General features: G+C 40.7%; 5 protein-coding genes and 2 pseudogenes across 7 annotated transcripts; 3 read left to right on the top strand and 4 right to left on the bottom strand.

Moving 5' to 3' along the window:
- Window positions 1–8443: 8443 nt before the first annotated feature.
- On the bottom strand, window positions 8444–10785 carry LOC115679367 (LRR receptor kinase SERK2-like). Its single transcript, XM_056310407.1, has 2 exons — window positions 9896–10785; window positions 8444–8583 (listed from the first exon to the last, which is right to left on the bottom strand). Exons 1-2 carry the CDS (start codon window positions 10374–10376, stop codon window positions 8444–8446), a joined length of 621 nt encoding a protein of 206 aa, XP_056166382.1. The 5' UTR covers window positions 10377–10785.
- A 13825-nt stretch (window positions 10786–24610) lies between these two features.
- Window positions 24611–40080, bottom strand: LOC115679365 (nuclear pore complex protein NUP214-like). Its single transcript, XM_056310818.1, is given in 15 exon segments — window positions 24611–25038; window positions 25146–25936; window positions 26312–26436; window positions 26515–26648; window positions 27037–27094; window positions 27768–27920; window positions 28276–29323; window positions 29450–29615; window positions 30129–30268; window positions 30772–30884; window positions 31673–31797; window positions 32102–32245; window positions 38319–38487; window positions 39431–39639; window positions 39723–40080. Coding segments are annotated over 15 exon segments (3732 nt in total). The 5' UTR covers window positions 39937–40080; the 3' UTR covers window positions 24611–24895.
- Window positions 40081–43143: 3063 nt separating this feature from the next.
- On the bottom strand, window positions 43144–50898 carry LOC130138000 (uncharacterized). 3 transcript variants are annotated; one of them, XR_008816429.1, is made up of 5 exons: window positions 50678–50898; window positions 49252–49329; window positions 47285–47348; window positions 43907–44107; window positions 43144–43490 (listed from the first exon to the last, which is right to left on the bottom strand). XR_008816429.1 is itself a non-coding variant. In XM_056310816.1 (4 exons), the coding sequence occupies exons 1-4, from the start codon at window positions 50711–50713 to the stop codon at window positions 46553–46555; spliced, it is 405 nt and encodes a 134-aa protein (XP_056166791.1). In that variant the 5' UTR covers window positions 50714–50898; the 3' UTR covers window positions 46160–46552. The 3 variants fall into 3 exon arrangements, 2 of the variants coding, with proteins under 2 accessions (XP_056166791.1, XP_056166792.1); XM_056310816.1 differs by lacking the exons at window positions 43144–43490; window positions 43907–44107 and adding an exon at window positions 46160–46779; XM_056310817.1 differs by lacking the exons at window positions 43144–43490; window positions 43907–44107; window positions 50678–50898 and adding exons at window positions 46160–46779; window positions 49696–49853.
- LOC115686378 (G-box-binding factor 4-like) lies at window positions 44603–45859 on the top strand. Its single transcript, XM_056310815.1, has one exon. The coding sequence runs from the start codon at window positions 44784–44786 to the stop codon at window positions 45489–45491; it is 708 nt and encodes a 235-aa protein (XP_056166790.1). The 5' UTR covers window positions 44603–44783; the 3' UTR covers window positions 45492–45859.
- A 1220-nt stretch (window positions 50899–52118) lies between the features above and the next one.
- LOC115663636 (cell division cycle 20.1, cofactor of APC complex-like) lies at window positions 52119–53782 on the top strand (annotated as a pseudogene).
- Window positions 53783–62537: 8755 nt separating this feature from the next.
- Window positions 62538–64295, bottom strand: LOC115663635 (AAA-ATPase At5g57480-like; annotated as a pseudogene).
- A 2178-nt stretch (window positions 64296–66473) lies between these two features.
- Window positions 66474–67327, top strand: LOC115664261 (cell division cycle 20.2, cofactor of APC complex-like). Its single transcript, XM_056310406.1, has 3 exons — window positions 66474–66731; window positions 66840–66944; window positions 67031–67327. The coding sequence occupies exons 1-3, from the start codon at window positions 66474–66476 to the stop codon at window positions 67325–67327; spliced, it is 660 nt and encodes a 219-aa protein (XP_056166381.1).
- The last annotated feature ends 4261 nt before the right edge of the window (window positions 67328–71588 follow it).

Here is a 71588-nt window from a genome sequence, read left to right as displayed (position 1 = left end):
AGCATGTAAGCATCAAAATCAACTTCAATTAATGCCTAGGTTCGGCCGAATGGGGGTATAAATCCCAAAGTTGTCTAACGTGCGATCAATTCACAATTTCATTGAACAACTCTAAATTCTAACCTAGTTTTCGTTCATATTTCTAATTTCTTCACATCCTAGTTTAGAAGAGAACATAGATTGAAGAATTTTCTTCAATTTTAAACTATGTTCATTGTCGCCTCATCGGATGATCATGAGAAATTGATCACCAAAGAGTGAGAGCTCCTACCTTGGCTTATCGAAATTGGCGAGTAACTAGAGAAATCAACCGGAATAGATGACGTCCGGCAGGAATCAAACCGACGACCACCACGACTAGGCGAAGGAAGTGTCGGCCTAGCTAGTTGCAAAGGAATGCCAACAATCGGACATCGGGAAATGGTCGATAGACGGCTGAATCTGGCCAGAGAGGAGGACAACATGGAACTTGGGTAGAGAGAGAGAGAGAGAGAGAGAGAGAGAGAGAGAGAGAGAGAGAGAGAGAGAATTTTATAGAGAGAGAGTAGAGAGAGTCCTCTGGCCGAATAATCAGGGAGAGAGAGGTTTGTGAGGAGTTTTGGAGGGACACTTCAAAGTGAGGGCTGAGATAATTTACTTTATTAATCAAGAGCTCACATTTATCCCTTAATGGCTAAGATAAGCCTTTATTGGCTGAAATTTGATGCCTAGGATAGGTGGCATGAAATTTTAAATGGCTAGGATTAAGAGATTAATGAATGGCTAGGATTGGTTCTATCTTGGATTGACGACAGGCATGGCTTAATTGTAACTTGTTGATATCTAAATTTTGATGACTAATTTAGGCATTTATTGCAAAAAAAAATTTAGGAATCGACCATGATCCCTAACACATAAAAAAAATTAGTGATTGCATTTGCGTATTATATGCATTTTTCTCATGCATTAATTAAATCCATAATTTGCACATGGGACCAGCGGCGGATGGAATTAAAAAAATGACTCTGAGCTTAATTAAATTTTGTGGACTAAGCACGTGAGATTGAGGAATTCGACCGAGCCCGTTGAATCTGTTTGTGTAGCTGAAATGCCCCATGTGCTATGCGCATGGAGGTGCTCTAAGCTAGGGATGTTAATTGTTTGGTCAATCTGGGAATTAATAGGCTAAGGAATGGAAAGAGTTGTCGGCAAATATTGAAAGAAGGAAAAATTGAATTCTAGGTCAAGAAACAATTGGAAAGTAGAGCGTTATTGGAGCAAGAATTGAAGAAAAGTAATAAAAGATTGAAGGGTTGATACCACGAAAAACCCCAAATTGGTACACTTGTGACAAATTTACTCTAAACTAATTTTTTGACCACTAAAAGCCCCAAACTGATACACTTGTGATAATTTTACCTGAGTTGGATGATATATGGCAGTTGACTATTGTACTAGTTTGGGGTTTTACCCTCCGTTTGTCACAGGTGTATCAGTTTGTGATTTTTCGTGGTGCTAATCCAATTTAACGAAGGATAAATTAAATACAAATGTCCCGGTTTGGGGTTTTTAATGGTAAAAAAATTAGCTTTTGGTAAAATTATTACGGGTGTATCAATTTATGGTTTTTTGTTGTCAAATTCTTTATAAATAAGCCTCGCGATTCCGTGACGGTCACGTGGCCTTTCCCCATTCACTGCTTGCCTCACAACATCCCGCCGTTGTCAGCCCCACGGTCCATTCTGCGTGTGCGTGTGGGAGATGGCCGAGTGAGGCCAGGCCGAAAAGAAAAGAAGGGAAATGGGCCAGACTGGCTTTGCGGGCTGGACCTTTGCATGGGCTGGGTCCAGGCGGGTCGGGTCAAACCGGCCCGATCTAATTTTTCTTTTTCTTTTTCTTTCTTGTTTCTTCTTCTTCTTCTTTTTTTGAAAAACAGATATATATATATATATATATATATATATATATATATATTCTAATAACTCTATTACTACCTGCTAATCTTTTCTTTGTCGAATACTACCTGCTAATCTACCCACTTGTCTATTTTTGTTGTTTCTACCATTATGACCCTTTTTTTTTATATATTTTTAGACGGCTTATCCGACCGACAAAATTAGGCGTCAACAATACGGTAGAGTAAACAGAAGACTCAATGAACTTTCAACTGATGATGAAACTCTTTATCGACTTAATTAAGCCATGGCTACAACTGATGATGACACGTCGTCAGAAGACTTTCTTGAAGAAGGTCTTCAAATCAATGAAATTGGAACCTCCTCATATTCAGAAACAAAAGATCACTCTTCCAACAAATCAACGAAACAAACAGGTTAACAAAAGTAGAAGAATTTCTTTTGAACACTGCAGATCAAATACTGGACCCCCAAGCTTAAAAAGATTACCTAAATAGACTGCAAACCTCTATGAAAGTCTCTTCTAAAGCTAACGCGTCTTATAATTTATAGGATATTCTTGATAGAAATAAGAAAGGGTATGAAGGAAAATTACCGAAAAGGTCTTGATGGATGGCCTGTTCATAGTTATGACCTGTCTTTCCAAGTCTAAATCATCCTCTTCAGAAACATATGCCATCTCACACAGAGAAAGACTAAAGAATAGGAGCAGCAACGGCACAAAGTTCCACATTTAGTTTCATGGTGACAAAAAGAAGCGTAAAGTGAGGCCCTCTAACGGATAGCTACGCTTATGCTTGTTTATATATTGCGAAAATTTCACCCTTTTTTGTCGATAATATACCACCGAGCGTGTTATCGTAAGTTTGAGCAATGCAATTAATTTTGAAAGATGGTAAAAGATAATTGATTTTGATTCGAAACATGGTAAAAGATAAATGTAGGAGAGACTGAAAATTGTCTTTGAATAATGCATACTTGCCACTGTCCTAAAAAAATGCATGTTTGCCACTTGTCTCATACTTTCATTGTCATATCATGCATAATTATTGCCATAGCCAATGTTATTCTGGACATCCGAATGTACATGCAGACTTCAAAAGGAAAAATTTATTCATTAAAGAGAAAGACAGTTCAAGTATGACCGGAAATTAGAGCCTCGGGATGCTAAAGCTTTTCCGTAAAATAATGCATGGTTGCCATTATAAAATGAGTACATGTTAGCCATTTGTTTGCAAACACCTTCCACGTGCAGAACTAGTTTTGAGGCTCATTTATTGTCTAATTCTAAAGTGTTATGTAATAGATGATACAAATTCAAAATGCATATTAAAATTAAAAGGAAAAAATATAGAGAAAGTAATATTGAAAGAAAAAAGCAAAGAAAAGTTATATATGACATAGGGCACTTCCAGGTAGGGATAAATCCAAAAGAAATTTCTTGGGGCGGCTGGGTTGGCCGACGATATATAATGAAAAACTTCTTTATAAACCAAATGATTGCAAATTTCAAGTATTTAGAGAAAAGGTTCTTAAAGATTGGATCTATTTTGAAAAGTGAATTAAATTCCTTTGAAATAACAAATTATTTAACTAAAAAATAAAAATAAAAATATTAGATGAAGTTTGGAAATTGTTGAAAATTTAAGGAATCATAAATGTTAGAGATTCAGTTTTCGTTTGAATTCCGATTTTGTCCATCTATTAATGTTATGCCGTTATAATGTCACCATAGGCTTTTGATGGAACATATTGAGAAAGTTCTTTGACTTTGTTTTATTATATATTAGCAGATGGGCACACGTAGAAACTTACATTTGAAAGATGGTAAAAGATATATGTTTTCACTCCAAACAGGGCAAAAGATCTGAGTGACTAAAAAAGTTGTCTTTGAATAATGTTGATATCACGTATAATTATTGCTCGAGTCAACATTTTTCGCGACGAATGAATATATAAATAAACTTCAAATCGACAAATTTATACATTAAAGAGAAAGGAAGTTGAGGTATTATTGGAAATTAGAGCATCGAGATGCCAAAGCTTTTCCATAAAATAATGCATTGTCGCCATTTTGAAAGGAATACATGTTAGCCATTTGTTTGCAAACTCCTTCCACTTTCACCACATGCATAGCTAGTTTTGACGCCTATTTATTTTCCAAGACTAAAGTGCTACGAAATAAATGTTACAAATTCAAAATACAAAGGACATTAGAGACCAAAAAAATAGAGAAACTGAAATTGAAAGAAGAAAGTTAAAGAAAAGTCATAAATGATTGTTGACACCTAATTTTAGCTTATAAGTCATTTAAGGTAAAAACACTCAATATTAGGGTTTTTGACTGTGACAGGGCTGGCTTCTTAATCAAAAAGAGTTGTTTTAGTGTTTTTTGAGTTTATTTCAATTCCACTGTTTTTTAGGTAAACCAAGACATTTATTTCACCAATAATACAAAGAAGTCTTTAGAGTTGACTTTTGGTCAACCACCGAAGTAAACCACTCGTCAACATTTTTCAAAAATTCGACACAATAAAAAAATCATCAAATCACTTCCTTTGATGCTTAACTAAACTTCTAGTTCGTCGATTTTGCAAAAATCGTTCAAGAATCGACTTTATGGCCAAATTGAGAATTTTGATTTTTGATCAACAAAATTCAAAATACATTGATTTCTAGTCATTTTTTAAGATTTGTTCCTTCACAACAGTTGATCCTGAGGTTATAACGCAGTCAATTTTCAAGCCAAAATTTTCAAAATCACACTTAAGACAGGCAAGCCGATTTCCGAGTGCTAATTAGGGGTCCCGATAAGTTCTTCATGAGTAATGTCAATTAGCCCAATTTGAATCCGATGAAATCCAATTAACTCATTTCCAATGTCAATTTTCACAAAATCACAACAATTTAGCTTAATTTGACCAAAATAGTGGGCAATGATTGATAAATTCAGGATGGTCGACCCAATTGATCCAATTTAGTTTGACCCATGTTGGGTTGGAGCCCAATTTGATCAATTGAACCTCAATTGTGTATGACAGCTTAATTGGAAGCCACATTTCCGTTGATCGCCAATGGATATACCAGCAGGTACTCTACCGGTTCTCTTCTTGCCTTCTTTTCTTCACAGGTTGTTGTGGTTCCATTGAATTGCAAAAGCCGAGTATTTGGATCAAATTCCGGTGTGATGTAGAACAGTTAGCCTGTGATTATCTGAAACAATGTGGTCGCCGTAATCACCGGAAATTTCGGCAATTTTTCTGATTTTGGGGAAAACAACCATTCAGGCAATTTCCTATATTATCATTTAGGCAGTTTCCTAAATTACCAGTCAGGCAGTTTCCTATATTACCATTCTGGCAGTTTCCTATATTAGTTTATTAGATGTTATCTTTAATTATTCGGTTTTCATTAGTATTAGGAGTCCTATATCTACATATAAGATGTCTGTCTTGTAATCAAGATCACAATATTATTGAATAAAAATTTTGAGTTCTTTGGAGTTGTTCCAAATTTACGCTTTCTCTCTGCGTCATTTGGTATCAGAGCAGATTTCTCCTGTGACGATGGTGAATAACGTGAATGTCAATCTCCCCGCTGCTGAGGGCCGTGAGAACGAGCCTATTACGCGAGCTGAGTTCAATCAGTTCGTGGATCAAACCGATCGGAAGTTTCAAGAGATCCTTGATGCCATCCAGCGTTTGTCCACAAACCATGCGCCTGGCAATCTTCCAGCCGAGCGAATTCCTGTCGCTCGTGATCCCGAAGATGCTATGGGGCGTGGAGGAATTCCCCGACAAAGGCATCAAGACTATGTCGAGGATACGGAAGACGAAGACGATGATTTCCAGGAGATGCAAATTCATGGTGGTCGCCGATACAGGGGATTCCAGGAGGAGCATGTCCGTGGGAATCGACGTCAGGGAGGATATCGACGAGATCCTGAGCAGTATCGACTAAAGGTAGATCTCCCTACTTTCAATGGGAATTTGGATATTGAAGATTTTCTTGATTGGCTTTGGGAGGTCGAAAAATTCTTCGACGCTATGGATATTGACAAGGATCGCCAAGTGAAACTTGTGGCGTACAAGTTGAAGGGTGGCGCTTCAGCTTGGTGGGAACAGACTCAATTGACGCGACGTCGACAAGGCAAGGCTCCTATTCGATCATGGGGTCAGATGACACAAAAGTTGAAGAAGAGGTTCCTCCCAACGGACTATGAGCAACTGTTGTTTCAGCAATTCCAGAATTGCCGACAATTGAATAGATCGGTCCAAGCTTATACGGAAGAGTTCCTTCGACTCTCTGCTCGCAATAGCCTGGATGAGTCCGAGGCACAACAAACTGCTAGGTACATTAATGGTTTACGACTTAATATCCAGGATCGGGTTTCTTTGCATCGACTATTCTCTGTCAAAGACGCCCAGGATATGGCGCGAAAAATTGAGGTGCAATTGGAGAGGACTAGCCCTAGTACTCGTGGTAGCAATTATTTGGGTCGTGGGTCATTCGGGAAAGGAAGACAGCCTGATGTTGCAAGTTCTTCTAGTCAACAAACACCTGATTCGAGCCGAGTTCCAAGGGGTACTACTGGGACGCCTAAGGAAGCAGTCGCAGCAAACAATCGCACTCCCAATCAGAATACCCAGAATCCATATGCCAAGCCCCAACCGATCAGGTGCTACAAGTGTAACGAGTTGGGCCATCGTTCCAGCGATTGTCCTCGTCGTAGAATGGCCAATATCGTTGAACATGACGAAGATGTGTATGAGGAAGATTGGGAAAATGAAGAAGAAGTGGGAGTGGAAGATGAAGTGGGCGAGCAAGTTAATTGTGTAGTGCGTCATCTATTGCTTACTCCGCGGACAGAAGATACCCAACGGAATCAGCTTTTCCGCGCTCGCTGTACTGTCAACGACAAAGTATGCGATATCATTATTAACAGTGGAAGTTGCGAGAACATTGTGTCAAAGGCCTTGGTGGATCACTTGCAACTAAAGACGGAGCCGCATCCCGCGCCCTACACGATCGGGTGGATACGCAAGAGAGCAGAACTTAAGGTAAACCAATTATGCCATTTGCCTATTTCAATCGGAAAATCATATCAAGATACTATTGTCTGTGATGTTGTGGAGATGGATGCGTGTCATGTTTTACTAGGTCGACCATGGCAATATGATGTTGATGCTACACACCGAGCTAGGGAGAATACGTATTCTTTTGTGTGGAAAAGGACTAAAATTACTTTGAGACCGAAGAGTAATTCCCCTCAGATTGTGAAGAAGCAGAATGCAAGGGTTATGATGAACATCCGAAAGCGTGAAGGGATGTATATAATTGTGGACAAGGGCGACCAGCAAGTTGTGATTCGTGTTCCCGATATTCTTAAGCCCTTATTAAAGGATAATCAGATTCTACAAGAGCAGGTGGGAGAGCTCCTTCGAAAGGGCTTCTTGCGTGAAAGCAAAAGTCCATGTGCAGTTCCTGCGCTTCTCACGCCAAAGAAAGACGGCACCATGCGTATGTGTGTAGACAGTCGTGCCATTAACCGGATTACTGTCAAGTATAGGTTTTCGATTCCACGACTTGATGATATGCTAGACAGACTTGCTGGATCACGGATTTTTACGAAGATCGACCTTCGAAGCGGATACCACCAAGTTCGCATCCGTCCTGGCGATGAATGGAAAACGGCCTTCAAGACAAGTGCAGAACACCTCTTGTTTTTGGGTTTTGTTGTTGGCGCGGATGGACTTCGCGTTGATGCAGATAAGGTGGCCGTGATTCGGAATTGGCCAGTTCCAAAGAATGTTGGCGAGGCTCGAAGTTTCCATGGTCTTGCAACATTCTATAGGCGTTCAATTCGAGATTTCAGTACTATTATGGCCCCGATCACTTACTGTTTAAAAAAGGGCAAATTCCATTAGGGAGATGAAGCTTCGACCAGTTTTGCTCTTATAAAAGAAAAGCTCTCCACGGCGCCGGTATTGATGCTCCCTGATTTTGAGAAAGTGTTCGAGCTGGATTGTGATGCTTCCGGCATCGGGATTGGCGCTGTCCTTTCCCAAGAAGGTAAGCCTATAGACTTCTTTAGTGAAAAACTTAATGAAGTTTGCCAACGTTGGTCAACGTATGAGCAGGAATATTATGCTGTCGTGCGAACTATAAAGCATTGGCAGTCCTATCTTTATCAGCAGGAATTTGTTCTTAACACCGATCATCAGGCTCTTAAATATATCAAGAGTCAGAAGCACTTAAATCGAATGCATGCACGATAGGTTTCTTTTCTGGAGCAATTTAATTTTGTGCTTCGTCACAAAGCAGGCCATTTAAATAAAGTGGCAGATGCGCTGAGTCGACGTGCTGCGACACTCGTGACCATGTATACTGATGTTGTCGGTTTTGATCACCTATTTTCTCTTTATCCTGAGGATGATGATTTTGGTGAGATATGGGAGAAGTGTTCTGAAACAAGTTGTCATGGCGATATGATAATTCAAGAAAATTTCTTGTTCCTTGGCAATAGATTATGCATTCCACGTGGTTCCTTACGTGAACAACTCATTCGAGAGCTTTATGGTAGTACTCTCGGCGGACATTTGGGGCGAGATAAAACTATAACCTTGGTGGAGGAGCGGTACTATTGGCCTCAACTGAAGCGAGACGTGGGGCGATTTGTCAGTAAATGCTACATTTACCAGACTGCTAAGGGCCACTCTCAGAACACTGGTCTTTATACCCCATTGCCCATTCCTTCGGGTCCTTGGGTAGACATATCGATGGACTTCGTGTTGGGACTTCCTCGCACTCAACGGGGTTTAGATTCTGTTTTCGTGGTGGTTGACCGATTTTCAAAGATGGCGCACTTCATCCCTTGTAAGAAAACTTCGGATGCTTCGCATGTGGCAAGTTTATTCTTTCGTGAAGTAGTCCGTCTCCATGGTGTACCGAAGACAATCACTTCCGATCGTGACACGAAATTTCTGAGCCATTTTTGGCGTACTTTATGGCGTTTGTTTGGGACTGATTTACAGTATGGTAGTTCTTTTCATCCCCAAACGGATGGTCAGATAGAAGTTGTGAATCGTACTATGGCGGATATCATTCGCTGCCTCTGCAGTCATATGCCTAAGCAATGGGACCGGTATCTTGCTCCTGCTGAGTTCGCCTTCAACAACTCGGTTAACCGCTCTACCGGTACATCTCCCTTTTAGGTCGTTTATGGGCGTACACCACAGCATACTCTGGATTTGGTTCCCTTGGCCAGGATTCCAGGCTATAGTGTCGCGGCAGAGAATTTGGCAACCAGAATTAATGAAGTCCAAGCTGCTATGGCTAGTCAATTGGCTGCTTCTAATTCAAAGTATAAGGAGGATGCTGACAAACGGCGGCGTTCGAAAATTTTTGCGGTAGGCGATGAGGTAATGGTTTTCCTGCGAAAGGAGCGTTTTCCTGTAGGTACCTATAATAAACTGAAGCACAAGAAGATTGCTCCTTGTCGCATCTTGAAGAAGATCAACGACAATGCCTATGTAGTTGAACTTCCTGGTGATCTCAACATTTCCCCTACATTTAATGTGGCAGACTTATTTGAGTATCATTCTCCCGATACACCCCTCTATCCTAATCATAACTCGAGGGCGAGTTTTTCCGAAGAGGGAGGGAATTGATGTAGAACAGTTAGCCTGTGATTTTCTGAAACAATGTGATCGCCGTAATCACTGGAAATCTCGGCAGTTTTTCTGATTTTAGGGAAAACAACCATTCAAGCAATTTCCTATATTATCAGTCAGGCAGTTTCCTATATTACCAGTCAGGCAGTTTCCTATATTACCATTTAGGCAGTTTCCTATATTAGTTTATTAGATGTTATCTTTAATTATTCGGTTTCCATTAGTATTAGGAGTCCTATCTCTATATATAAGATGCCCGTCTTCTAATCAAGATCACGGTATTATTGAATAAAAATTTTGAGTTCTTTGGAGTTGTTCCAAATTTACACTTTCTCTCTGCGTCACGGTGCCTGGCCATACTCCCAACCTTCACTTCAGCATGAACCTGCACTGCAGCATCGCCAGATAGATGGGTACATCTTTTTAATGCCACCAGAGAACCAAGAAGCAAAATTCCTCTGTAGACCTTACCAAACCCACCTTGGCCCAAAACATTCTCTTCGCTGAAATTGTCAGTCGCGACTTGCAGTTCCTGGTAAGTAAATTTTCGAAGCTGTACCTGAGGCCGAAGCAATTGGAGATTCGAGTCGTCGGAGGATTGCTTCGGCCTCCAACAAGAAACCTCGACGGCAGGGGCAATGAACCCAAGAGAAGCGCCTTCAGCAACTCTGCCCGCAACCGCGAAAGCTCTGGTGAAGCTCTTGCCAACTGGAAGGCAAACGGTGGATGACGGAGAAGTAGGCGTCGAAAACAGATTAGAAACATCGACATCCTCAGTGAGATCAATGGTGTAAAATTTGAAAACCATCTTTCTGATGCAACAATATTGCTAGTATGTGTTTCTATGGTTCACGCTCTGAAAGTGTGGAAGATTTGATTTAAATGGAGCCTATGCCCCCGGTTTCACGTAAACTGGGTTGTTTCTAGGTAACATCTTGGTAGGTACCTGATGAACTTATTAGCACCGGAAGTATCACTGAAATTTTCTTTCTTCGTGTTGGGACAAGTCAAACCAAATCCTGTTGCAACCTAACGCGCAACTGTGAGGGGTACTGAGACTACGAGTTATGCTTCGTATGGGTCTATTAGTAGGGACTAGGGAAACTCGGCGTGAGGACAAAATCTGTTCCTAAAACCATTGATCTGAAAAATACGCCTACCGACTCAAGATCGATTATTAATGTTGATAATCTTGAAAAAATCAGCAACAATTTTTGGGCGCTTTGACAGATTTTGCACTAGAGTGGACATTGGGAATTTCTTTTAGACGAAAAAAGTTCGGGACAGAATCGAAATTAGACTTAAAGTTTGAGGTTGCTTAGGAAGTCGAGATTATTTCTCTAATTGAACACTTTTCATGAATTCAATGTTTGCTAGGTCGAATTGTTCAATCAAGCACACTGACTTAGAGTACTTCGAATTTTCGGAACATATCAACATGTAACATTCATTCACCAATTAATCACCTATCAATTTCTAGACATGAAGTGTTGAACATGCATCCTTCTAGGTCTACATTCAACAACACAGCAACATTAATGGCTGTAGGGGAAACATATTCCTAGATAAACATATTCGAAACATATTCTAACAATGCGGAAAACGTGCCCGATAATCGTCAACTTCTTTCACCGATCGTACAGGTATATCACATAAAGAACATACCTTGATTCCATGGATTAAATGCCTCCAATCGCACGTTCGAGAGTTCCTCAGATCGCACTTCGGGGTTTAGGAGCAAAGAGGAAAACATCGTCTTCTACAGAACGTCAGAACGTCATCCTCATTCTGTGATTGTGATTACATTCATTTTTTCCTTTCTCATTATTGCTCTATTTATCTCATGAGATTTATTTCCCCATTAAGACCGCTGATAGCAGTTACGTGATTCTTGAGTGATTGCCACAACAATTACTTAAGATGGGCCCTTATGATGAGTCATGGGCTGGGCTAGCCCGACATGGGCGGTCCGCAGATTTGGGTGGCTCACCCATATAAATATCCATCATCTTCCACTCACCCATGATGGGCTAAGCTTATCTCTCTCTTTTCTACAAAGTTCATATCGACAAATAATCTGTGCAACCAGCATACATCGAGGCATCATTGCCATACATCTATTAGGAGATATAGCAGCTCAAATTGGACATTATCAGTCAGAGTAGATGTAGTATTCAGTACCTTAGATCGATATGTCACATTTATATCTGCTTGATCTCTTTTAATATCTCGTATATTGTATTCACAATTATAATTTACTCAAAATCATAATTGGTCGATCCGTGAATATAAAATAGAATGTGACATCATAAACAAATTGATCTTCCTCTTTCCTTAAACCTCTCCATTTCAGTCCAGCTCGCTTTTCTAGAAGTGCCCCATTAGACCGAATTATCATGATCATCGGTAACACCTTAAGATAGCAAACACTTAATAGAAATTTTGAGAATAAGTAAGAGTCGTAAGGGGACTTAATTGAGGAATCATTTTTCCTCAAGGGTCTCACATGGCTTAAAAGTTGAAATCATAACTTTTGCCAACTCTTATTGGTCGTTTCATGCATACGTGATATGAATTAAGTATTACGGCATTTTCTCTTTTCCCATGGAGCGTATGTCTTTACTCTCAATACTGTATAGATGATAGTTCAGACATACCCAATGTCTAATTTGAGTTCACAAATCTACTCTGTTTATAAGCATCTATCAAAACTCACATCTGGCATAAGAGACAGGTAAAGTGAAATTAGTGGGTCATTTCACTTTTGGACATAATAAACTATATGTCCTCATAGGCGACATCCATGCTTCAAGCTTGAACTCTTAATTATCACATAGATAATAAGCTTAAAACTGTCTCATCTCTATTCATCATACAGTTAGTAGAGGCGATTGTCCGTGTGAGTGGGCTAATCTCTCATCTATCCGACATACCTTTTCAATATAATGTACTTAGCACCGACATTCATTAATGTCATATAAACTCATAGGCATTGATAATAACAAACTTCATGAACAGTAAACATTTAGGGAAAATTACAATATTCAGTACATCATATTCTACACAGTCCTAGAAATCTCACATGGCCATGGAAAACTTATTTAGGAATTGGCTTTGTCATAGGATCTGCTTTCATCTTTTGTGTAGATATGTAATGCACGTTCACTTCCTTTCGTGCAACCATGTCCTTAACATAATTATACTTGATATTTATATGTTTGTTCTTTTCATGGTACTTGGGATCCTTAGTGTATGCTATTGCTGCTTGGCTATCGCAATAGACCAATACTGGCTTTGCAGCATTCTCAGCAACATCTAAGTGATCCAAAAATTTTCCAAGCCAAATAGCTTCTTGTGCCGCTGCTGATAGAGCCACGAACTCAGCTTCCATTGTCGATAAGGCTACACACTACTACTTCTGACTGCTCCAAGATATGACGCCATTATTCAGTAAGAACACATATCCAGAGGTAGATTTCCATTCGTTTAAATCTCCTCCCCAGTCAGCATTAGTGTAGCCTTCAAGGTGCAATCACTTCCTTGATAAGTCAGCACATAGTCGGCACTTCCCTTTAGATACCTCAAGATTCTCTTGACGACTGTCCAATGTGCTTGACCTGGATTAGATTGGTATCTACTTACCATTCCAATTGCATAACAAATATCAGGTCTTGTACACATCATAGTGTACATCAAACTTCCAACAGCACTAGCATATAGAACATGTTCCATTTGCTCCTTATCTTGTAGAGTCTTAGGATATATTCTATCGCTCAATGCTTCGCCCTTTGCAATAGAAGTATCTATTGGTTTACAGTCTTGCATAAGAAATCGTTCAAGGATTTTATTCACATACGTTTCTTGTGAAAGGGATAAAGATTTCTTTGATCAATCTCTTGAAATCTTAACTCCAAGAATGTATGCAGCCTCACCCATATCTTTCATCTCAAAATTGGAAGATAACCAATTCTTGACTATATTAACAAACTCCATACTACTTCTGGCAATTAGTATATCATCAACATATAATGATAAGATTACAAATTGATTTTTGGATCTTTTGATATATACACAATTGTCTTCACTTATCGTTACAAAATCATTTGTCATTACAGCATTGTAAAAACGTATATACCATTGTCTCGAAGATTGCTTAAGGCTATATATCGACCTCAATAGTCAATACACCTTTTGCTCTTGACCTTTTGTAATAAAACCAATAAGTTGTTCCATATAAATTTCTTCCTCTAATTCTCCATTGAAAAATACAGTCTTTACATTCATTTAATGTAATTCAAGATACATACAAGTTACTATTGCTAGAATAAGGCGAATAGAGGTAAATCTTACCACAGGAGAAAAAGTTTCTTCAAAGTTAATTCCTTTCTGTTGATTATACTCTTTTCCTACAAGGCGAGGCTTATATCTTTCAATCGAGCCATTAGCTTGATGCTTTATTTTGAGAACCTACTTGTTCCCCATGGCTTTGTGTCCTTTTAGAAGATCAATCAATTTCCAAACTTGGTTTGATACCGTTGACTCCATTTCCTCTTTCATTGTAAGTATCCACTTTTCCTTGTCAGGGCATGTTAGAGCCTCATTTACATTCCTTGGCTCATTCTTATCTTGTGGAGCTACTATGAAAGCTTCCCCTTCAATGTCAAAACGTTGACGGGGAATATATTTGCCACTTGTTTGTCGTATAGGAGATTATACTTTTGGTATATTATGTTCCATTGTGCTGCCACTCGGATTAGATAATGATGATACGTTTGATCAAGTGGTTGCATTTAAGACTGGCTCAGAAAAGATCCTTCACTTCTCACATTGCTCCCATTTGGGTCATTATCACAATTCAAGATTTTAAATAGAGAGTAGTCAACACCTATTTCGCCTATCTTAGGAAATTCATCTCTAAGAATGTGACATCTCGTGATTCGAATTCAGTTACACTTCCACTTTCTTGTTCACCTATGAACACATACCCCTTCGAGTGCTCTGAGTATATTATAAAAATGCTCTTTTGCCTCTTGGACCCAATTTTTCATACTTGTAAGAGGCCTTGTGGGTATAGGCAACACAACCCCAAGGTTTAAGAAAACTCAAATCGGGTTTTCTACCTGTCCATAACTCATATGGAGTAGAATTAACTGATTTAGAAGGCACACGGTTAAGTATATAGATAGCAGTCAATAAAGCATCACCCCAAAAGGTAATAAGTAGGTTAGCTTGTGCTATCATAGACCTAACTATTTCCATTAGGGTTCTGTTTCTCCTCTCCGCTACACTATTTTGTTGAGGAGTATATGGAACAGACAATTATCTTTCTACTCCTTTTTCATCACATATATTTATGAACTCATCAGATAAATATTCTCGACCTCGATCGGATCTTGTCTAACTAATTTTCCACTAAAGTTATAAATTTCTTAAAGCAACTCAATGCTTCAGACTTATGAGAAATCAGATCAACATGTCAAAATCGAGTGTAATCATCTATGAAAGTGATGCAGTAGATAGCCCCATGCCTTGCTCTTACATTCATTGAACCACAAATGTCTGCGTGGATTAATTGCAAAGGAAACTCAGCTCTTGTTCCTTTTCCAAATGGTTTCCTTATTTTTCCCGCTAGGCAATGCTCACAAACAGGCAAATCGACTTTTTCAATATTGTCCGATAAGCCCTCTTTGGCTAATCTATTCATTCGCTGTTGGCCAATATGACCAAGTCTAGTATGCCATATATTCACATCATTGTCATAAGATTTAAAAGATGCAAATAGGGAATAACAAACATTCACATTACTATATTCAACATCCAATATAATAAAACCATATAGGAAATGTCCTGAACCATAATAACTCATACTTAAAAACAAGTCAACACCACTGTTATGGACATTCAAGCTAAAACCAAGTTTAACTAACACTAATATATGAACAAGATTTCGACAAATTTCTAAAGCATACAGGAACAAGGTGCGACCACCACACATCTTCAATTGGCAGGTGCCAATCCCTTTGACTTTTGCTCTAGAGTTGTTCCCCACATAAATCCATCTCGCTCCATGTGGAATTCGTCAAAACTCTACGAAGGAATCTCTGTTCTTTGCTATATGGTATGTGACTCCCGAGTCTACAGTCCACAAAGGATTAGATTCAGTCAGAAAAACTGAACTTGACACCTAAGTAGTACTCATATGAATAATAAGGGTGTCTACCTTCTTCGGCTCACCACAGTTGTGAGTGAAGTGACCCTTCTTGCCACAGTTAAAACATTTTACCCTTGAAATGTTCATCTTTTTGAAAGGACACTTTCTGTTCTCCTGTTGGTTGACTCTTGATTTCTTTCCTGAAGCACTTGCTCTCTTGCCCTTCCACCTCTTGAACCCTCCTAAGCGCTTGCGCTTGGAGCCAGAAGCCCCATGTGAGTTAGAACTAGCAAAATAGATGTCAGATTCTGGTTTAGCTGCCAGGAGGTGGTCCTCTTCCAGTTTAAGGTGGCGTATTGCATCCTCAAAGTTTTTATATCCTCATTGTGGGTCAGGTGGACTTTCATATGCTCCCAGCTTTAGGGCAGGGAATGGATAACTGCTGGCACTTGCTGCTCATCGATTAGAACATGGCCAGCATCCTTCAGCTCACTAATCATGTTTGACATATGCCTCCTAAGTTGTTTCATGGTTTGACCATGATGCTTATTATATGAGTCAAACCTAATTGTGAGTCACCTCAGTTTAGTCACAAAAGTCTGACTAAACCTAGCTGCCAGTGCTATCCACATATCTTTGGCATTGTCAAAACGCCTGAACTCTCGCATGATGTCATTTTCTATGCTACTCAGCAACATAATGCTAGTAATAGAGTTCTTCTTTTTCCAAGTAGCAAATACTTCTTTGTCTCTTATATGTTGTGCAGTATTCCCATCTTCAGGCTTTTCCATAACAAGGTTAAGAGCTTCCAATGCCTCTTGCTCATCCAGTATATGTTGGATTTTCATATTCCAGATTTCATAGTTATTTCTATTTAACTTTTCTCATTTGTTCAGTTCAGCAACTATGTTCTTTGATGCTGAAGCCATGGTATCTAAACATTTTAGACATATACGCACAAATTGTTAATGCCTTTTATTTATGCATCAGTTTTACACAAACTGATTACATTAATGAGTAATTTCACATAGGTTTAAGATTTGAAAGTTCACTTTGTTACCAATCATCATCTAAAATCCTAATTTGAAATTATCATTAATGTAATCATTAAGATAAGATTATGTTCTTTAAAATTACTAAAACTTTTAGAACTCCCACTCAACCACATGATATAAATAAGACAGTTATTAAAATAGAATAGTAACATAAACTATTCACAACAAAAATATCCCATTAACATCTTGCAAATATAACTCAAAGATTCATAACCAAATATGTCACAAAGTTTGAACACAACACACATGAATGGGAAATAACAACTTGAAATAACAAGTATTTACAAGCAACGGAAAACAAACTTAGAGTGAACATATCCATAAACGATAACGAAGGTTAAAATAGTAAAATAATATCAAGTTATGATCTTATTCCTATGAACCGGGATGGAATCATAAAATTTCTTAGGAAATTCTTTTAGACTGTTCCCCAACCAATAAAAGACCCTCGCAGTACCCTTGGGTTTGCGCCACGGCGTATTCATTTTGCACCCACTCATCCTACGCGTTGATGTCCTCGTTGTCATGACCCAAATATATCTCCTTAGGAAGGCTTCTACAATCTTATCATATTTTAGTGTTTCAGAGTTCTCGTAAGCATTAAATACCACATTTAGCTCTTGCACAGGAAGAGTGATATAAATGACTAAACTTATTATCTTTTGTCATCAAGCGTCCGTACCAAATGACTTCTTGTATCATTTCGTTGACTGTAATAACATGGATCATCATATCAGTATTGCCATCCTAAAAATAGCCAGCTAGCTCTCTTCTCAGCCTCACTAGTTTTGACCTTTGTTCATCCGTTCTAGCAATAATAGGGGTTCGATATCTTTGTACCATCGTTTCTGCAAAAAATGTAGAAAAGTAAAAGGAGTACTTTTAATCCATGGTACAACAACGCAAGAAGCATATTCTGGCCCCCCCTTTTTATTAAGGTCAACAAGTTGGGTCAAAGTCAACAGTCCGAGTCAACCAGGTCAACGGTTCGATCGAACTGACCGGTCTGGGGTTCGAGTCAGCGGATTGGTCAATGGGTCAAACAATCGAGTCGGGTCGGCCCGACTGGCCACTCACGTGGCTGACGTCAACGTGACGTCAACCATTTGCCTTGGCAGGCGCGTGACGCTCACGGGCTGGATAGGGTTTGGCTGCTCTATCGGAACCAACCCCATCTTTCAGCCACAAGTTCTTTGTACATTTCCGTTGACTGGCTGGTGTCATCTCTCTCTCTCTCTCTCTCTCTCTCTCTCTCTCTCTCTCTACTGCTTCACAACATTTTGTATCTGATCCTCTTCTCCCTCGCCTTTTGTTCTCTAGCAGAACCAACCTTCATGGCAATACATTCTCAGCCAAAACCACATCACTCTACAGCCTGTGGATTTACGGGTACACCCAAAAGCAAGAGAGGACACTTCACAGAACAGCAAAGGAATGATCAAGAGTAAGAAGAGGCTGAGAGCATTCAGAGAGACTCAGAAAGTTCAACATCTTCTTGCTCATATCATCTATAGGCCCTCCAATGATCGAGGAGGAATCCACCAGAAGACAAAAAGAAAAATAATTCATCACATTCGAGTAGTGAAATCAAGAAAAAGATAAGAACCCACAATTTTAGATTTAATCCCTGTGAGAACAGTAATTAGGTAATAGTTTTCCAATAAATATTTGTTGATTCCTAAGTGTTCGTATGTGCAAAAACAAAGTTGTTCAACAAACCTTAAAGCGCAAATGAGTAATCCGAATGTTGACGAATGATCCGAGCCCAACGAATTCACGTTGTGTCCTTAAGACAATTTGTTCTCTCTACCGGTACCCAAGGTTCTTGAACAATTGCCTCCCTCCCAGGATAGAATGGATCGCATTTCCTATGAAGCGGTACTTCTTCAAAGAAAACCTTTGAACGTAACTTTGCAGATTAATTGCACAAAAATGACAATGATGAAGAATAAGAGAGCAGTAGAAAAATGCCGCGCGAAAACACAATGTTTTTTGTTTTATTTAAAAACAATGAAGAGTCACGAAGAACCGAAAAGTTAATTTGTTCATTATCATCCTTGAACTTTTGGTATATGTTCAATTTAGTCTCCGAACTATATGCGAATGTTCAATGTAGTCATTGCATTAATTCAAGTTCATGGACTATATTAAACATTTTCATATAGTTCAGACCAAATGTTGAGAGATTACCTTAAACAAATAAAAAGTTCAAGGATCACATTTCATATAAACTAAAGTTCATGAACTGTTTATGTCATTATCCCTTTATTATAATAGAGCATGTCAGTAAATAAAATGCATTAATGCTATCAACAGTGGCTACAAATAATCTCACGTATACAAACATACACAATTGGGTTGAATCATAACATCAAGCCACGGTTGGCACACATACTGGCACATTGGCAGCCGTAACAATTGTACCAATTGGAATAATCTTCTCGATGTAATTATTGCTATTTTGCCAAAATCATTCTTAATTCATGTCAAGTCCAACCAAATTAGCAGCCGAAAAAGGGAAATTCATCCTTTATTTAACTAGAAAAATTTAAATTTGTCACAAAAATGACAACCTCTTATTTCCCTCGTTGAAAATAAATCTATCCTTGGCTTCAAAAACTCACATTTAAATCAATTCAAATCAATTAAAAAAAATCCCCTTTACTTTTGTTTATCTTGATTTCTGGAAAAATAAATCCGATAATGTCAAGACTCGCTTCATCTGACTAACTAGAAAACATCCACCTTCTGACATTCATAAATATTTAGCAATTAGAATAGTCTTTCTAATGTAATTATGGTATTTCTTTTTTGCCAAATCAGCAATCCAAAAGGGTAACATTCATCCTTTCTTTGGTAAGAAAAATCTATATTTTGTCACTAAAAGATAGCCTTTTTATTTCCCCTGTTGAAAAAATTGAGCATTGGCTTCAAAATCGGCATATAAATCGATTTAAAAAAGGGTTAGTACCACAAAAAACTCTCAAATTGATATATCTGTGATAAATTTATCTTAAACTAATTTTTTGATCATAAAAAATCCCAACTAGTACATTTGTAACATATTTACCCTCTACTAATTTTCATTTAATTAGATTAATACAAAAAAAAATCACAAACTGGTATACCTGTAACAACCAGAGAGGTAAAACCCCAAACTGGTACACCCATCAACTATCACGTGTCATCCAACTCAGAAAATTTGACAGTAAAATTTAACGTAAATTAACGAAGGGTTTGTCACAAGTGTACCAATTTACGGTTTTTCATTGTGTTAACCCTTTTCAAAAAGAAAAAAATACCATTTTTTGCCGGTTCAGCTTGATCTCTATAAATGATAACCCTTTGCTTAATAGGACACTCATGAAGAAAATCCGATATAAATCCCAAATTAGTACACTCGTCAACTGTTACGTGTCGTCCAACTTCACAATTTAACGATAAAATTTAACGTAAATTAATAGAGGGTTTGTCACAAATGTACCAATTTAAAGTTTTTCATAGTATTAAACCCTTTTAAAAAGAAAAAAATGCCCATTTCGCCGGTTTAGCTTGATCTTTGGAAAACAATAACCCCTTGCTTAATAGGACACTCACGAAGAAAATCCGATAATGTTCAAACTCTCTCAACCCGACTAACTTAATAATATCAAACAGCAACTCTTCTAGCTAAGTATATTTTAGGAAATATTTCAAATGGACTCCTATTCACCTTAGGAAAGTGCAAATTCTATCTGGCCTGGCTAGTAACATGTTATATATAATGCTTCAGAAGCTGTGAACAGAGAAACAGTCGGACATGGAGAGCAGTCGAAGCCAAAGTGATGAAGCCAAAGAAGTCCTTCAAGCATCGCTGTTTCTTTCCGTATTGAAGCACACCGGCGATCGTGTCTCCGACGGCGACGAACCTGCGAGATCCGAGGACGTTCCAGAGAGCAGTTCAGGCGCGCCGCTTCGCGAGCTGCGCAGATCCAACCCTCCCATTGTCTGGCGCGTAAACGCGCTGATCAACTCTATCGGGCGATGCCGGGGTCCGTTCGAGAAGCGGTTGAAGTCGAGTGACCTCAGAGAACAACAGAACCGGCTCCTCCTGTGGAAGGACCACGTCCGGGAGTTCATACTCCCATTGCTCGGGGAGGATGACGATCCCGCGCGAGGCGTGGAGGTGACGGCGTTTAATCCGGAGGGAAAGACGTTTCCTCTGCGGTTCAAAATTTGGTGCGACAAGGTATACGTCCTCATGGGCAATTGGAAGGCGTTCGTCGAAGAAAATCAATTGGAAGACGCGGATGTACTCAAGATATGGGCGTTTCGCAACGTTCGGACTGAACGTTTGTGCTTCCTGATCTCTAGGACGCCGAACGCGCCCGGACAAAACCAGACGGAAAGGGGGCTCGAAGAGAGGGACGGAAGCGCATCGAGTCGAACCCCCGAAAGGCGCTTTTATCCGGCTAGGTAGGACGATTGGTTCTCACCGGCTTCGTCGCATTCGTCTTCAGCAGCTTCCGTTCCAACTTCGTCGAGTTTTGGCGCCTATTTTGGTGATTACAGTATTTTTTGCGGATATCTAACTGTAAATTCATTGTCTCCATTGTGAATATTTCTTAGGACCATCATCACCTGTCCTTACACTTTTATCTGTTAAACAAAAGATTTAAATTTAGGATCTCGTGATACCGCTATCAACTGATTTTTACTCCGGGATAATTGCTGATTATTCGATTTGTGTTAACATGTTCCTCACCTCACGATCGGTCTATCACAGACATAGTTGATCCAAGATTGGGCTTGACAGAGCTGGCAATGCTCGACACGATCCGCTTACATGACTTGAACGAGAGATGTAAAACACGAACTACTGAGAGAAAATCCGAACACAACACGTCACATCTTACTTCATACGTTGTCACGAACTGACACGAATTAACGCGTCTTTGTCGTAATTCAGTTATTTCACACAGAATGAAAATTAAGAAAGGCAAAATTATGAATCCATTGATGACATTATAGATGAGTTTCCATGGATATGAGGACAGGCCAGTGGACATCGTTGTCCATACAATCCACACTTTGTCCAGGTTATATCTGCACGAGGAAGGGTGACCATCGGATACGTCTCGAACCTAAATTCGTGAAGAAACCCCGATCCAAATGGATTCCCTAATTTGAGTAAGTTTCCTCTTTTGAATGATTTTCTAGTTCGAGTAGCTTTTCTACAACAGTTGTATGGTTTTGTTTCGCTCATAATTTAGGCTGGAAAATACTCGAGCAATTTAGCGATTGCGACCCCAGGCTCTCCAAATTCATAGTGGATTTCTCAACGGGAATCTCTTCTTTTGGTGATTTCTTTTCTTGCGTTAGACTTGAATTGCAAGATGGTCACACGTAATTTGGACTTTGGTTATTTTGGCCAGGCGAAGTTTTGAGCTCTAGACCCATATAATGAAAGATTTTGCATGACCACTATCAATTGTTCAAAAGGCTAAAATTATTAAAAGAACGCATGATTTTATATTTAAATATCCTATCTGGTCTTTACCGTTATTGAGCGTATCATGTCAATTGACAAAAACATGTATTATGTTTGTGATTTTTTTTAGTCTAATTAGTTGATGCTTGATGGGGCCACACCTCATTTATCAATCAGAACAATCTTTTCAATGTATTATTGTTTTTTTTATATTGCCAAATCGGCAGTCCAAAGGTAACATTCATCCTCTCTTTGATTAGATAAGTCTAAATTATGTCACTAAATTCCAGCCATTGATTTCCCTTGTTGAAAAATCGAGCGTTCGCTTCAAAATCGATATATAAATCGATTCGAGTAATCTAAAAAGAAAAAGGAAAAATCCCCTTTCCAGTCGGTTTAGCTTGATTTCTGGAAACCGATAACCCTTTGCTTAATAGGACACTCGCGAAGAAAATCCGATAATGTCGAGACTCACTCGATCTGACTAACTGGAGTATATCTTAAATACGCAAAGGATAACATCAAGCAGCATGAAGTAAAAATATTTCAATCCGAATATTATTTTAGGAAATATTTCCTATTCAATTTAGAAAAAGGGCAAGATCAATTGGGCAAAATCTAAGTATAAATATGTTACATACATCGCTTCGGAAGCTGCGAATAGAGAAATGGTTGACTTGACATGGAGAGAAGTCAAAACCAAAGCAAAGAAGTGCTTCAAGCATCACTGTTTCTTTCCATATTGAAGCACACCGGCGATCATGTACCTAGGGGCGATGAAGATGTGCGGTCGGAGCACGTTCGGGCAAGCAGCTCACGCGCGCCGCCCCCGACCTGCGAGCCGTGTGATCCGGACCCTCAGCTTGTCCCCCTCGTGAACGCGCTGATTGACTCTATTGGGCAATGCCGGGGGTCGTTCAAGAAGCGGGTGACGGCGAGCGACATCGCGGGCCAGCAGAACCGGCTCATGCTGGTGAAGGAGCACGTCTGGGAGCTTGTGCTCCCGTTGCTCAGGACCGGCGACGATCCCGGCACAGGCATAGAGGTGAAGACGTTCAATACGAAGGGGAAGACGTATCCTATGCTGTTCAAGCATTGGTGCAGCAAGGTATATGTTCTCACGAGCGATTGGAAGGTGTTCGTTAGATAAAATCAACTGGGGGTCTCGGATGTACTGACGATATGGGCGTTCAGCGACGTCCGAACCCGACAATTGTGCTTCGTGATCGCTTGGAGGACGGCAAAAGATCTCGAGCATGGCCGGACGGAGAGGGACTCAAGGCGAAGGACGGAAGCACGGTGAGTTGAAGCCCCAGGAGTCGGCTTTTTATTCGGCTGGGTAGGATGATTGGTTTTTGCCGGCTTCGTCGCATTACATCTTCGGTTGCTTCCGTTCCGATTTGGTCAGGTTTCGATGGCTATCTAGTGCGTACATTATGCTCAACTGTTATCTAACAAAAATTTTATAAAAACACTGTCAATTATTTTGTAAATTTAAGTTGTTAAATGAATGCGTGATTTTAGTATTTAGATGTTCTAACGCTTTCTCTCGATGCATAAATTGGACTTTTGCCTTAAGACTAAGGGTGGAAATAATAATAAATGAAGCATGTCCAATACCATGTAAAATTTCGTATAACCATTACCAACTATTTTAAAACTTAAACTTTTAGATAATGGCGTAATTTAAAATTTGAGATATTCTAACATTCGTGTCGTGACATTGATTACCTGATTTATATCATAAAGCAAAGAAGATCTATTCCCAGATCATTGTTGAATGTTGGATGCGTGTTCACAAAATACTTAATTTATGCACTGAATTCTAAAAAGGGCATGCCTTTTTCGTTAAGTACTTAATTTTATCGTGGAAAATAAGAATGGTCCGATTCAGTTACGAGTCAATTCGATTCATTGCTTAGCGAATAAGCTGATTTGTCAAAAAGTTTGATTGAGGGTAAAATGGATTCATCAGCAATCTACCATATCCCAAAGCCTTGAAACCTAATTTGGGTTTCAAACCTAATTTGGATCCAAACCCAAGTAGGATTTGATCAGTTACCAGGTTGAACAACCAGATCATAGCACGACACATGTTGGATGCTTGAAATCTTCTAACATAGTATCAACAGTTTGCTGGTCGTCCTTGTATGAAATCAGTCATGAACTCCCTCCTGTAATTAGCCATCCATATAAATTTGCCTGTCTTTGCAGCAATATACAATCTCATCTACTGTAGAGCAACTATTAGCAAGTCGTTACTCAATCTCCTTGATTATTCGATGAAATTCTCGTCGCAATTTTTGAAAAAGAAAAAGGAAAAACAGGGCATCATATATATAGTTGAGAACCCATGACATGGAGGGTTGTAAAAGAAGAGAAACTTCGTTGCCTTGGGTAACATTAAGTTTGCAGTCTTTAACCGATAAATATACCTGCCAGAACAATCCCTATAAAACTATGTTTCCGCTATACAGGAAAAATCGCAAGTGAAAGCGCACTCACAACAAGTGCAAGCCACGGCCAAAAGATATGCAGACCATCATGCTGTCATATTGTGGTACATGAGAACTAGTCTGGTGGCGCCAGGATTAAAAGAGAAGGTACTGCCACTAGATAATTAGTTGACTTTGCTAACCTATGTAATTATATCATTCTGAAGTTCCCGTGATCTCTGCTGAAACTATATTTCTCATCTGTGTGAAAAGCTCAGGTGGTTTTGCATTTCCACCACCACCAAAAGCAGAGAAGGCACCTGCACCTTGTTGGCTGCCGAACGCCCCAAAACCAGCTCCTGCACAATACAACGTATTATGTTGAGGAGACAGTATACCCAACCCAATGCAAGGAGAGAGAGAGAGAGAGAGAGAGAGAGAGAGAGAGAGAGAGAGAGTCCCTCACCAGTCGAAAATCCTCCCCCAGGAGCAGCTACTGCAAATCCAGTACCGGATGAAGCAGCCACAGCAAATCCTCCAAATCCACCACCAGCTGAGGCTGCACCACCTAATCCACCACCGCCTGAACCCATACCACCAAAAACACCGCCAGAAGATGCTAAAGCAGCAAACCCACCTCCAGTAGAACCAACCCCTGCAAATCCACCAGCAGTGGCGGAGGAAGAAAAACCACCAGTTGAACTAGCAGTGGCAAAACCCCCACCAACACTGCTAGAAGATGCAAAGCCAGCACCTCCAAAACCAGAGCCAATCTGTCTCGACTGTCCAAAAGTCCCAAGAACTGATCCAAGAGCGGGTTGACCAGGTCCAATCTGTTATGGCTGACCAAATCCACTCTGAGTGGGAACTTGAGCATTTGTTGGAGTACCAAAGGCTCCAGAGAAAGCACTTGCATTTGGTGGTTGTGATGGCTGTGAAGATTGTAGAGACTGGAAATTGAAAGAAGCAGAGCGAAACAGCTCTCCACTAGGTGCTGCCATAGCAAATGGATAGCTTGTTGGGGTTGTTGCGGCACTACCAAAAGAAACACCAAACGGGCTTCCCTTAGGTGCGGTCGAATTGGGAGTAGATCCAAGGCCAATTTCATCAAACAATTCCTTTTTAACGTTCTGCTTAACTGAAGGTGACTCAATACTCAACACTGACATTTGTCTTGAGAGACAGTCAGAAAGTTGCTCGGCAGCCATTATTTGAGATGTCATCGTGTTATATAAACTTTTTAAGGATTGAATTGATCTGCAAAATGGTTGAATTAGTGTTGCATATTACAGTATAAGCCATGTATCGTGCATCAAGTTTCTTCAAATGTGTGTAAAGCATGCCATAGAGCAAATATGATAAGCAGAGTGCACTGGTAAAATTGTTCCATCACAACCAAAGCTGAGACAAAGATTAAACATAATGGAAACAGACAAACTCTGCCTAATGTGGCAAGGCTGCCTATATTCAATTATGCAAAATCTAGCAGTGGAAGAGTCTCAGGCAGTTTGAGCAATTTTTTGGGATTGCAAAGAAACTATAAGATGAGATTGCAATTCTAATAGGATGGCAGTAATGGCATCAAAAGGAGAAAGGCCATATGCTAAACTCAAACTCAAGATATAATCAAACCTGGCAGGCTCGTATCTATTTTGGAGAGCTCTTCGACCTCCATGAGCTTCACTTATGTCACCAAATTTGTTAAGTTCCAGAGTATCGAAGTGCCTTTCTAATTTAATCAGCTCATTAGTCAGATCCTGGAATATAACACGTAATCAGTATAATTCATCCAAACAGAAGTATATACATTAACAACATACATAAGAGATCCTAACCTGGTTTAGTTTCAAAATATGTTGCTGCTTCATCTCCAGTTCCGTACTCAACTTCTGCCGATTCCAAAGTTCCCAATATTGATCATCCTTGGCTTGTTTAACAATTCCTTCCACATACATTTTCCTTGCCAAAACTGAAAGCCATGTGAAAAATGGCCGATAAGCTTACCTTCTTTAGACAATCCAGTGAAAAGCAGAAGCAGAACTTCACTAAATGAAGGGCGAAAAGTTGTTCGACCCAAAAAAAAGGGTTAAATGTTGCACATATTCCATCAGTTAAACAAAGTATAAATGGCTAAAAACACAATTAGGCTACAAAGTTCAGTAGGAAGATAGTTAATTAACTCTGCACTTGTGATGAAATTTACTTTATTTACCAGCATATCGTTTCTACACAACAAATTGGTTGAATAAAATTGGCAAAAACAGTGACTCACCTACAGCCTTAATATGATATATAGATGCTTCCAAATGAATTACATACATTCATCCAATTATAGAAAATCTTGAAACTGAAAGTACCTTGTACGGTGTTGTCAAGTAGGCTTTGAACTTCTTCAAGTCGTTCCTCCACTATACTCTACAATGTCCAAATCACTAAAACTAAGTAATATATAAGTGCAAGTTGATGGAACCAAAGATATAACGTACATAAATTACTATATAAGAGGAGCAAAACAACAAAATTATCAGACGTACAAAATTTACTATAAAAGAGGAGCAAAACAACAAGATTATCAGGTTTATTACCTTACCAAAAAAAAAAACAACAAGATTATCAGAAACAGCCACATATACAGTAAAAGGGAGAAATTAGGAAGAACTAAAAAAACATATTAAAGCTCTGTACAAAATAATTGTAGATTACAACCATCTGAAGCTATGACGAGACAGATATGGAGAACAAAAAAAAGCAATTTAAGCGCTAATAGAAAAACGAGAAGTGACCTCCTCAGTATACGTGCATCTACCATATCATGACAGAAAGGAACTCAGAGTCCTTGTTTCTTATATTGATAAAGGACGCAAAAAAATTACCAAGCTTCCAGCAATCAGAAAAACTTCATCTGAAGAGTGACATAGCATAGATGCATAAGAACATAAGCTGAATTATACTAGAGTAGTGAAGGGACGCGACACAGAACTTTGAATAAAAGACAACCCTTACAAAAAATTCCAAGACATGAAGCACTTTGAGCTACAAGAGAAACTGCAAGTGAACACAAAGGAATATATGAGGCCTAGACATATACCTTCCACATCATGTATTGGCTAGAAAGATTCCCGATTCTGTCTTCTATCTCTTCAACTGGACCTTTCAATGAGATAGTACATGCATCCTTAAAGCCACCCTTCCGCACTATAGAGTCCAAAAGTGTGTCCAGTTCATTGACCATCTCCTTGATCTGGAAATTCGATGAAAGTTAGTCCTTAATAAACAAGAAACCATCTAAATCCAGAACAATCCCTTTCCTGCACCACACCAGGAAGACTAAAATCCCAAAGTCATAAGCATATGAAGTAGCAATAAAAACAAAGAATCTTAAGGTATTCAAGTGACAAATCAACTATGAGTAGAATAAAATTATGTCAAATCATGACAGAGATGGCAAGCGAATTTATATTCACCATATTTAACAATCAATCCCATGATAAGCACTGTTGGTTAAGATAAGAAGATGCACAAAATGTACAAACTTTGCATAACCAAGATTAAGTACGTAATGGGTAAGAGGTTATGTCATCACAAAAGAATCTCACATTGCCAGATTGTTTTGATGTGATTGGATCCTTCTTAGACATCCCAGTCTTGAGCAGACTTTTTATGTTATCCATGGAGGGATACAAATGATGGCTAGATGGTAAACCCGAAGCAGAGCTTTCCTGCAGCAACTGCGAGCTATGAATAGAAGGCAATGGCTCGATAATCCCGAACTCCTTCGAAGCTCTCTGTCCTCCACCTTTGATTGGAACACCAGATAGGTTGACTGAAGTAGGCGGGGCAGCACCTTCTTTGGGTATGGGATTTCCAAAAGGAGTACTTGGAACATTGGAAGAAGCTACACCAAAGGCAGCTTGAAACTTATTGCCTTCAAATTGATTTGAAGTGAATGCAGAACTTGATTCAAAGCTCTTTGAAGATGTGCCTTTCCCACTCAGCCATGTCTGAGATGGAGATATCTGAAAACCATGTGAAGCTGTTTCAGCTGCCACTCTCTGACCAGCCTGAACATCATTTTGCATCAATTGAGCAGTGGTACTGGAATTAACTCTAAATTTTTCCACAAATGAAGGACTAGATCCAACCCCTACAATCTGTTTAGAATCTTCGTTGCTCTCTGTGATGTTCTGTATTTCCTCAGGCAGTGGGAGCTTCGATGTTGATTGGTCAAGAAATGTGCTTTGGGGCCTTGGAAAGAGAGACTGAGTGGAAACTGCGCCAACTAAATGCTTTTCATCCAGAGCCTTCTCCATTAGATTAGATCCTTGTGGATGTGCAAATGAATTTAGATTCCATTTTCCGGTTATAGCTTCTTTCCTCTCTGTTTGATTAGTTATTTGTCTGGCTGTTGCAGACTCAAAAGACTTTGTGTCAGCTTTAACAGCAATCTCACGATCTTTTGGTAAGTTGTATCCTATTGTGTTGATGTCCTGAATTTGATGAGCTGTAGAAACCTGCTGTGAAATCACCTCTCCCAAACCTGAGGAAACAGTGGAACTGACTTCTTCTTGGGCTTCAACTCCAGAAATATTCTCTTCCCCGTCAGCCGGCCAGCCAGTGTCAGGAAAATCAGTTTGTTCTGCAACACTACAAAGAAATAACACATCAGGCACAGTAGCAGAAGTGACCTGAAGAGGCCTACCATGCTGACAGCAGATTTAATAAGGTAAAACACAATCAACAAAGCAACTAGGAGAGGGCAAAGGAGAATACCAGGCAACATTGAACATAATGAGCTTTCCTTCAAGAGAAAGACAAAAAAGGATGCAAAATGGCGAAAGGTCCTTTTGTTCCTCAACTCCAAGTTGAATTCTGACTTTCTCATCCATGGATACTTTGTCAATGCAAAGCCCCAGGATTGAATTGTCGTCGCCATTTTCTGACCATAATGGAATTTTTAAATCTCCTCAGTACAGATTGGTACTTACAGCAAATAAGAAAATTAATATGCATGAAGAGAAACCAAAAAGCAACAGGAGACTGTCATCTGCATGATGAATGTACCACTGCCCCATCTTTTTGTTTACGCTTAACTTACAATACACTATGCTGCACCAACAGCTCTACCATAGAGCTACCTAGGAAAACGATAGATCCAATCATCTCATAGGAATCCTCCGCTAACGCCATTCACTCCGAGTCTGATCAACAAGAATATAAACCACATACTTGAAACAGTAGACATTGCAAAAGTGCAAGAATATGTAGTTTTCTTGTCCTCGTGAAAACATTAGTACTTTCAGAACCCTGATAAGGAGGAATGGACAGAATACGTCTCTAATCTTCCCGAAAAATGAATGTAAACATAGATTAACTAACAAACAATGTATTAAATGAAAATGATTAAAAATTTTGCAAGTCTATATATAAGTTCATCTACAACCTCATGTACCTTGAAGCTCAATTCTTGGAAGCCAGTTATCTCGATCAATATCAACAAGTACTGCTTCATTCATCTCCTCACCAAGCGACCAACTGAACAGGATAATGTGCTGGTCCACATTTTGTCGGTTAGCTGCAATTGCAAGCTTGCTGAAATGAGAAGAAGAAAAGAGGTTAGCCTTTATCTGCTATACAATATGGTTTCCGTGGATACTGCAGCAGGAAAAAATGCAGTAGCTAATCTCTGACGGTATTTTCAAAAGTCAAATATCTATATAAGTAGGAAAAAAGAGGAAATCTGTCAGTTTAACTTTCTCATGAGATCAATGTGCTATTAGAACCAAAGCAAGAAGTTCAAATTTGTGAACAGGCATGCAACTCGTGTTAATTTGCCAATTGGGTTATTTCCATGATGGAAGACCAAATTTTAACAAGTATCAACATAAGATAATTAGACCAAAATCAGGGCTTTGCACCTGACGCAAGTGATAAAAAATCACGTATTAAATGGCCACAAGTCAAAAGAAAAACAAATTGAAATATTCTAAAATTATGACTCTCTCAAACGAGATATGATAAGGGGTGCAAGCAATAGTCTCAAGGACAAATAAAAGAAATAAAATATGGAGAGAAAGTAAAAATTAGGACATTACCGTTGTTCCAAATAGTTAAAGAACAGATGCGGCCCACATCCTGCGGGAATAATATCATCCACAATTCCAGGGAAAACATCACAAAAGGACTGCAGTATCACCTCAGAAGAAGCCTACAGAAATGAATATTACCAAAATGACTAATTAAATCATCATATTGTAAATTTAAATTTTTGAACATAGTCCTAAGGACGTCATTCAACGGGAACAGCATCCCCACATTCAAATATGTTGCTATACATATAACAAATGGCAAGCCACCATTTGCATGTCATCATATGAAAATGGAAAACTATCGAGACATAGGAATATGCCCTCTCCTTCACATCCTAGTTGCAACATCTAGCAGCCATGGACTCGTTTAGATATTTGTAGAAACTTTGTATAGCCACGACAGCAAGTGCACCAAAAAGTTCTCTTTTGTCACCAATGACATTTTCAAACAGTACAATTTTGATTAGAACATAAATGTTAAGACTGGCACGAGAGAAAAAATAACTATGTCACAGGACTCCACACGAAACAATTTAATTACAAGAGGAATTTGGAAACCATCACAGCAAGAATTTACAATACAAGACAATGTGGTAATTAAGGGACCATGGCAGATCAGTGCGACCAGATTTAGTAAGTAGAGACTAAAACTACTTCAATTCCAAGCCAATTACCACAAAATCATACTGAAATCAAGTTCAGAAAAGTCACTTGTTAATTGTTCTTTGAGTACACAAGAGTATACAAATTAACTTTTCTAGTTACTAAAGGAGATTGCTCATGAACCTCTCTAGCTGCTTAATGATGATGATGATGATGATAACGATGATAGTGATAATATTTGCCAAATATTTTTGAAGATTAAACAATTGATAGTGAAAATTGTGTCAAGGATTGTTTCGCCCACATTAAAAAATTTGCCGTCTCTGGTCCTGATTACTTGCAAAAGATAACCTTCCTCCATGCCGTTTGAGGTAAGTTGAAAGCACCCTAGAACGATGCAATCGGGACGAACCCACTTGAGAGAATCCACTGTTCACAAATTCACCCGCATTAAAAACCTTAAAGACCAAAGTTATTCCTTAGAAAGAATTCAAGTCTGAGTAGAATCCATATATGAAAATAAACAAACCCTTGCACGTGCAAATATGGAGCAAACTTTATCTGAAGGACCCTATTATTTATCCAAAATTTAATCTCAGTGAAAGATACAGCATAAATGATCATCTTCCAACTAACCTCTACTCAGGGTTATAGGAAGGTATGCCTTCAGATAACAAATTATAAGCAAATTGCCAGACAAAACATCTAAATTTGAACATCATAGTCGATTTACCTTTCACACTAAATTCGTCAGACTCTCCTGTCCGTGGTTGGAGTGACAATGCGATGTGCAACTTCTCATTTAATTTGGATGAAAGAATACTTAGGCTGCCATTCCTTGCCACAGCAATATAATCTTCTTTTGCACTGCAGTCAACTGAAAGGAGAAAGGCGTAAACAGAGAATGAAGAATAACGAGAACGACTATGCTAATTTTTCATGTTCATTTTAAGGCATTACCGTCCAAACAAATAATTAATACACCATAAAGCAGCATTAAAGAAGTAAACAGAAATAACTTTACCAAACTAGACAAAACATGATGTTTAAGGTACTCTATAAGCATACTTTGTGAAAGCCAGAGCAGAGTTCGTTCCAGAGCTCATTGTAATACGAATGGGTAATAGAATGATGAAAGTTTGTATGTTTGATCCGATTATGGAACTTTTAGCAAGAGAATTTCTTGGATCAGATGACCATCAAGATTTGAATGATCTACCAGAACCCCGCAATGTAATGAGGACAGCATGCTAAGAGAAAGCTAAGCGCAAGCTTCACGTCAATTCGTAGTATGTATAGTTTAGTTCATCCTCTGAAATCCTAATAATCAGCACTAGATAAGTTGGTCTCTCATATTCAAAGAGAGAAAATGAAACATTGAAATAGAGTCCATGTTCTTGAGCATGAATTGAAACTAAAATAAAACGAGAACCACAAATCAAGCAGCATTATCGCGCAACAAATAAGTAATACGGCATAAAGTAGCATTGCAGAAAGTAATTAGAAAGAACACTACCAAACTAGACAATAATTAATGGTTAAGGTACTTTACAAGGATACTTTGTGAGACAGAGCGAGATTCAAGAGCTCATCACAGTGTATGCAAATACACTGATCAACAACACACTATGGTTGATCCAATTATGGAACTTTTAGCGGCAGAATTTGTTGGATCAGGTAACCATCACAGGTGAATGCTCTCCATAAACAAAGAATATAAATGAAGACAGCATGCTAATTTAAAAGAAAGACTGAACGCGAGCTTCACGTCAACTCTATAAGTAAGAAAAGCTATTCAATGGTACTTTCAAGTCAAGGCTCAACAGATGCAACAGCATTGGTACTAAGTACAATTAATTTATCCTTCAAAATCATATAATCAGCAATAGCTAAGTTGGTCTCTCAAACCCAATGGGAGAAAGGACACAGTGAAATAGAGTCCACTTTCTTGAGCATGAATTGATATTAAACAAAAACCCTAGAAATCAAACCAAATCACAATGCAAACAAACAACAATAAGTAATACAACAGAAAGCAAGATCGCAGACACTAAACAGAAAGAGCTTCACCAAGCTAGACAAAAAATGATGGTTAAGGTACTCTACAAGAATATTTTGTGAAAGCCACAGCAAGATTCACTCCAGAGGTCATTGCAGTGTTTACTGCAACCTTGGTTATTTTCGTTTTTTTTTCTTTCTTTCCTTGGACATTTCTGATGTACTTGAATCTTCGGCTACTTCTGTGTTGTGCTCCTCTATTCGGCTTTGGACATGTTTCTAAAACTCTATAGTCTTCTGATGTGTTTTTTTTGTTCTTCCTTCTTTCTTTCCATGCACATTTCTTATGTACTTGAAGACATTATTGTTGGAATTTGTTATTTAGCTATCATAGCTATTAATTAGCATGTTGGAATGTGTTATTTAGCTGTCATAGCTATTAATTAGCTATTAATTAGTGTTAGCTGTCATCCTACCAACTACCTATTAAATAGGTTTTCAAATAGGACTTATCTCTTACTAGTTCCTGTTGTGTATAAATAGAGACTTGTTGTAACTATTGTAAATATGAGAAATAGATACGTCAGTATTTTCTCCTTCAACATGGTATCAGAGCAGGTCTCTTTTGCATCATCACTTCTCTCCTAAGAAGAGCCACCAGCCTCTCCCAAAAAAAAAAAAAATTTCTGGTCTCTCTCTTTGATCATTTGATCACTATGTCAGAAGAACCATCTCAGCATGTGCCTCCTGCAGCTAACGAGGCCACCATATCCCCTTCAAGCAAAGAACAACTAGACCATCTTTTGCAACTACTTCAAGCTAGGTCTGTATCGGGTAATCCTACTGCTTCGATTGCCTACCAAGGTAGAAATTTAAAAGCCCTCTCCTGTTGTTCGCAATCTGTACCTTGGATCATCGATTCAGGGGCATCTGACCATATGACTAATATTCCATATTTATTCACATCTTATGTTCCTTGTCCCAGCAACAAAAAAATTCGGGTTGCCGATGGGAGTTTTTCGTCTATTGCAGGCAAAGGATCAATTACACTTTCAGATTCTATTACACTTTCAGATTCTATTGCAGGCAAAGGATCAATTCCACTTTCAGAGTCTAACTGTCGTGTTGTCTTTTTTGCTTCCCATTGTGAGTTTCAGGATCAGATCTCGGGGAAGGTGATTGGCAATGCTAGGATGAGGGATGGTCTCTACTATTTTGAAGAGTTTTTCTTTGATAAAAAAGCTCAGGCGTTTGGAACTTTCAGTTCTTCCTCTGTTTTCAGTTCTTCCTCTTTTCAAGAAAAAATAATGGTTTGGCACCAAAGATTAGGCCATCCTAGCTTTGGCTACTTGAAATATTTGTTTCCTCATTTGTTCAAAGGTGTGGATATTTCTTCGCTACATTGTGACAATTGTGTTTTTTCTAAAAGTCATCGTACTCATTATAGTCCAAAACAGTATCGTGCATCATCACCATTTTATTTAATCCATAGTGATGTTTGGGGTCCTTCACCCGTGCCAACAAAAACTGGGAAACGATGGTTTGTCACCTTTACAGATGATCATACCCGTTTATGTTGGACATACTTGATGAGTGCTAAGTCTGAAGTGGAGTCTCTGTTCAAAATTTTTTATCAAATGGTTGTGACTCAATTCAGCACTACTATTAAAATTCTTCGTACCGATAATGGTACTGAATACTATAACCAGTATTTGAGGAGTTTTTTGAGAGAAAAAGGCATTTTTCACCAGTCCACTTGCCGAATTACACCCCAACAGAATGGCATTGCTGAACGCAAAAATCACCATCTCCTTGAAGTATCTCGTGCCCTTAGATTTTCAATGTTTGTGCCTAAATATTTATGGGGGGAAGCTGTGTTAACAGCATCTTATCTAATTAATAGGCTGCCTACTCGGGTATTAAATTACATTACTCCCTTAGATTGCTTAAAAAAAGTGTACCCCACAGCCCGTATTTTTTCTGATATTCCTCTAAGGGTGTTTGGTTGCACTGCATTTGTCCACCTCCCCAGTCAGTGTCGATCTAAATTAGATCCTCGGGCTGAAAAGTGTGCGTTTATAGGATATGCACCTAACCAAAGAGGTTACAAGTGTTACAATCCACATACTGGCAAAACTCATGTCACTATGGATGTCACATTCTTAGAGTCGCAATCGTTTTTTTCCAACACATCTCTTCAGGGGGAGAATGCTGAGGTTAGTGAAGAGATTTTGTGGCAATCAAACTCTCCTGTTCTTCCCACTCCTTTGTCTGAGTCTTCGGAAAAACCTTTGCCAGACCTTGATGTGTCAAAGACAGGGGGAGAAAAAGTTCAAAATGTGATTAACAAGCCCGAGCTTCAGGTTTATACTAGAAGAAAAACTCTTCAAAAGGTTGCTGATCAGAACTTTGTCTTGGAGCCTCATCTGTCTGCAACCCTGAGAGATGATTCCTTGCCTTCGTCATCAGGTGATCCTAGAAGTACTTTTTTTCCCTCCATTCCAGTCTCAAATTCTGATATTAATACTTCTAATCTTGATATGCCTATAGCTCTTAGAAAAGGGGTTAGATCATGTACTCAGCATCCTATATCAAAACATGTGTCGTACAAAAAATTGTCTCATCATCATAAAGCGTTTGTGTCAAACTTGTCTCACATATCCATTCCTAGAAATATCCATGACGCTTTGAAGGATCCAAAGTGGAAGATGGCAGTAGAGGATGAAATGCAGGCACTTACAAAGAATGGCACATGGGAATTGGTTGATACACCGGAAGAAAAAAAGATTGTTGGTTGTAAATGGGTATTTACTATAAAATGTAAACCTGATGGGAGTGTTGAGCGGTATAAAGCCAGGCTAGTGGCAAAGGGGTTCACTCAGACTTATGGAGTTGACTATCAAGAGACTTTTGCCCCAGTTGCCAAGATAAATTCTGTTCGGATTTTACTATCTTTGGCTGCTGTTTTTGATTGGCCCTTATACCAATTAGATGTGAAGAATGCGTTCTTGAATGGTGACTTGGAGGAGGAAGTGTTTATGAGTTTGCCACCAGGTTTTGCAGAAAATGAAGGAAAAGTCTGCAGATTGAAAAAGTCATTGTATGGACTTAAACAATCTCCAAGAGCGTGGTTTGAACGGTTCGGGAAAGTGATTAAAAGGTTCGGCTATCACCAAAGTCAAGGGGATCACACTCTATTCTATAAACACTCAAAGGAAGGTAAGCGTGCCATTCTAATTGTCTATGTTGATGATATAATACTAACCGGTGATGACAAAATTGAGTTGGAAAGCTTGCGAAAGAAGCTGGCTGAGGAGTTTGAAGTTAAGGATTTGGGTGTTTTGAAATATTTCCTTGGAATAGAATTTGCAAGATCCAAGAAAGGCATATTCGTAAACCAACGGAAATACACACTTGATTTGCTCAAAGAGACAGGTTTGTTAGGATGTAAAGCAGCGGATACACCCGTGGAGCCAAATCTGAAACTTGAACCAGCTAAGGCTGAAGAAGTGATAGACCGAGAAAGGTATCAAAGGCTTGTCGGTCGACTTATTTACTTATCTCACACTCGACCTGACATAGCGTTTTCCGTAAGTATGGTTAGTCAGTTCATGCACTCACCAGGGTCAAGGCATTTTGAAGCAGTATACAGAATTCTACGCTACCTGAAGGGAAGTCCTGGTAAGGGGCTAATGTTTGAGAAACATGGACATCTGGAAATTGAGGTGTTCACCGATGCGATTAATGGAGCGGTATGGATAGGAGATCTACTTGAGGCTATTGCACGTTTGTTGGTGGAAATTTAGTCACTTGGAAGAGTAAAAAGCGAGTGTGGTGGCAAGAAGTAGTGCTTGAAGGCGAGTTTCGGTCCGTAGCACATGGTGTTTGCGAAGTTATGTGGATTAAAGGCATCTTGGATGAACTACAATTTTTGAGCTCCACACCAATGAAAGTGTATTGCGATAATAAGGCAGCAATTGCTATTGCTCATAATCCTGTGTTACATGAACGAACAAAGCATGTGGAAGTTGATAAACACTTCATCAAAGAAAAACTTGATAGAGGGCTAATTTGTATGCCGTATATTTCAAGTGATGAACAAGTCTGCGACATTCGACCAAGGGACCTTGCACGAAGACAATTTGACCATCTAGTGAGCAAGCTGTCTATGGAAGATATCTTCATGCCAGCTTGAGGGGGAGTGTTGGAATTTGTTATTTAGCTGTCATAGCTATTAATTAGCATGTTGGAATGTGTTATTTAGCTGTCATAGCTATTAATTAGCTATTAATTAGTGTTAGCTGTCATCCTACCAACTACCTATTAAATAAGTTTTCAAATAGGACTTATCTCTTACTAGTTCCTGTTGTGTATAAATAGAGACTTGTTGTAACTATTGTAAATATGAGAAATAGATACGTCAGTATTTTCTCCTTCAACAATTATATATGAAAAACAATCCACTGCATTCGATCCACTCATGGAACTTTCAGCACCCAACTTTCTTGGATCAGATAGCCATCCCGATTAAACAATCTCCCATAAGCACACAATACAAATGAAGACAGCATGCTAATTTAATAGAGCAAGACAAGTGTAATCTTCACGTCAACTCTATCAGCCATATAAGAAAAGCTATATTCGGTGGAACTTTCAAACTTTCATCAACGCTCTATGGATGCACCAGCTTTTATATTATGTATAGTTCAGTCTATCCTCCTAAATACAAATAATCAGCAGTATATATGCGAGTCTCTCAAACTCAAGGGGAGAAAAGAACATATTGAAACAGAGTCCATGTTCTCGAGCATGAATTGATACCGCAACAAAGAAGCAGCATGGAAATCAAGGGTGACAAGCAACGAAAGTCTCTACAAAACAAACTTGTTTTAAACTACCACTCATAATAAGCAGAGCCTAAGTGAAGAAGTATGAAGATTTTTAAGGCATACCGGCATCAACATTATCCATTAAACACTTTAAATGTCCATTAATGCTCCGAAGATGCAGGTTCCCGCGACTTGTCAGAAGAATGTATGAATTATGTCCCTTCTTTAGCCACTTCATGTCCTTTAGAGAACTTCCTTCACCTAATCAGCAGGAAAAAAGATATCGTTCCTGCTGCACAATTGAAGGGCTCAATTAGAAGCAAACCCTAGTCAAAAAGCGTATATGTATTACTCCTTTATGAAAGAAGAACAAGAGTCAAAGACAACATAATTTCATCAGATATAATTTGAAATGCAGAATTTTAAGAACTGCACATGATGTTAATGGATAAAAGGAAGCTTTCTCTTTCCAACCCCACGTCAAGGTGTTTCAATTTCTTGGTTTTAAGTCGACCTAGCAAATAATTTGCATGCAAAACCTATGGAGAATAAAGATAAATAAGGGGATAAAAATGCAAACTGCAAGCAATCACCGCCTATTTCAAAATATGGTTTGGATTTTTGTACATGTGCAGTGCATCAGATGCACAAAGCTGACAATTGTCAATGTAAGTACAACCTAATAAATCAGATTTATTAACGAAACATTAGTCTATGTCCCACAAAACGAGGCTCCAGCTAGACCAGGATAATAAAACTCAACTAAGCATCCACGTCTATAGGACTGTAGCTCATTGCTAAGGGAGGATACCGTCCACCAACTTCATTTTAGCTCATGATTCTGTCATTTTAGCTCATTGCTAAGGGAGGATAACTTGAACCCTATAATCATTTGCAGATATAAAACGAAAGCGAACGTAACTAGAGATATCTCAATTCCCAAAAGCCAAAAGAGCATATACAGGAAAATGTCCAAAACGCAGGGCCAGCTATACCTATTCCTAATCCGAACCGAATGTAACAACATAGGCGTCGGTCAGCATCTAACAAGAATTCTCAATGAACATGCTCAGAAAAGAATCACAACATGACGAGAAAAAAGTCGACTTTTTTTCAAGGATCTGCACATGTCGGGAGTGCAATTGGAAAAGGAATTCGGGCCCCAAAGTTTCAGCCATTTTCTCATATAAACATATAGCATGATCTAACAAAAGGGACTCTGAGTCTGAACTAACGTTATTGAGAAACGATTCAACCGAGAAGAAGTGAACAATCCTCCCAGTAGAAGCCGCAAGCCTCAAAGAATCAGGAGAAAGCGAGAGCAAGCCAACAGGCCCCATGCGTACGTTCACGATGCTCAGGTCCCGCACGGAACGACCTCTCAACCCCTCCTTAATCCTCTTCGCCGACTCCATCACACTCCAGGTCCGCGCGACGCAAAACCCTACAGACCAGAGCACGATTAGCACCAAATCGCACCGCCATAGGCTGCCAATCGGACAAACATATCGAGGTCTACAAACTCACCAGAGGAGTGGGCCACGAAGATGAGGTCTAACGGCCCGGAGACGGCGAGCGGCCGGGACGGGAGGCGGCCGGGGCCGTACGGCCTAGCATCGCCGCCGCCGCCGCCCCCCGGGGAGTTGACCGGCACCGGGTCGCCAATCCGGGCGAAGAAGAAATCGGAGGTCGCCACGCGCTCCCCTTCGCCCTCGTCCTTCAGCTCGATCGTCGCGGCCATGGCAGGAGCTGGAATTTCCGGCCGCGAGAGAGGGGGAGGGGAAGGAACGGCCGAGCTCCGATCAACGGTAATCGGCGGTGATGACGAAGACGGTGCCGGTGGAAGTGCGTGAGGTTTCTTGGGCGAGAAGAGAGACAGAGAGAGAGAATGGAGGGAGACGGTTTGTAATCAGTTTGTGTAACAAAGTGAACTTTCGAATCTTAAACCTATGTGAAATTACTCATTAATGTAATCAGTTTGTGTAAAACTGATGCATAAATAAGAGGCATTAACAATTTGTGCGTATATGTCTGAAATGTTCAGATACCATGGCTTCAGCATCAAAGAACATAGTTGCTGAACTGAACAAATGAGAAAAGTTAAATAGAAATAACTATGAAATCCGGAATATGAAAATCCAACCTGTACTGGACGAGCAAGAGGTACTGGAAGCTCTTAACCTTGTTATGGAAAAGCCTGAAGATGGGAATACTGCACAACATATAAGAGACAAAGAAGCATTTGCTACTTGGAAAAAGAAGAACTCTATTACTCGCATTATGTTGCTGAGTAGCATGGAAAATGACATCATGCGAAAGTTCAGGCGTTTTGACAATGCCAAAGATATGTGGATAGCACCGGCAGCTAAGTTTAGTCAGACTTCTGTGACTAAACTGAGGAAACTCACAATTAGGTTTGATTCATATAAGAAGCATCATGGTTAGACCATGAAACAACATAGGAGGCATGTGTCAACCATGATTAGTGAGCTCAAGGATGCTGGCCATGTTCTAACCGATATGCAGCAAGTGTAAGCAGTTATCCATTCCCTACCCTAAAGCCAGGAGCATACGAAAGTCCACCTGACCCATAATGAGAATATAAAAACTTTTGAGAATGCAATATGCCACCTTAAGCTGGAAGAGGATCGCCTCCTGGCGGTTAAACTAGAATCTGACATCTATTTTGCTGGTCCTAACTCACATGAGGCTTCTGGCTCCGAGCGCAAGCGCTTATGAGGGTTCAAGAGGTGGAAGGTCAAGAGAGCAAGTGCTTCAGGAAAGAAATCAAGAGTCAACTAATAGGAGAACGGAAAGCGTCCTTTCAAAAAGATGAACATTTCAAGGGTAAAATGTTTTAACTGTGGCAAGAAGGGTCACTTTACTTGCAACCGTGGTGAGCTGAAAAAGGTAGACACTCTTATTATTCATATGAGCACTACTTATGTGTCAAGTTCAGTTTTTCTGACCGAATCTAATCCTTTGTGGACTGTAAACTCGGGAGCCACATACCATATAGCAAAGAACAGAGATTCCTTCATAGAGTTTCGATGAATTCCACATGGAGCGAGATGGATTTATGTGGGAACAACTTTAGAGCAGAAGTCAAAGGGATTGGCACCTGCCAATTAAAAATGCATGGTGGTCGCACCTTGTTCTTGTATAACGTGTTGTATGCTCCATAAATTCGTTAGAATTTTGTTTCTGTGTTGGTGTTAGTTAAACTTGGTTTTAGCTTGAATTTCCATAATAGTAGTGTTGACTTGTTTTTAAGTACGAGTTATTATAGTTCAGGACATTTCCTAGATGGTTTTATTGTATTGGATGTTGAATACAGTAATGTGAATATTTGTTATTCCCTATTTGCATCTTCTGAATCTTATGATAATAATGTGAATATATGGCATACTAGACTTGGTTATATTGGCCAACAACGAATGAATAGATTAGCTAAAGAGGGTTTATTGGGCAATATTGAAAAAGTCGATTTACTTGTTTGTGAGCATTGCCTAGCGGGAAAAACAAGGAAACCATTTGGAAAAGGAACAAGAGTTGAGTTTCCTTTGTAATTAATTCACACAAACATCTGTGGTTCAATGAATATAAGAGCAAGGCATGGGGCTGTCTACTTCATCACTTTCAAGAATCACGTAACTGCTATCAACGGTCTTAATGGGGAAATAAATCTCATGAGATAAATAGAGCAATAATGAGAATGGAAAAATGAACGTAATCACAATCATTGAATGAGGAAGACGTTCTGATGTTCTATAGAAGACGACGTTTTCCTCTCTACTCTCAAACCCCAAAGTGCGATCCAAGGAACTTTCCAACCTGCGATTGGAGGCATTTAATCCGTGGAATCAAGGTATGTTCTTTATGCGATATACCTATACGATCGGTGATACAAGTTAACGATTATCGGGCACGTTTTCTGCATTGTTATAATATGTTTCAATTATGTTCATATAGGAATATGTTTCCCTTACATTTTAAGGTCAACGGGTCGGACGTCAAAGTCAACGATCTGGGTCAACTAGGTCAACGGTCCGACCGGAGTAATCGGTTCGCGAGTCGGGTCAGTGGGTTGGTCAATGGGTCAGTCAACCGGGTCAACCGGGTCAGGTCGGCTCGACTGGCCATTCGCATGGCTGACGTCAAGCCATCCGCCTTGAAGGGCGGGTGACGCCCACGCGCTAGACGTTTCCAGCGCGTGGAGGTGCGGCCGCCCCTTGCAGCCACGCGTGGGGGCGCGTGCGGTGCCTCCCGGCGTCGTGCCACTCCTCGTTTTTCTTGTCTCTATGAGATCTACCACCCCGTATCATCAAACAAATATTTTCGATAGCCAGAACTCCGAAAAGCGGTCCCGAAACAGTACGGTCGGGTGTGGTTTTTTGGAACTGAGCGACCGTCCAGTACAGTTTTCGTTTTCCGGCAAATCTATACTTTCAAAAAAAAAATCCATCTAACAACGAGAATCATGCCCAAGATAAAACTACGTACGCTAATTGAATAAGTATATACAGTACGTCGACGTGAAGAAAGCGGGCCAAAAACAAGATTTAAAACAAAAAACGGGCAGAAACCACTCAAAATTAAGAGGCTATCGACATTCATGATCGGGAAACAAGTAAGCGTGCTTTGATACCAATCTAGGGGAAACATATTCCTAGATGAACATATTCGAAACATATTCTAACAATGCGGAAAACGTGCTTGGTAATCGTCAACTTGTATTACCGATCGTACAGGCATATCACATAAATAACATACCTTGATTCCACAAATTAAATGCCTCTAATCGCAGGTTCAAGAGTTCCTCGGATCGCACTTCAGGGTTTGAGAGCAGAGAGGAAAACATTGTCTTCTACAGAACATCAGAACGTCTTCCTCATTTTGTGATTGTGATTATGTTCATTTTTCCTTTCTCATTATTACTCTATTTATCTCATGAGATTTATTTTCCCATTAAGACCGCTAATAGCAGTTACATGATCCTTGAGTGATTGCCACAGCAATTACTTGAGATGGGCCCTTATGATGGGTCATGGGTTGGGCTAACCCGACATGGACGGTCCACAGATTTGGGTGGCTCACCCATATAAATATCCATCAATGGCCATCCTCTACATCATACATGCAATAGGCCATAACATTCACCCATACATTTCCTCCTATTCTAAGTTTAGATTGAACTAACCTTGAGTAATGTTGTTCCAGCAATCGATCGAGCAATCCGTCATTTTAAGCACCACCACACCTCCACGATTTGGCCAAGGAATGCTCGGCAACTTACTGAAATCAAGGTGTAAAAAAAAACAGAAATGAGTAATTTCTCAAAAATTAATTTATTTCTTGATCGGTAAAAGAAAATATTACTGAAGGGCACCAAGATAGTGGAAACCGGCATACAAAAAGAGCTCATAACCAAAAGAGTCCAGTTACTAGATTAATTATGTACAATGTTAATTTAAAGCATTTCCATCCACACATGACTTTCCGCTGTACCAAAAGTATAAGATTTTCAACCAACTTTCAAAAATTACAGAAAAGGGCGTTTCCCCTCCAATGAAAGCTCTCTTATTCCGCTCTCAGAAACTTTACTTTAACGAATGACTTCCAACTGACAGAATATATACAAAGATGTGCACAACAAATGTCGTTCCATCAATGTTGAACACTAACATAAGTTCGGGTAATAATATAGGTACCTGTGCGGGTAGTCAACCACCACACCACCTGCAATCCAGCACGCATGGCAGAACTCAAAATCAACTCACACTAGGCTATACTTTCTGGATAAACTTGAAAAACTGCTCTTTCGCCCCTTGCTAAGCATCTATATGACGGTCCAAAAAATGCCCAAACAATCAAGACAAATGTCAATTACAGCCAAGTACGGACCAGAAGTTCTGCAAGATAGAAAAACAGAAAAGAATAAATTTTTTGATCATTTCGACCAAACATCCAGCTATCATCCAATACTAAGGAACATACTTCAATCTAACCATGGCTCGTGAGAGGACTTATCTGTATTGCATAACCACCGCATGAAAAACAGACAGAATCAACAAACTACAGAAAAGAAACTGAAAAAGATTCCAGGTTACCCAGTGTAAAAACTCAGTATTTCCAGAGAGTATAGCAAGATTACGAAATAACAATGTTTAAATGAAAAATTAATGATGGAAGACAAACAAAATGTATGGAAACGATCCAACAATGACCCAAGGTGTATCACCAGGCGACATTCCTTCGGTCCTTCAAACCCAATTATGCCCAAGTTCTAAACATTCCAGGGGCCTAATTCCCTAAAAAACCGTAAACTTTAAGTCTAGACTCAAATCTGCCCCAAACTTTTTTTTGCTACATAAAAAACCACCAACTTTGTATGGATTCCCAAATCTGCCCTCCGTTACATTTCCATCCGATTTACATGGTTAAGTCCACTGTTGTGCCACGTGTCAATCTGTCTTCTTTTAATTGACTTTTTCTCTCTCCTCACTATCTCCCAAGTCCACCTTTTTCATAATTCTCGCTCTTTGTCACTCTCTTTCTCTCTGTCCCACATTAACGACGTCGAAGGTGATGACCCCAACGACGTCGTCGAGAGCGAATCGGGATCTGCAGCTCCAGTCGTCTATATCATCCTCCCTCTCCGCTCTGATCTCCAATCTCCAGGACCACCACAACGGCAGCCACGCCGCCGCCGCCGCCAGCGCCGCCGATAGCTCCGGCGCTGTCACCATGGACTACCTCCTCAAGAACATCTACTCCGACGACAGTCCCGCCACTGCCGACCCCTCGCTATTCAACCACGGCGGGGTGTCGCTGCCGGGCGGGGGCGGCGCCGGAGTCGGGACGACGGTGGACGAGGTGTGGAAGGAGATCGTGGCGGGGAGCGACCGGGCAAGCGGCATGTTAGAGGAGGAGCTGACTCTAGAGGATTTCCTGATGAAGAACGGGGCTGTGAGGGAAGAGGACGTGAGGATTGGTGGTGGTGGTGGTGGTGGGGGAGCAGGGGGTTACTGCGGGGACGCGGCGGGGGATTTGAACGGGCATTTGATTCAGGTGGGGGGGACGGTGGGCGTGGGCGTGGGCGACGGCGTTAGTAACAACAATGGCGGAATTGTGGGGAGATTGATGGTCGGGAGAGGGAAGAGGAGGGCCGTGGAGGAGCCGGTGGATAAGGCCACGCAGCAGAAGCAGAGGAGGATGATCAAGAACCAAGAATTGCCGACGAGGTCCCGAGAACGCAAGCAGGTAATTTCATTTGGTCTTCTCTGTGTGTCATGAGCTCTCTCTCTCTCCCCTACAACACCCAGATCTGCCCTTGCTCGACAAGCTTCCACACCTTTTGGTCATGGAGGAGGGAATCCAGACCCCCAGCATCGTCATCGTCGGCAACCGGTCTTCCGACAAGTCGAGTGTCCTCGAGTCCTTCGCTAGCATCAACCTGCCATGAGGGCCTTGTACAGGGTGCGGACCACCATACGATTTGTGGACTCATGGTCCTCCAGATGCTGAAGAAGAAAATGAAAATTTTCTGCTAACCTTTGCTTTGGGTTCGATGGAGAGAGAGAGAAGATGGAGAGTTCCAACAGTCAATGATGTGGAACTTGGGCGAGGGTGGGGGGAGAGAAAATGAAAAGGAAAAAAGCGAATAAGAAAGTTAGATAGGTACGCGGACTTTAACATGTACATTGGACGGAAACCTAACCGTGGGGTAGGTTTGGGAACTCATTAGAAGTTTGTGGTTTTTTAAGGGACAAAAAAGAATTTGGGTTGGTGTTTTGAAAAGTTATAGATATTATTACCTTTACCAAAAAAAAAAAAAAAGAATTTGGGGTAGATTTGGATCTAAACCTAAAGTTGGGGGTTTTTTAGGGAATTAGGCCCATTCCAGGTGCACACTTTACTCCATGAGTATCCACTTAATAACAACTCATTCTAACACGTTATCCTTTTGGTGTCTAACTAGCAGATAAAGGGGGGAACGACAGAGAGTTGAATCTACCAAAGTTGAAGCACAATAGTAGCCACTTTCTTTATATATCTGCAGGGAACTTTTCAGAGTTGATTGCCATATTAGTTGCTTCATTCTATTCACGTGGCCACACGATAGATGCAAATCGACTATGTTAACAAACATGGGTTCATATATTCAATGATTTCTAGGGAAAGCAAGAGCTTAGGATAAAAAGGATTGACAAAATGCAGATGCAAATCATTTAGGGGCAGAATGCCTGCAAATCTTTAATTAATGTGAGTTCATCAAACGCTACACAAAAGATAAAAGCTGCTCCGATGAGTATTCTTCCAGAAACTGCATATTTAGGGAACAAACAAATAGTTGTTCAGAGCACAAAGAAATAAACAAATAGTTGTTCAAAGTAACACCACTCAAATTCTTCCAAATCTATATAATTAATTCTGGTATCACAATAGACATTAAATACTTCAGGATCTCCCACATCTAGATGTAAAATACCATGCAAGACATGTTTGCATCCACATGTTGCAACTATATAAATTAACCTGAACACCAGTGCTAAAGCCCGCCATATCATAGTGACACCAGTTCCTGATCGATGCACCAAAACTTGAGAATTATAAGAAAAATTTGTTTGCTGACACACGCTTACAGATTTCGAGTATGAGTTATAAGTTGATGTAACGAATATTGTAGGTTCCTTTACTATGCAAAGTAGTCTTACCTAAGATCTTACCAAGGATAGTAACATAATCGGTCCTCTTTTAAAAACACTAGCCTTGAGAGAAACTTTAATTAGATCCCCTGCACAAGTACCTTAAGATATCCACTAAATCATATTAGCTGGATTAAGCCACTTTTACTTGAGCCTGACAAGAAACCCAATAATAAGTGCGCTCTTTTTGGTACTTACACTAAGGAACCCAATACTACAGAAGCTCAACTGCTACTTGCTACTTTTAGTGCTATGAAGTGTGAGTATAGCAAATTCTGTTGCTCGAATGAAGATTAGTTCCATATAACATCCAAGAAGAGAACTCCAATGGAGTAATATCATTAAAATGATGATCATGATAGTGAACACAACAAAGGGAACCTGAACAGCAGAGATACTGATGAGTGATGGCTCCATCAATAACACCAGGGGTAAGTCCCGAAGCCTACAATACAAAATTCACCAATAAACACGATGGCAAAGAAATCAAACGCATTGTGTAAGATGCGGAAGGATCGATACCATCAAATTTGACAATTGACAAGGCCAAGCACAATATGCCAGCTAGACCTGTTAAACGGGTGGGTCGAGTCGGGTCGGGTTTGGGTCGGGTCATAAATGGTCCGACCCAAATTGACCCATTAACCCGTTTATGACCCATTTATTCATAGTGTAAATATCTCGACCCATACCCGACCTGACCCATACCCAATCCATACCCGACCCGACCCATATTGCTAAAACACTTTTATATTTAACCTAATCTAGGAATACTTATTTCTTATGATTTTTTTTTAAATTATACTGCTAAAACATTTTATGCAATACAAAGCTAGTGAAAATTTTTTATAATTTTTTTTAAAATTGAGGTTCTATTTGTTTTGCGAAAAATGCGATATTTCTAGAAAATATTTTCCATAAAGTCATTATCCAAGAAAATAAAAAAAATTAATATTTTTTTTATTTTTTAAATCGAATTTTAATTTTTTTTTTTTTTTTTTTTTTTTTTTTTCCTTTATTTTTGGCCGATCGCCGGCCGCCGTGGCCGGCGACCGACCACAGGCGAGGACGAGCTCGCCGGAGGCCGGCGAAGCTCGTTCTCGCCGGCCTCAGGCGAGGCTCCAGCCTCACCGGGATCGGGTGAGCCTCGAGGTCGCCGGAATCGGGCGAGCTCGAGGCTCGCTAGATCGGTGAGGCTTGAGCCTCGCCCGAGGCCGGCGAGCTCGAGCTTCGCCGGCCTCCGGCGAGCTCGTCCCGCCCCGGTGGCCGGTCGCCGTGGCCGACCACCGGCCGGAATAAAAAAAAAAAAAAAGAAAAAGAAAGAAGAGAAAAGAAAAAATAAAAAATAAAAGAAAAAGAGAAAAAATAAAAATAATTAAATTTCGATTTTTTAAAACATTTTTGTAAAGAGAGAGAGAGAGTGTGTGTGGATGGGTCTAATAGATGGGTTGGACATGGGTTCCAAACTCAACCCATTTAGACCCATTTATCTTTAAGCTTTAAAATTTAAAACCCATTTAAGATTGGCTCTTTAAAATTAAAGTGACCCATATATGACCCATTTATTTTTAAATTGGTCATATATGGGTTTAAGACCCATTTTGACACCTCTAATGCCAGCACAAAGTTGTTCAAAATTAGAGAAAGCAATCGAGCACGCATGCACATATACTCCATAACAATTGCCACCACGTTGGTGTTGCATGTGTTAAAGTTCTGGCCAGCCAGTTGATCATGTTGTTTATTCACTGTCCGGTGTCTTTTGCTATTCGGACTCTGGTTCGACAAAGATGGAATCAGCTGGGACATGCTAAACAACGGGACAGAGATGATTCTTATTGGAAATGGCACAGAGGAATCAAAATCTACAAGCAAAACTCCGAAATCCTTCCATTATCTAATATGCGGAACTTAAGGCTTGGAAGGAACATAAGGAAATTTGAAGGCTTGGGAACCAAATCAGCAAAAGTTGAACAGCCTTGTTCTAAATTCTTCCACGGAAAAGGAAATGTTTTTTATTCGGTTAGGCCTTTAATTTTGCTTTTCTGTTTTCTTTCTTTTGTGCTTTCGACACTCCGATGTTATATAGTTAATGGGTACCCAACGTAAAACTCTCTGCTATTTCAATGAAGTGCCCATTCATTATAAATAACTAAAGAGACAGAAAACAATGGCCGCTAAGAGCATTAAAGGTGAAGTTAGGAGAAAGAGCCAATGTGCAGAATTTCCTCTCTCTCTCTCTCTCTCTCTCCAATGCGATGTCTGCGTTCGAACAGGCAAATGGAATATCAAAATCTGAGCAAACTAACAACAGTTTCTTAAATCAATAGGTATCGACATTTCCATACCGAGCATCGACGGCGAAATGTGCAAACCAATCCAGATGGGTCCATATTCCGATGGCCGTGTCCCCAGTTAATCCAGATCTGCAACCCAGAAAGACCCAAACGTCAACACAACATGATCAACCATCAAAACCCCTCTGAGCTCAGTGGCGACAAAAAAGGAGAGAATGTATTCTCATCAAGCAGGTGATGACATGAAAGCTTAAGAAAGTATAAACTAAACCGAGCAATAAGGTCTTGGAGCTGTAATTAAACAAGGGGAGTCGATCGGGTTAGTCATGCCTGAAAACCTAAAGCAAATTGACCATGTCTCTTCATCAACCCAAAAGTTTAACCCCATGGGACAGGAGACATTCTTCAATACTTGCCAACAGGAATTGCAATCATCATCAAGTCATAACAAACGTCAAACAATAATTTTAATCTTTGCACAAAGGGGGGACGCACTTGGGTCAAAGACATTGGAGTCACACTCGACTCGAGATAACATCAATCTCCACAGAATGTCAACCAAGAAGTCGACATTGCCCTCAACACCGTACGCAACACTTGGAAACCAAATTTCAAGTACAAAGTCCACTCAGCAGCACTCGCAGAAGGAACAGGGATACCGATTGTCAAGGGAGGGAGTAATCTCCCGAACTTCGTCGCCCGGCAAAGCAAGAAATTCCAACGCTCCTCTCCGACAGTCGACGTAACCGTAGAGGAAGGTGAAGAAGGTGCGTTGGTCAGGAAAAAAGATAAAAGGGATAATGACGTAAATATTCTCCGAATTCTGGCTTAATGTGTAATTTGATCCCTAAACTTTAGCCTAATATTCAATATAGTCCATGAACTTTTAATTTATTCAATGTGGTCCCTAAACTTTTGGTACATGTTCAATTTAGTCCATGAACTCTATGAAAATATATAATATAGTCCCTGAACTTGAATTAATAGAAAGACTACATTGAACATTTTTATAAAGTTCAGGGACTAAATTGAACATATACAAAAAATTCAGGAACCACATTGAACATTGGGTTAAAGTTCAGGGACTATAGTGAACAAATTAAAAGTTCAGGGATCAAATTGCACATTTAATCAAACTTCAAGGACTGTTTGTGTCATTTTCCCAAGATAAAATGAAGAAGCATAAATTGGATGGTGAGCGAGCGTCGAACGTCGTCGTAAGAATAATCTCAGGCGGCGCCGGGATCTCCTCGTGGCTACTACTACTAGCAGAGTCACCCGGTCCCAGGTGATTTTCAAGGCATTTATACGTTAAGCTGGACTGGACGAGAGTCGTTCATTCTTGGGATCATCAATCAATGCATGGAAAATTGCTGTTGATGACAAATAATCTCAAACGTCAGAACTTTAGCCTTTCGGTATCACGCGATTAAGAGTGCGCGCTGTCAAATTGCTGTTGTGGTGAATCAGGGCTAACCTGGCACCACGTAACGCTGATGTAGGCGGTTCCCATTTTAGCGAGAACGTTGGAATGATCCGCGCCTGTCCATGACCTGTTCCGCTTGCCGCAGACGAAAAAGGAAGAACAGATTTGGCCTGTGGGGGGGAAAGGTGCTGTTGTGAGTGAATCAGATCAGATCAGATCGGATTGGATTGGATGAGAAAGGGGCAGATTTTGCTCGTTTTGTCACTCATCTCAAAAATTCCGAGGTGACGACGATTCGTACGCAAAACTAGACGCTGGATATCTCCTGAGGATTTATTGTTGGAGTTTGCGCGATGGTTTTAGCATTTTTATTTTTCATACCAGTGAAGGTTTTCTTTCGATTTTTGAATTCCCTCTTTTAAGAAAAACTCAATTCGAAACGATTGAATAGAAAATTTGTCTTTGCCGGAATTTATCGTGTCCGATTTTATTCGAGTTATTTTTTCAATTCTTCCGTAGGTATAGGCGGACTCAAAAACCTCCTTGAATTGTCTACTACTACAAGTATAGACGACCGAAAAACCACCCTTCAAATTTATTACAATAAATATTTATAAATAAAGAAAAGTAGTGCTTTTACATGAAATATGACCGTTTTGCCCTGGAACGAGTCATTTTATCTTGCCTCGACCATACGATTTACCGACGCAGAGACCCCTATCGTACCATGTGCTAGATAAGGAGGCATCCTCATTTCCATACTTCGGATCACCTTCTCCGTCCGTCCGTCCGTCTTCGATAAATCTTCTGGACATTCTCCCTCATCCTTCTTCATCCTCATCGCGGTTCTCACCAGTCATTTGAAGATTTGTCTCCCCTTCCTCGTCGTTGTGGTTCTCACCGGTTAGTTGAATACTAACCTCATTGTCTCGGCATCCTTCGCCTTCTCCAATCCGCAAAGAAAGAGAAGAAAAAGAAGATTCAATCGAAAACAATCCAAGACAATGTATGAAAGAATAAAAGAATTTGTTACCAACCGACCTGGTTCGCGACTTCTAAAACTGAGCATAACGCTCAGTTGGCCAAGCGGGACTCAGGACGATCCTCATCCTTGAGGGGTTGAGCAGCTTCTTTATGAGGATTACAAGGATGGTGCATCAGATGAGAACCATAATGACCTTTAGGACCGGCGTCAATCCGGATCCGGAAATCACATGATTCACCTCGTAATTTTCAGGAGAGCAATATTATGAGCAAAGTCTCACACTGACACCATTCAAGAAAAAATATATATGAACACGATTTGTGCAAGGTTCGTGCAAGGATCGTGAAGTGTGTTGTGTTATAATTAATAGCGAAAAACTGAAGATTTCGATTATTGACGCATGAACAAAAATCATGCATAATTACGGAAACGTGAAAAATTCTGCACTAACCTCCAGCTATTGATGAAGTTGAAAACCAGATACTCAAAGACTAGAAGGATCGGTAAATGGGTACCTCTAGCCAATTGCCCTCTCAACGTTGATGGTGTGTATTTATAGTCCCATTTGCACCCCTTACAGATTACTTCTTCCGTCAAGATAGCTATCTTAAAATTAGGCGATCACCAAAGTTATCACGCACCTTAATGCGGACAATAAAATGTCAACGAAATTGATTAATGTGAGCAATAATAAACTGACTATGAGATCATATTATTGAATGGTATGATAACATGTCGTGTTCGAGATAATTATTAAATCAATCATAAACCTATTGGGCGGATGCCGATTTAATCCTTGACCTCTCAATTTTATCAATATAGTCCTAAGCATTTGCATAAAATTTCAATGTAATTCTTCTGGCACATTTTCTCCTGAAATTGCTAATGTAGCATCATCGCCGACCGTCCTACGTGGCTCGCCGGTGATTCGACGTGAACGACTTCTTGGGAAAACTTCAAACGGGTCTCAAGGATTTTTCGATTATCCCAGGTATTCTGATAAATGGATTCCAATGTTTTGTCGCTTCACCTGCAAAAATCTATTAAATCTACCATGACATTTTCTTGTAGCAAGAGCGTGATGGCGTTTGTGTTTCGTCTGTAGCTGACGGGTTCTAATTCTGGCTACATATTTAGCTTCTAGTTTTGTTTCCTCCATGCAGCTGAGAACTTTGAGAGGAGGCCATCGACTGCGAGTTGGTTCCCATGCAACATTATCGACACTGATGTGAGAATTAGATCCCACAGAGTTGAAACCTATAGGGAACATCACCAAGAAGTTTGCGGGCTGAAATGGTCGCCCTCGGGCAAACAACTAGCTAGTGGAGGAGACGATAGTCTCCTCTAATTGTGGGATAGGTCCAGATCCTCTTTGAATTCAGGCACTCAGTGGCTTCACAGGATCGAAGACCACACGGCTGCTGTGAAAGCCCTTGCTTGGTGCCCGTTTCAGAGCAACTTACTGGCCTCGGGAGGGAGCGATAGGAGCATAAAATTTTGGAACACGGGCACGGGCGCGTGTCTGAATTCAGTGGACACCGGTTCTCAGGCGTGTGCGCTGCTGTGGAGCATCAGGGAGAGGGAATTGCTAAGCTCTCATGGGCTTGCTGAGAACCAGCTCATTCTTTGGAAGTATCCATCTATGGGAAGGATGGTAGAGCTGACTGGACACACATCTAGGGTTCTATTCCTGGCACAGGTACCACTTGTATGGTTATCATAGTCATCTGCAATTCGGTGCAAATACTTTCGAAGTTTGCTTGTTGAGTTGATCGTTTTGCTGATTCTCGTTGCCACGTATTTGTTTTGTAGAGTCTGGATGGATGCACGGTGGCATCTGCAGCAGCAGATGAAAAAATAATGTTCTGGCAAGTATTCGGGATACCAGAAGTGGCCAAGCCGACAACCAAGACCTCTTCTGAGCCATTTGCCCATTGGCACAGTATCCGTTGAACTCTAACAGATTGACTGGTGGTCATAATTTTGCCACTGCTACCCAAGACCGGGCTATTTGCTTAACCAACATTGGAGATGTGTTCTTTTGGAGCTGCAAGTTGATATTCAGACGGGAGATTGTCGCGTAAGTGTAGTTGCAAACTGATCGGCCATATATATTCAATCTCATAATTGCTCTTTTTTCTCCATTTAATGTCTGTCTCTTGTTTGGATTGGTTGGAGACCAAAAGGCATGTGTGGATGATTACAGTAACTCTTTCAAAGAAGGAACTGGACACATCGGCTGTTGGTTGAGTTCATGGTGTTCTTCTCTTGCCATTGATTCTTCGTATTGAGAGCTAGACATATTAAGAGCTTGGTGTTTTATCCATCATAAGCCGCAAGTGCCTTATATTGCAGGTATCAGCCTCCATTGCCTATTGAGATGATGAAGACATCATCATAGCTTTATTATGAGGGAAGTACTTCAAGAAATCAGTGACTGTTATGTTGTTTCTCTAGGTTTCTTCTAATTATATTCCTCATTTAAACAGGCGGATCACCTAATGGGCGAGGAAGAGGTTGCGGGGGCAGAGGGAGACCAAGAGCTAGAGGTATTGCATTCACAAAACTAAACATTTTTTTAAATCACATGGAAGGGTGTGTTTTAGATATAGGATCTTGCATCATGGTTAACTACATCGTTTTCATACTTTGTTGTAATGGCACCAAAATGCTGATGTACTTCTTTGAGTTGTATGCTGATGGGCATATACCCTCTGCTTCAACTGCAATCCTCTAAATGTTTGCTTTCTGGTTTTGTGAATTCTGAGATGACGGCGGAGGTGGGACCACGACCAAGGTTATGCTAGAGGTAGGGTTGAGGAAAAGGACATGGTTTTCGTGGCTGCTTAAGGGGAGGATACAATGGACCTCATGCTGATCCACGGCAAGACAGAGAATACAATCAAGAACCACCTGCTCAGAATTGTGGTACTCTTTTAATCATTCTTTTTCTCACAAACAAGTCTGATTTGATACGAGTTTCATTAACGGTTCAGGTCTACTTATGTACTGAACTAGATACTTTTGAGGATAGTTGTACAGCAATGTGTTTTGAACATCTAAATTTTCTGTTCTGCATTTAAATGGAGTCAAGATTCAAAATTTGTATGCGATAATTGTTTGGATCCAGAGATTTCTTGGAACTGAAAGAAAAAAAGGTCATGGCAAACTTGATTATGGTAGATTATGAACACCCCGGACATATTTGAATTTCTTTTTGAGTTCTATGTGAGATGGTGAAAAAGCCGGTAAAGATATTTATCTGTATTTGTCAATGCCCATGTATTCAGGTTGTAGCCATGGAAGGGGAAATCGCGGAAGAGGCCGTGATCACAGATCAAATGGACTGATTCAGGGAACTGCATAATTGCCACATTTTCTATTCCTCATTTTCTGTTCCGCATTTAAATGGAGTCGAGATTCAAAATTCATATGTGATAATTATTTGGATCCACTGATTTATTGGAGCTGAAAGAAAAAAGGTCATGGAAAACTTGATTATGGATTATGAACATCCGGGACATAGTTGAATTGCTTTTGAGTTCTATGTGAGATGGCGAAAATTCCGGTAAAGATATTGATATGTATTTGTCAATGCCCGTGTATACAGGTCATGGCTGTGGAAGGGGAACTCGCGGAAGAGGCCATGGTCACAGATCAAATGGACCGATCCAGGGAACTGCATAAGTTGCACAATGCATTCCTGAAGATTGCGGTTGGATTCTGATATGCGCTTCCTCCATTGTTATTTTCTGTTTTACCCAGACCAATGCGGTGGCTAGGTTCTGTTCGTGTAACCATTTTAGACTTGATAGAATATTAGGATCTTTTGGCCATTCTTTCTGTGTTGTAGAGATAGGTGATAAGCTTTATCTGTATTGACTTGTAAATTTTGATTGAGCAGCACATTCTTTTATTCTAAATATTAAGGACAGAGAAGTGTCACTTTAATTTTCAATTTTTAGCTGGGGATGGCTTTAAATCGTCCCTAGATTGTGGTTTTATAGTGGTTTATAATGCTGCAGTTAAAAATGAACAAGGGACTACGATGAGGTGTTCAGCTTTTGTTTGTTTTATATCCTATGAGAATCTGATAGGAGCAATTCTGTTCTAACACTTAATGGGCATGTCGATCCAGTTGGGTCACAAACTAAAAGCTGTTTCCAAACGAATGCAAGGAAGAGATATAAAGAGGAAACAATCACGGTTCTTCCCAACCGACTAAAGAGGCGGGTGCAATGGGCATATCTTTGCACTTATTCGGATTATATGTCCCTATGCATTCCACCGCTGTCACATGGGTACATGTAAATATTGATATCCTGTGGAAACAGAGCTATGCCCTTACATAAATATTTCGGTAGGCAAATGGAAAAGTCGCATCTTCTAATTGAGAGCGTAATGTGCCCCGAAATGGAAAAAGGTAGATATGCAATTCCGGATGTTCCACTATGTACATGACAAACATAAACGGAACAACAAAAGTCTTATAACAACCTAAAGATGGAGGCTTTCATTAACCCACTCAGCCATGCATGCTAAAGAGTAAAGCAATAGGAGACCATGCTAGGAGGTTAAAACATCTCTCTGTTTTAGAATGTCTCTCCTGAAAGCTGTTTAGAGGAAAACGTGGACATCAAGCATCGGCAGTTGATTACTAAAACACACGTTACGTAAAAGAGTTGAGGCAAAACAAGATTTGTCCAGAAGAGAACTTGACAATTTTCCATAAGGTTTCATTGCAAAATTTGATTCATATTTGAGAAAAGAAAGACAATTGATCCTACATCTTACCATAACCAAAGTGCTGTCCACTACAAGTTGATTTTGTTTCCATTTCATGAACACTTGACAATCTTAAGGATCACTTGGACCCCCACAAAATTATAATGTAATCAACTCCAAAATGGGTTCTGCATATTTTTTTGCTGAACAGGTTATCTTCAAAATTGAGACATGATGTTTAACATTTCTGAATATAATCCATTGAAGTGGAACTCTGAGTCCAAAATAGTCAGCCTTATAAGGATTAAGATTCAAACGGGACTTGCAGCAAATCACAACTCAAGAAGGATACATTCCTCGAAGCGTCACATCTCCTTAAGCATCAAGATGAAGAGAAGAATTGCATCACAAAATTCAAAAGACAGACTTGCCAAAATTCAAAACAAATTCATTCACCCAGCATTCATTACATTCTTCACAAGAAAAGATCTTATTCAGAGACTCTACTAAGATCTACACTAAATTGAGATAGGAACATGAATCCTACTTAAAAATAGGAAACACGCTGCAAAAATGGAAGCTCGGCAAAAATCTAATAGTACTGAAATCTTAGTAGATAGAAGAATCCTAATCCTTTAAGCATTCTTATTTAGGCTGTGGATTAATGCAACGGTCCATCCTCACCAAAACTAGGTAATAGCATCAGTTTGTGGCCACAACCACATATTTAATTTTGTGGGAAGTCTCCAAACATGTTATGCACAACACAATGACTCTTAAGATCTCACAGAAGCAACTGAAGATTCTTACCCTTTTTGGGCTTGTGCTTGGAAATCTATAAGAAAGAGGTGGAGTTCTTTCATTTTGTTGCATTAAATTTGAAATTGGAAGACGGAAGAATAGTTTCTTTTTGGCATGACATGAGGTGTAGTGAAGCGCCTGTTACATTCTTCTCCCTACTTCTTTCTATTTAGCAGCCAACTAGCATGCCACGGTTCCTAACTATGTGTTTGGAGGGTGGTTCCATTCATTGGAACCCAGTTTGCGTTAGAAATTCTCATTATGGGAGCTTTCCTCAACTAACTCCCATTTGGCTCTTTATTCATTCAAAATTCATGGTTTTGAGTTGACAAGATGGAGTTGTACCCAACAAATAACAAGACATTCAGTGTTAAATCATTTTATTCTATCTTAGGGAATTTCTCCCCTCGTTCATTCCCCTCTAAAGCAATCTGACTGCCCCATATCCCTTATAGGATTGTCTGTTCTTTTGTTGGACGGGAGCTTGGTACAAGATTCTTACAAATCAGAATCTCAGGAACATAATTTTATTCTCATGAATCGGTGTTGAATGTGTAAACATTCGGCTGAATCTGTCGATCATCTAGAAAATACATTGAAGGTCATGATTACTATGTAAAATTACTAGCACAATTCAATCTGATAGGCTCATGCCTGATTTGGTGGGGTTGCTAGATATGTCTTCATGGAGTTATTCATAACTGGATTTGTCATCAGGGGCTGCATGTCGGCACTAAACTGAGATTTCTACAAGCATGATTACAAAGTGACAATGAGAACAAAAATTAATAACATATGAGAGTTTTCGTCATACTCAGTTTTAGCATGTAGACGCAATCATTGTATTCTCTTTTCATTTGAAGAAGTACCTACAGTCTGGTGTTACGTACGTACAAAAAAAAGGAATATCAAATTAGAGCTCTACCATGTATCTTATGCAAACCCTCGGCTGTATTGTAACATGCCAACATATTGATCATATTGAGTTTCAAAATTTTGACAATGTTCCCATCTACTAGCATAGTTGATCATGTCCACACCTTATACCTAGCTCAAGCTTTTATATACAATAGAAGAGGTCATATATACAACTTTAAATGGACAAAGCAAAAGGTCTATCATAAGAATCTCTAGACCCCTCAGTTACCTCCCATTATAAAGTCAATTCCAAGACAGACCAAGGCCAAATGTCAGCTGAGAAATATTAATGGAGCTAGTTAATTACATGTAGGTGTACTAGAACTCTTAGACAAATTGGCAGCTTTGTGCGTCGAGTAATAATTATCAGGTATCTAACGAGAGATAAAACCAAATGTTTAAAGACCATAAAAGCTGAACTCCAGATGAATAATGGCTTTTCCATATCTTAATTAAACAAGAAATTAGAATAAAAAAAACTAATCCCAATAGCTTTGCAAAAAAATAACGCACTTACTATATAAAAAAGGAAAAATTAACAGACCCTATAATTTGCTGCAAATATATGGAACTTATTCAAGTATCACTTGCCAAAGTGTTGAAATAAAGAAAGCAGCTAGCCTTTCTGATAGACTCTAGCCATGTAAAAACTCCAGTATCATTGCAAATGAGAGTCATCCGATCAAAATCCAAGATACGAGTAGATAAGACAATACTAAAGGGTATTGTGGGGGTGGAAACACATATTAAGAGCTCAGAACCAAAAGTGCTCAATTACAAGACAAATCATCTACAATGTTGATTAAAGCATTTCCATCCACACACAACTTTCCAACTTCCAATAATTACAGAAAAGGGCATTTCTCTCCAATGAAAGGTCTCTTATTCCGCTGTCAGAAATTTTACCTTCACAGATGACTTCCAAACAACAGAATACATACTAAGATATGCACAACATATGTTGTTCCGTCAATGTCGAACACTAAAATAAGTTCTAGTAATAATATAGGTAACTGTGTGGGTAGTCAACCACCACACCACTTGCAAATCCAGCACGCATAGCAGAACTCAAAATCAACTCACGCTGAGCTATACTTTCTGGACAAACTTGGAAAACTGCTCTTGCCCCCCTTGCTAAGCATCTATATAATGATCCAAAAAATGTCCTGAAAGAAATCAAGAATGATGTCAATTATAGGCCAGCCAAATGGGGACTAGAAGTTCTGCAAGATAGAAAAGCAGAAAAGAAAAACTTTTCATCATTTAACTGATGAGGAACATACTTCAATCTTAACCGTGGCTCGTGAGAGGACTTATCCGCATTGCATAACCACTGCACGACAAACGGATATAGAATCAGCAAACTATAGAAAAGAAACCCAAAAAGATTCTAAGTTGCCAAGTGTAGAAACGCAGAAAATTTCCAAAGAGTATGGCAAGATTACAAATTAAGAATGTTTACCATGCAAAATTAATGCACTAGAACACTAGCAAAACGTGGAGAAACAATACAACAATTACCCGATGTTTATCCCCAGGCTACATTCCTTTGGTCCTACAAACCGAACTATGGGCAAGTTCTAATTTGCATTTCATGTGCACACTTTACCCCCTGAAGTATCAACTAGACAACAAGTCATTCTATCACCTCATTATGTTGGTATCTAACTAGCGGATAAAGGGGGAAAGAGACAGTTGAATCTATTGAAGGTGAAGCACAACAGTAGCTACTTCTTCATGTCTCTACAGGAAACTTTTCAATATTAGCTGGCTCATACTATCCATGTTGCCACAAGATAGATGCAAATTAACTATGCTAATAGACATAGGTTCAATATACAATGATTTCTAGTGAAAGCAAGAGCTTAGGATGATAAGGATTTACAAATGCAGCTGTAAATGATTTAGGGGGCAAAATGCCAGCAAATCTTGAATTTAATGCAATTTCATCAAACTTTATACAAAGGATGAAGATACTCTGATGAGTATTCAACCATAAATTACATATTTAGGAAATAAACAAGTAGCTGTTCCAAGAACAAAGTGTTGACACCTGATTTTTAACTCATTTTTTTTTCATATTTTCAAAAATCTCAAAATTAGGATTAGGAATCTTGGCCAAGCCTAGAAACCTATTTCTAAGCTAAATTTTTTTTTTAGCATTTTCCTGAATTTTTCTTTAATTTCTTTTAGTCAAAATGAGTGAGAAAATCAAGAAAAATAGCAAATGGAATCAGAAAATTCCATAAAAATAGTCATTAGTCTTATTTTAAATCCAATTTCATTAATACATCATCAATTTTGAAAAATCTCAATCGGGCATATGTTTTTCCCAAAATTGGGCAAAATTAAACTCGAATTGAACCAAAAATGCAATTAAATCTTTTCTAGTCATTTTTAAGTCATAGTGTATTAAAAAAAAATGATTCTGGGACCTTGAATTACATAATGATCAGTCCAATTGCACAATTTGTCAAAGAAATCAGAAAACCCCAAAATTCAATTGAAAATTAGGAATTTTGAGCCCAAATTGAGAATCGTGTCCAATTCGAAATTGTCGAACCATGAGACCATCATTTCTAGGGTTAATCAGATGTGGGTAATTCAATTTTGGCACCAATTTTGCCTAATCAGGTCATTAGGGCATCGAATTGAACAAAACCCCAATAACCCGAATATAAAAAGCTAAAAATCTTGGACATTATTATGACAAAAATTGGGGAATATCACATATTTGGATTCAAAATGTGATGAGGAATTCAATTTTGGGGTTTAATTTTGAAAATTAGGTCAAAATTGAGCTTAATTTGCGAATTTAGACCAACCCGGGTCTACCGGGTCGACCGGGTCAACCCGACCCGACCAAGGTTAGTCTTCTTCCTTACCCAGTTCGCCCAGAACACAATAAAACCCAGAAAATTCCAATTCATGCCCGAGACTTCATGAGCTTGTCCCGATCAATTTAATAAGTGAAAATCAAGTTAGCCAGCCAGAGAATCTCCAACTGGCGCCAGAGAATTATCCTAACCGATTCTAAGTTGAGTTCTAACTGAATTTTGGCGGGAAAATTGATGAACAAAAACGAAGAAAAACTGAACGTGATGAACAGAACATGCTCGACAAAATCACTGAGAGAAAAGGAGAGAGAACCATAGGGAGAAAGAGAGAGTTTGAGTGCGATAGTGAGTTGAGACTTCATGAGGCCGAGCAATCGGCGCTTTTCCGACTGGAAAAGTGTCGGCAAATCGGTCTCGCCGGTGAGTTTCTTCACCGGTAAATCTGCAACCAAGCTTACTGAGAAGGTCTGAAAATCGACCTCGGTTGATCGATCCAAAGGAGTTGCGGCAAAGCTGAATCCACCAGCCTAAAGCTCAAGTGTCAAGGAATAGTTCTATAGTTTCTAATTAGCTCAAAAACTTCTTTTCAAGCCTCGACGAAGCAGGTAAAATTCAATTGTCATCATTTTTTTTTTCAGAATTCCAAGTTGAACAATTGAACTTCATCGTGTTAGATCTTGCAATTATCTTGATTGTTGATGCTTAAAACTTGATTCTGATCACGTTTTACATTGTTTGATTGCATTTCTGATTGAAAAACTTGCGTAAACCGAGTCGGCCACCATTAAACCTTCTCGCCAGAATTCGGAGGAACTTCGTTTTGAGTGATAGAAATGGCTAGGGCGCTAGATTTATTGATCTGAATGTTAAAATTAGTTGTTAAAACTATTTCGAGTTAGGTGTTTTAGATTAGTTTTTTGCTGGCCGGCGATGGTCCAACGACGAACTAAGGAGGCTAGATAGTTGGAGGATGATGTGGACTCAACATTATACCAATTGGAATGGTTAAAATCCCGCCGGAAAGTCGTTGGAGGTGACCTTGAACCGACGGCCTCAAGAACATTTGAACCAGAATCATGCACACCACATGTTTGATCAAATGCCCCAATGAAGAAGGTATTAACGACGCCGTTTTGGCGTCGTGCTCGTCGGTGAAGACGACCAACAACCGGCCCCCGGCAAGGCCTAATTCGGCTAAATTGAATTGGGTTGAACCGGGCCGATCCGGTTCACTAATCCAGCGGGAAAATTCAAAAAATATTAAAAAATAAAAAATCAATAAAAAATTAGAAAATTCATAAAAAAAAATAAAAAAATCAGAAAAATCTAAAAAAATTAAAAATTTTCGGAAAAATCATAAAAATTTCAAAAAATTTAAAAAATTTCAGAAAAAATCAAATTTTTTTTAGAAAATTCATAAAAATTCAGAAAATTTAGAAAACACAAATAAAAAATGTAAAAACAATTTAGAAAATCTAAAAAAATTCCAAAATTCATAAAAATTTTCAAAAAAATCATAAAAATCAATTCTTGGTTAATGAAATTTTCAAAAATTCAATTTCAGAAAAAAAAAATTCAAAAATTTTAAAAATTTATAGAATGGTCCAAATTCACAAGAGTGGAGGGGATGTTGGTGAGGTCAATGTCATCGCCATTGGTCCATTACGAGCGTTCTCACCAAATTTCCCCCTCTCAAAAGAAATGGAACAGTGACAGTGACAAACCCCCCGTACACGCGGCACCCTCTCTCTCTCGCTCGGTCTTGGTCTTGGGGGATGAGAGGAATTGGCTCTGACAAACCCCCAAATTTCTTCTCCGCTTCCGCTCCCGCTTCTGCTTCATCGTCCTCCACCTTCTTGCAAGAAGGATCGTCGTCGCAGTCGCTGCCTTCCTTGGGGATCTCCAGCGCCCTCTTCTCCTGCTCCTCCTGCTCCTCCACCGCCACCCCGTTCAGCTCGCACTCCTCCCTCATCCCTCCTCCGTACTTCTCGTTCCTCTCCGCCCTCGCCTTCAGCGCCTCCAGCAGCTCCCCCACCGCCCTCTCCTTGTTCCTCCGGTTCTTGATCAGCAGCACCTCGCTCATGTCCGCCGGCGTCATCTTGGCCTTCTCCACCGCCTCCCGGAGCTCGGCCCCCGCCGCCGCCGCCTCCCCGCCGAGGAGGTCCTCGGCCTCGCCGCCGCCCAGGTAGCTCCGGGGCAGGATCTTGAGCGCCGGGTACGAGCAGTAGCTCATGTAGATGTGCATGTCCATCCGGCCGCTCCGGAGCAATGCCGGGTCGAGCTTCTCGGTGTGGTTGGTGGTGAACACGAAGATCTTTCGCACCCGCAGCACGACCACAGGCCGTCGGTGAAGTTGAGCAGGCCGTGAGGGTGATTGTGTTGTTGTTCCCGTCCTCGCTGCCGCCGCCGCGCACGGCGTCGGGGGCACCCGGGTCGTAGTAGCCCCGGGATGCGGAGGCGTGGGGCGCCTTGGACCTGTTCGACAGATTGACTGAGCAGTCGATGTCCTCGGTGACGATGATGGACTTGGAGCTGGTCTTCATGAGGAGCTTCCGGAGCTCGGAGTTGGAGTGCACCTCCGTCAGCTCGAGGTCGTAGATGTCATAGCCGAGAAAATTGGCCATCGCGGCGATCATGCTCGATTTCCCGGTCCCGGGCGGGCCGTAGAGCAGGTATCCCCGCTTCCAGGCCCGGCCCGTCCGCTGGTAGAAGGCCTGCCCGGCCGCGAAGTCGCGGAGGTCCTCCATGATTTGCCTCTTCCTTTCTGGGTCCATGGCCAGCGTGTCGAAGGTGCTCGGGTGCTTGAACGGCACCGATTCCCAAGGGTGGCAACGAGAATCGAGCGACCCGCCGCGCGAATTAGTGTAAAGGAGACGTTCTTGGTTCTTGCGGCGGATGTCGTTGGCCTTATCCATGATGTCGTCGAGGTAGGAGACGAGGATGAGGTCCTTGTCGCGCTTCCGGATCCGGAGCGTGAAGCCGCGCTTCTCGTCGGGGAGGGGACGCCACGAGAAGTTCTGGGACTGGTGCTGCGTCACCACGTGCTCCCGCTGGACGACGACGCCGTCAAAGACATCGTTGATGCAGTCGTTGTTGGAGAGGCGGCTGCCGAAGGTGGTGGCGCTGGAGTTGACAGCCCGGGTGAGGGAGAGGCGGCTACCGGAGGCGGAGACGAAGGAGCTGAGGTAGAGCTGGACGGCGTTGTAGAGCTCGTTGGTCACGTGTTGACGCCGTCGATCTCGGTGATGTCGTAGTAGCAGTAGGAGGAGAAGCAGTTGAGGGCCCCGGTTCAGGAACTTGAGGAGGCGAACCGGAGCTCCGGCGGGAACACCATCTGCAGGAGGCTCTGGCAGAAGGCCAGGACACCCAGCAGGGAGGCCAGGGATGTCCAGAACTCCTTCATTTCCGTCTCTCTGGGCGTGGAAGAAGGAGATATGAAGCCGGGTGTGGGGAGAGAAGGGTGAGGGAGAATGGGTTTCTATGGGGAAGTGAGTTTTTTTTTTCTGAGGAAGGGGCGAAGGGGTCTTGGATTATTTATAGGGGAGGGGGGTGCTGTGGGTTCTGATGTTTCAATGAAGGGCGTGTAGAAACTGGGGAGTTTGTGGAGAGAAAGAGAGAATAAAGCAAAAAAGTGTCAAGAAAGCTATAGAGAGAGAGAGAGAGAGAGAGAGAGAGAGAGAGATTGGTTTTGGGTTTTGGGTTTTGGGGATGAGAGGGCATTGGCTGACTGCCTAATATAAAGGAGAACAGCTGGTGAAGAAAACAACAAGGAAGGGAAAAGGGCATGTAGAAACTGGGGAGTTTGTGGAGAGAAAGAAGAGAATAAAGCAAAAACGCGTCAAGAAAGCTAGACAGAGAAAGAGAGGAGGCAGAGAGAGGGAGAGAGAGATTGGCTTTGGGGTTTTGGTTGGTAGGAGTAGGAGAGGGATTGACCCGGGCTAATGTAATTTTTCCTCTTAAGTACAAGACAGAACAGTAGGTGAAGAAAGCAACAAGGAAAGGAAAAGGGTTTTTGGAGTTTTGAGATTTGAGAGAGAGATTCGGGGACCGATTGGTATTGGGTTTTGGGGTCGAACTTTATCCCCGTATTCTATTGTGGGAAGCTCTTTGGCAGGTGACGTTGCTGTCTGACCGGGGGGTGCAAAGCTTGTGCACATCACAGAAAAAGCGTAATAAATCTTCGAGAAAATCCGGTAATTTCTCCAATTCGGTTGCTTCCCCTGTTGGCACACCGTCATGTATGATCTTTACATCTGCTGGTCGCTATTGAATTCCAATCGAGCCCTTCACCCCTTCTGCAATTAATCTAATCTTCAATCGCTTATGGCGCTTCCCTCTGCCAGGCTCGTCCTCGGGAACTTTACTCCTTGGATTGCACACCCTTTGAACTGGGAGGGATTTTTAATCTGGTACTTTATTATCGTAAATTTTGATTAATTTTTAAATTTTTTTTTTTTAGGGGGGGTTACAGTTGTCTAGATTACGGGTTTACAGGTCTAGATTACAAAGGTTCAGGAGCTTGACCCCTCCTTCAATTCCATCGAGAAGGGGAGAGGTTGGTTACGATGAGGGTGTGCGTGCAGGGATGTTCCGGTCCGTCTTAGAATGTCTGAATTCTGAAACGTCTGCGACATATCTCATTTAATTTTACTGCGTTTTTTCATTAATTAATTGTTTCTTCCCTCTTATTCTCTCTCTTTTGGATCATATAATTTACTGCATTTTATTAATAGTTTCTCTTTTTTCCTCTTTTAAGCTCGGCCCCTAACAAAATGGTTTTTTTAAAGAGGGTTGGGTATTTATTTTGCTGATTATTCTAATAATTCGTCACAACCACTGCTGTCCTGATCTTCACGTTGCTGCAGCCCCCAATCGCGCAGACGTCGCGCGAAGTTCAGTTCCCATGAGCTTAATAGAGTGCAAAGAATTATAAGCATCTCGTCTAAAATTTGAGCTTAAAATTTGAATAACATTTTAGGTTTGGACATTGAACCGTGGGGCGAAGATGGACCGGGGCTTTTCCCTAATGAAATTGAACAACAAGTTGATACTCTTGAGGAGCCGAACTTGGGACTTCAAACCCACGCGGTGGCAATCCAAAAGCAAAGGAAGTATGAAATTAGGAATGCATATTAGCAAGAAGGTCAAGAGGATGCTTATAATGGTGGAATGAACATACAGGATTTCCTATCAAAACCTAAAATTTTATTCAAATTTTAAATAAAAAGTGATCTGCAAATCTACGTGTTAACATTTGAATAGTATGAAAATTGCAGGATTTTCAGATTAAAAAAATTAAAAACAAGCCGCCAACCCCCGTAGAGCTAATCCCACAAAGCTGGCTCTCACCCGCTGCTTCCCAGTCTAAATCCACCAAGCCCTGTCGATCAATACCCAAGGTAGCCTAAAATTCATGCCTACTACTGTTTCTTCTATTCATGACATAAAACTTGATCAACAAGTTAGCATTTGTTTCATGGAACATAAGTATGTACTAGCCTTGCTTGTGCTGTCAAAGTCTATAGGGTTAGTGTTTTGACAATTTTTTCTTTGGTTTGTCGATTGATAGACCTGCCAGAGGATGCTTGAAGCCCCTTATATATTGGACGATTATTACTTGAACTTGCTGGACTGGGGTGCCAACAATATTGTAGCAATTGCTCTTTCGGAGTCAGTGTACTTGTGGAATGCCTCCAATGGCTCTGCTACAGAACTGGTGACCTTCAATGACGAGGAGGGTCCTGTCACGAGCATGAGCTGGGCTCTTGATGGTCAGAATATTGCCATTGGCTTACAAAATTCTCATGTCCAGCTATGGGATTTTGTTGCTCAAAGACAGGTAAGTTGGTTGCTTCTTGTTTTGATAGCATTAGTGTTTCGTCTGTGGCTGACGGGATCTTATTCAGGCTGCGTTAATTGCTTTTTATTTTCGTTTCCTCTCATGCAGCTGAGAACTTCTAGAGGAGGCCATCGACTCCGAGTTGGTTCCTTGGCCTGGAATAGTCACATACTCACGACAGGAGGCATGGACTGTAATATCACCAACAATGATGTAAGAATCAGATCGCACATAGTTGGAACCTACAGGGGCGTCGCCAAGAAGTTTGCGTGCTGAAGTGGTCGCCCTCGGGAAAACAGCTCGCTAGCGGAGGAAGGGATAATCTCCTCTACTTGTGGGATAGGTCCAGATCCTCTTTGAATTTAGGCACTCAGTGGCTTCACAGGATCGAAGACCACACAGCTGCTGTGAAAGCCCTTGCTTGGTGCCTGTTTCAGAGCAACCTACTGGCCTCGGGAGGGAGCAATAGGAGCATAAAATTTTGGAACACGTGCATGGGCGCGTGTCTGAATTCAGTGGACACCAGTTCTCAAGTGTGTGCGCTGCTGTGGAGCATGAGGGAGAGGGAATTGCCAAGCTCTCACGGGGCTTACTGAGAACCAGCTCATTCTTTGGAAGTATCCATCTATGGGGAGGATGGCAGAGCTGACTGGACACACATCCAGGGTTCTGTTCCTGGCACAGGTACCACTTGTATGCTTATTATAGTCATCCACAATTCGGTGCAAATACTTTTGAAGTTTGCTTGTTGAGTTGATCATTTTGCTGATTCTCGTTGCCGCATAGTTGTCTTGCAGAGTCCGGCTGGATGCACAGTGGCATCTGCAGCAGCGGATGAAAAATTGATGTTCTGGCAAGTATTCGGGATACCAGAATTGGCTTCGCCTGTAACAGTATGAATTTTCGATCCTTTTCCCGAGATTTATGAAATGAATATTTTGACCAATACACTTATAGTGAGATCTCACCCGGAACCGCGCATTCTCGGAATGTTAACCTTAGAGGTAAGGCCAGCATGGGATTGAGTTCGCACGACCAAAGAACTCGACCTTGGTTCGACCTTCGACCATAAGGATTGTCGAGGGAATGTTTTGGGCCAACAGAGAGCGATCTATTTGATTGATCGTGTCCGAAGGGAACTAACGACATACCCTCGCAATTACATGACAATCGAGGTCGCCTAGGTTCGAGCAAACTTAAACGTGATTTGACTTAGTGTCGATCACGAGTCGAGAGCGTGTAATCCTAATGAGCCACCCGTTAGCCAGAGATAAGCTAAAGTCGCGATTGTTCGATTTTAGTCATTTCTTGGAATTCGGGCCCGGGAATCGAGAATTTTGAAAGTGACAATTTTGAGCGGCCGATGACGTTTTTGGCTTGGCCAACCTTGGGGCCACCCATTTCTGCAAAAAAAATGGATTTCGGTACGGAGCCGGAAAAATTACGATTTTGCTCCTCTGGTCACTGATGTCGATTTTGAGGCCGTATGAGATTATTTTTTTGAGGCCGATGTCATTTTAGGGTGGCCACGCATATTTGGAGTGGTTACGGTCAAAAATTGGAATTTTGGCTCGGAAGTGAAAAATAATATTATTTTATTCCCAGAACTCGGCAGTCGATTTTCGAGGGCTTAAGAAGCTATTTTCACGATTCCGACGCCATATTATGTTGGCCACACCCATTTGGGGTCGGTATAGACAAAAATTGGAATTTCGCCCCGGGACTGGAAAAATGACCATTTTGCCCCTGGGCTATTTTTTAGCTCCGAATTTTTGGGATAATTTTGGATAAATGAAGTCTGATTTTTCCAGCTCAATTATTGAGGCAAATCACCTTAATGCCCATCAATTATTGGATGAGAACGAATTAGGGCCGTCGGATTAGGGGTATTTTGGTCAAATTTCCGGATCGGTGACATGTGGCACCCTCTAAGCCCCTATATTTGACCGGTCTGACCAGCCCACTCTCTCTCCTCCCCTTCATTCGGTCCTCCTCCTCCTCTCCCGTTTTCTCCCTCCCTCTCCCTCACGATCTCTCTCCCTCTCTCGGCCAAGCACCGCCGGAGTAGGCCGCCGTTGCCGGAGCCGTTCGCCGCCGGCGACGCTGCTGCTGCTGCTGCTGGGCCGGCTGTCCCAGCTTTTGTCCAGCCCTGTTTGTCTCGCCTTTTAGGGTAAGTGTCTTCCCCAAGAACTACCTAGGACTTCGGGTATCGTAGGTCATGTTTAGGGTTCGGTTTAGGGGTTTATGTGGCTGTTTTGGGGGCTGAGATGAAGGCTGGTATTTGGTTGTCGTGGGCTGATTTGGGGACTGATTTGGCGAAGAAATTTGTGAGGATTTGGAGGCTCAACGATGGCTGTGATGTGTGGAACGATTACGGTTTGAATCCGTAAGATTTGGTGTGATTCTCGGATTCGTGATTGCTGTACGCATCCGGTTTGCCATTTTTGTGGAGAATTTTGGGGGCCGAATTTGAAGAAGTTTTCTTCATGAAAGTTGCTCCCAACATCTTGAAGTATAACATATTTTAAATTTGGAATTTTTGGAGACCATTTGGGTCGTACGAAAACCCATTTTCAGACCGTATTGAAACCGCCCGGAACACTGTTCATCCCGACCTTCTTGTCTTACCGAATTTTTATAAACTTTTCCAGATCTATTTTCAATAAACTTTCTTCACGAAAGTTGTTGGTGACTCTCTTTTCTATGACACATAAAAATTGCAGAGTTTTCCAAAGTGATTTGGGTACTGAATGAGTTGTATTTTAATGGTCTGAGGGGCTGTCCGAGTGAACCGGATTCTGTCCGGATTTGAGTGTCAAAAAGAGGTGTTTACAGTTGGAACTGAGTTTCGAGTTCTCACGGAAAATGTTTATCAAGATGTTTTATGCAATATATCGAAATTTCAGAATTTTTGGAGTCTATTTACTATTTATTTCAAATGGATTTCTGTCACTGCGCAACTGCCCAGTTTGAACCCGATTTTGTATATTCCCGGTTTTTCTCTCTCGAGAATTGTTCGGTGTTGGCGTGACGTGTGTGGGGAAAATTGACGTGTGATTGTGGCCGGCTTGAATGTCGGAATCGTGAGCTTGTGATTTGGAATTGGGATGATTGTGGGTGCATTGAATTAACGTTCGGGTATGTGTGACCGTGTGGTGTGATTGTGTGATGGTGAAATGTATGTGGGGCATGTGATTGTGTGGCGGTGTGATATGTGTGGCTGCGTGGCTCGTGTGGTACGATGTTACGAGATGATTGGAATGGTTGGAAAGGTGGTACCCTGAGGCGTGTTCATTTACGCGGGGTAGGTTCCGTCCTGAGGTGTGTACATTTATGCGGGACGATGCCGTCCCTGACGAGGTGACGATGCCCAGCCCGACGGGGTGTCGATGCCTGACGAGGTCAGAAGACCGTTGGCCTGATGCTTTATACGCGGGCGCGGTAATGAAGGAAGTGTGAGTGTAGGATTCCGTCCTGAGGCGTGTACGTTTACGCGGGACGATGCCATCCCTGACGAGGTGACGATGCCCGGCCCGACGGGATGACGATGCCTGACGAGGTCAGAAGACCGTTGGCCTGATGCGTTTTACGCGGGTGCGGTAGTGGTGGAAAAGTTGAGATTGAGTGGGAATTGGCTTGAGGTGTGAGGTTTGCGAAAGTGATGCGTGGTGTGAGTCAGTGTGCGAGTGTGTTTGTCTCGAGTGCTGTGGTGCTCGATTATGGAGTAAAATACTGCTAGACACGGTATGGGACGTGTCCAAGTAGGTTTTGCTTTATAATCGAGGCACGTGTGCGACTGTGATTTATCATTGTGGTATGTTGGCGGTGTTATTATCTGACGTGCATGAACGTGCATGATGGGTTCCAGGTAGGTGTGCATGTGTTTGTGAGTATGGTTGATCGTTGCGTGTTATGCGTGTTTCGTTTGGCGGTACGTGAGTGCCTACGTGGGGTTTGGGGTTGTACACTTATTGAGATTCGTCTCATGGTTGTGTAACCAACAATTTTAGACCCCTAGCCTTAAACCCGGGAGGTCCGCCTCCTCTTTTTGGAGTTTGGGGAACCGCCATGGTGCCCAGTGGGGCTGCAGATGATCCTCCGGGGGCTTGAGCCAGAAGACGCAGGAGCAGAAGGGAATAGGGCGACCATCAGCTTTCCCTAGGGTATTTTAGGGGTTGTGCAGAATAGATCGTCCTGTAGCGAAGCTAGGTTAACCAGACCATCCGATCCTTTTATTATAATGGTGGTCGTGGATGCACGTGTGTTAAGTATGGCTGTAAGACGATGTTTGAATGCTTGGTGCTTTGGTATTGTATAAAATGAATGGTTGTTGTTCTTTGGCTGTCCTGTAGTCGTCTTTATAGTCAGGGGTGTTATATTTCGCTTCCGCATGTGTTTCTGATGTTTGGGATTGGGTCGGCGATGTTCTTGGGACGTCGCAATAATTCGATCGGAGCAGAGGATGTCGCAAGCTTGTAGGGGTTCGGGGCGTGACATCGCTAGCACCCAAAACCTCTTCCGAGCCATTTGCCCACTGGCACCGTTGTTGAGGAAAACTCCTATTGATTTTGAAGTTGACAAAACCTTCCAATTTATTGTAAATCTGAAACTTATTCTGAACTAATTTATTCCAGGTATGGAAGCTCAGAAGGAAGTTATTCAGACTTTACAAATTGTCAAATATTTTATTGAAGACCCACATTATCCTAGTTCTGAGATTCAGACGCAGAATTAGTCAGATGCAGACGAAGAATTTATTCAGACGCAGACGCAGAAGTTCTTCAGACGCAGACGCAGAAGTTCTTCAGATGCAGATGCAGAATTCAGAACCAAACATAACAGCTAGTGACCCAGTAT

This window comes from Syzygium oleosum, unplaced genomic scaffold (assembly GCF_021117445.2).
Source record: "Syzygium oleosum isolate NSW1041296 unplaced genomic scaffold, Sole_v2.1 Sole_v2.04, whole genome shotgun sequence".
NCBI classification, from domain to species: domain Eukaryota; kingdom Viridiplantae; phylum Streptophyta; class Magnoliopsida; order Myrtales; family Myrtaceae; genus Syzygium; species Syzygium oleosum.
This window is presented reverse-complemented; position numbering and strand designations above follow the sequence as displayed.

Coding starts and splice junctions, on each gene's coding strand:
- LOC115679367 (XM_056310407.1), bottom strand. CDS start 10,376: ATGGTTTTCAAATTTTACACCATTGATCTCACTGAGGATGTCGATGTT. Junction 8,584..9,895: donor CCGTGACGCAGAGAGAAAGT/GTAAATTTGGAA, acceptor TGGTAAATGTAG/CATTTACTGACAAATCGCCC.
- LOC115686378 (XM_056310815.1), top strand. CDS start 44,784: ATGACCCCAACGACGTCGTCGAGAGCGAATCGGGATCTGCAGCTCCAG.
- LOC130138000 (XM_056310816.1), bottom strand. CDS start 50,713: ATGGGAACCGCCTACATCAGCGTTACGTGGTGCCAG. Junction 49,330..50,677: donor TCAGCGTTACGTGGTGCCAG/GTTAGCCCTGAT, acceptor TCTGGGTTGCAG/ATCTGGATTAACTGGGGACA. Junction 46,780..47,284: donor TCAGTATCTCTGCTGTTCAG/GTTCCCTTTGTT, acceptor TGCATCGATCAG/GAACTGGTGTCACTATGATA.
- LOC115664261 (XM_056310406.1), top strand. CDS start 66,474: ATGCTTGAAGCCCCTTATATATTGGACGATTATTACTTGAACTTGCTG. Junction 66,732..66,839: donor ATTTTGTTGCTCAAAGACAG/GTAAGTTGGTTG, acceptor CCTCTCATGCAG/CTGAGAACTTCTAGAGGAGG. Junction 66,945..67,030: donor GTAATATCACCAACAATGAT/GTAAGAATCAGA, acceptor TCGGGAAAACAG/CTCGCTAGCGGAGGAAGGGA.